Below are 58273 nucleotides of genomic sequence, written 5' to 3'. Positions count from 1 at the left end.
CTGCATCATTCCAATTAAAGCTCCACTTTTGCATTAAATTAAAATCCCCAACAAACAAAAGTGAATTGAGTTTTGTATAAGCTCTGAAATTGAATTCTCTCATAGTGATTTTGTCAGTTGAAGCAATGAAGATGGAAATTTAAAAAAATAAACTTTTCACTGGATGAACGTGCGTCAGTCAGTCAAAGGAATGTTAATTGAAAGGTCTGAGAAGGTGACTGAATGGCAGTGTTCAGCCAATAAGTCACCTATAAGTTAACTGAATGGCACAAGTCACCTTGCAGTTATCTGAATGGCACAAGTCACCTATAAGTTAACTGAATGGCACAAGTCACCTATCAGTTATCTGAATGGCACAAGTCACCTATCAGTTATTTGAATGGCACAAGTCACCTATCAGTTAACTGAATGGCACAAGTTATCTATCAGTTAACTGAAAGGCACAAGTCATCTATCAGTTAACTGAAAGGCACAAGTCGCCTATCGATTAACTGAATGGCATAAGTCACGTATTAGTTAATTGAAGGGCATATGTCACTGTTAACTGAATTGCATACTTTCAAATCACTAATTTTCGTGGGGGTTTAATTTTCGTTTTTTGTGGTTTGAAGAGACCCATGAATTCATGTCCTCCTCGAAAATATAAATCCAAATATATAAAATCTCAACATTTCTTCAACTTCTAAATCAAATCCCTTCGAACTAATATTTTTTCTTCAACCACGAAATTTTGACCCCACGAAAATAAGTGATTTTACAATAAGTCACCAATTATTTAACTGAATGGCATAAGTTACCTATAGGTTAACTGATTTGGCATAAGTCACATATTAGTTAACTGAATGGTAAAATCTGATCCTGTGCTTCTCATATTAAATATCCAAGTTGGGAAAAAGGAACTTGCACCACCACTCCCTTGTGTTTTTTTTTTTTTTTTTTTTGGTTTTTTTTTTGGATGCCGTTTCATTTAAATATTTCCTTCATAGCAACACTACATCCTCCCACAAAAGGTAATTGTTACGGGAAAATTTCACATTCGATTTATTTGAGGCAGTCAAGTACTGTGACATAACTGTGTGACCTATTTGAATATTGTGGGTCATTTAATGTTAACTTTAACCGAAATCTTTTAACGAATCAATATTGGTGAAAAAATTTCAAATATTTTATATGTCAATCAAAAATGACAACACTTTTTATATCAAGCCAAACAAAACGTTGACTTTTAGGAAGATATAGTGTTCTCTATTATGTACTTAATTGAGCATTCAGGTTTATCTCCAATAAATATGTCATCAACATTAATTTGCATTGCTTATGCCACTTTTTAGGGCATTCCGATCTAGATCTTTTGTGGAGGTCAATCTACTGACCAAGCAAAAAGCTAAAAACGTGAATATTAATGAATAATACAATTATATCTTCAGTACCCTATAACCCTTTAAAAGTTTCCCCCTTAAAATGTATGCTTTTCCGTTATTTTCATCAACGTTTGATGTAATTCTTAATATTTAATATCATGGAACATCCAAACTCTTATTAACTATTCCTCTATAATATTATGAAAATGAATCACATAGGAGTATTTTTATTGAAATCTATATTAGTTGAATCTTAAGAAAGAAAAAGAACAAGATTATATTATATCAAACATACAAGTATTTTTATTATCGATAGTAATCTTCAATTTTTCTACGGACAAAATATCTATAGGCAGTAAAACTTTTATCAAATATATTACTTGTTAAAAACAATAAATAGGAAATTAAAAAAAAATATTATTGTGCGCTCTGGATTTGCCTGTGCAGCCAGCAGTCCACATATGCCTGAGATTCTGGATTTTTTTCCCTTTCTGAAGCAGGTCGCTAGCAAACATGGAGGTATCTGTATCATATCACGTCATTAATGGAAAAATAACAGACTTGATACGATATGCTAGTCCTTCACAAAAATGTAATATCCTGAGGTTGCAGTGGGTTTTTTTTTTGAGCATAACATGGAATATTTCCTTCAGTCTTGACCCCATGTCATTTAAGATATATATACACACCGTCACCTAGGATCGTAGCCGTTTTCGTGTTTTGGTTTAATTCATTAACCTGGACCTTTTGATTAATGATAACAATTGTAAACAAAAGAAAACAGTCACATAATTGCACATAACTGTGACTAAAAAGTCACAGCTAGGGATACTATTAAAAGAAGTCAACTTTTCATCATGCCAACATTTTACACATTTTAACTGCTTAGATGAAGCTCATAATAATCCAATCATAAATGACTTAGAATTCCCTGAAGATCTTGATCTGGATTAAACATTACATCAAAAGGATCTTGCACGATCAGTTTTGTTTCCTGAATTAGAAATTTGCATTGTTGCATCCATTTTGTTTTCACCTTGCCTGAACAAATACAGATTCCTGAGGATTAAGACCGGCTTCCTGAATAGTGAGATCAAAGTCCATGTAGGACAACTTCTTCCTGGGAAAGTTTGTGAGCAATTCATAACGTTCATTAGGGTAGCCTTGTTCTGCTACATACTTTACAAGTGCCTGAAACAATGGTAAGACAAAACAACATAACTATTATTCAAGTAGATTGAACATGATAATCAAATTTTCTTTGAATAAATACCTTCTTTCATATTTAAAAGGAAGACTCTAAAACTTTATTACATGTCCACCCCACTCCACCATGATTTTATTTTAAAATAAAAATAAATGAAAATCTCCAAGAAAATATCTGTAACTGTTGTAGAAACTGGAGATTTTTTACCTGTCATTTTAATCACTTCCTCACGACTTACCATAAGTTTTGATTGAGAAGACATTGACAGCTGCTGCCTTTTGCTATCTGGAAATCGAATCATGATGGTAGTTTGAGGATCTGAAATAATATTAAAAAAAACTTGAACATTATTCATTTCAATCATACTATAATTATTTAAATGTAATCTTAAATCACTGGTATGCAAATTAACTACAGAAAGTCATAAGAAGCAATTTCCGATCATTTAATGCTATATGACTATGAATACCTGATTCCTTTCCGAGGTAGTTTTTATAACTATCTTCACTTAAAATTGAACTAGAGTTCGTAACACCATTCTCCATATTGTTTGTTTCACATTTCTTACATTCACTTTCTGATGTGTCCATATCAGACGAACAAACCGCTTCATCATTGTCTGTATACATTTTACTCGGGGCGTCCGTCTTAGAGACAATATTGTTCTTTACAGATGACTGTGAATCGTCTTCTGTATCTGAAAACGTTTCAATTTCGTCATCGTCATCATTGTCGTCATCACTATCAGAAATGTAGGTCACAGTCTTGCATGGTTCCTTAAGCGAGGCTTTAATAGCTGCCTCTATCTGGGCATCCTCACTCAAGTCCACAACATTTGTTTCCTGTAAAAGAAGACAACGAATCGAATTGAAAACATAATATTCATTGTAATGTAAAAGGTGCGGATAACGAACAATGATCAATTTCATAAATCCAGTAAACAAAAGGACACGTGATTAGGGCGAAACACAGACCACTGTTTTGTAAATATTCGTTAAATTTGAGCCTTATAATAAACAAGAGACCCAAGGCCTAGAATCGCTCTTCTGATAAATTGTACAATCTCTTCACTTCTATTCTAAGCCTCCTATTATCCTAAATATTTAGATAAAGCCTTGAAATTCAAAAAGTAGGTCACCATGACATACCTTTTGGTTATCACACTCTGAAAACCCAATATGCATCAATTATTAGACGATTCTATGTTTCTTATTACCGGGTATATGAAATATTGAGGTAAAAGTATGAAATTCCAAAAAAAAACGTCAAACTGATCTACTTTTTTGTCAAAACACCCCAAAGACCCAAAATGCATTAACAGACAAAGTTTGATGATTCTAAGCCTCATGATTTGAAAATATTTGAATACCGCCTTGAAATTCTAAAAATTAGGTCATGGTGATTTACTTTTGGTTGATACATTCCACAGAACCAAAATGCATCATCTGTCAAAGTTTGAGGGTTCTTAGCCTCTTAATATCTTAAATATTTAGCGAAATTTAGGTCCCAATGATCTACTTTTTCAATTTTGGTCAACACACTCCAAAGACCCAAGATGCATAAACTGACAATCAAGATGCAATTCAACTCTGATTCTGAGTCTCTTGTTTTTTGAAATACTTAGATATAGTCTGAATTTTTTTATATTAGGTCTTGAGGACCCGATATGCATCAACTGACTAAATTTGATAATTCTAAGCATCCTAGTAAATAAAATACCTGAAATATTAAAACAAAGTCATGAAATTCCTAAAGTAGATTACTGTGACCCATTTATGATTGATATACTCCGAGACCTCAGGAAGCAGAAACTGATAGGATTCGATCATCCTATGCTTCATAGTGTCCAAAATAGGCATTTTAAACAATTTGAAAAATGACTACCTACAAAATTAAAAAAATTAGTTAACTGTGACCTTCTTTTTCATACATACGTTTCAGGGTCTCAAGATGCATCAACTTACAAAGTTTGATGATTCTAAACCTTTCAGTATCTGAAATAATGGACGACTGATTTTATAATGACTAGCCATAACATTCAGAAATTCAGTCACCATGACCTAAATTTGATAATCCACCCAGTGGTTCTTGAGAAGATTTTTGTTAGCGACCACAACTTTTGTTTTTATTTTCCTTATTATCTTCCTTTGTTTAAGGGTCACATCTCTATTTTTAGTATAAATGAAAGCCCTTGGCCCAAGAATACTCCGTTTAAAATTGGACCTAAAAAAGGCCAAGGTTTTTCTGAGATATGGCCCGTATTCTAACAAAAGGCCCATGGACAAAGCTGACCTGAGTAATTATTGCCACTTTTGTTACTCATCAGCAGATTTTTTTTTCTATTTAGTTCTTTGACCACCAATTAATGCCATATTCTAGCCCTGGGGGTCACGATTTGAAGAAACTTGAATCTGCACTGCCGGAGAATGATTCAATAAAAATAAGACGAATCTTGGTTTTCCTGTTCTTGAAAAGAGTTTTTTAAAGATTCTTTTTCTATGCATTCCTATGTAAAACTATGACCCCTATTGTGATCCCCCCAGGGGTCATAATTTGAACAAACTTGAATATACACTACCTGTATATAAATTCAGATAAATATAAATGAATAAGGCTATTTGAGAAAAAAAAAATTAACATGCTTTTATACGTTTTCCTATGTAAAACTTGATTGCCCATTGTGGCCCCACCATACAACCAAAGTCATGATTTGAACAAACTTGAATACACACTACCTGTGTATGCGTCCATATAAGTATGACTGATCATGGTTGTGCCCTTCTCGAGATTTTTGAAGATTTTTCCTATTTGAATGAACATTAATCTACACTACCAGTGATGCTTCCATATAAATATGAATAATCCTGGCTTTGCTGTTCTTGAGGAGAAGATTTTTCCAATGCACTCCTATGAAAAACTTTGACCATAGTTGCCCTACCCTACCCACTAGGGTCACGGCTGCACTACCTCATGATGCGTCCATATAAACATGACTGATCATGCTTTGCTGTTCTCAACAAGATTTTTTTTAAAGATTGTTCCAATATACACCAATTTAAAACTCTGATTGCCCATATTGGCCCCACACTTACCTGAGGTCATGATTTGACAAACTTTAATCTACACTATGTCAAAAGCTTTCACATAAGTTTCATCTTTTCTGGCCCAGTGGTTCTTGAGAAATTTTTTTTTAAACGGTTCCACTGAATTTTTACTTTTTCCTTATTATCTCCAGTTGGAAGAGGTGTGGCCCATAATTTGAACAAACTTGAGATCCCAAGTAAACTCTGTGCCATATTTGGTTGAAATGGACACAGTGATTCTGGTGAAGAAGATGAAATTGTAAAAAGTAAACGACATCGACAACGACTGACAAAGGAAAATTTTTTATCAGACAAGGCTAAAGTGAGCTAAAAAGTTAAGGCTCATTACACAAATAATCATAGCATTTGCTCTTTGAGCCTTTGGCTCAGAAGAGCTAAAAATTGAATATAATGTATAACTCTCTTTTTAATTATACAGTGAAACCTGTCTAATCCGACATACACTGGGAGACGAATTTTATGTCGAAATAGACAGGGTGTCCGATTGCACAGTGTAAAAAATCATGGAAAATAGTAAAACTGAAGAAAAAAAATTAAAGTTGCAATTCACAGTGTGACGGATTGCACAGGTGTCAGATTAAACAGTTTTCACTGTACTAAATAAAATATATAGAACTCCTACCCGTTTGAATCTCTTCGGAGGCGGTGGAGATGCGCTAAATGAATGATCCGAACATTGATGTGAACTAAATGAATCCTCCAAATATGGATGTTCTGCCAGAAAATGTGTAACTAAAATGATGAAGAATCACATTAATATTTTACAAAAAAAATTTGCAATTCTTACCAGTCTAACAAATTACCATTTAATACTAAAGCATTTTATTTGTACATATACTGATCCCACTTACAATGTACCTAGATCACATATACTGATCCCACTTACCTAGATCACATATACTGATCCCACTTACCTAGATCACACATACTGATCCCACTTACCTAGTTCACAAATACTGATCCCACTTACCTAGTTCACATATACTGATCCCACTTACCAAGATCACAGAATGTTAAAGAATCCAGACCCTTATTCCATGTCACCATATTTTCTCCTGAAATATATAAACCCTTATAAACGACTTAAATACCACTTAACCTAAAATATCTTAAACTATACTGCATGTACTTGAAATGCAATATTCAAGTTTATTATTAGTTCTTAATCCGTACATGTACCTGTTCTGGGGTCAATAATAGCAACATAGGGATAATCCTCAACTTTGTAAAACTGTTTAAATTTCCCACCTTCCTCACTGTCGTGATAAACCTATAAAAGAAAGGAATTGATATGCCTTCTCTATGTAAAATAGACTAGTCCAATTTTATTGAAAATTCACACAATTGTATACGCTAATATTGTATACAAACGTGTTCATTCAAAGGATCAGTGCATTTAAGCTAGGAGAGTTGGGTCCCGGTGCTTTAAGAAAAATAAACTTTCGAAGTTTCTTAACGTTTTGTATCAGAGTTATTAAACAATGTCTTAAAAGCAGTGTTCGATATATTATATCGCATGAAAGTTTTTAAATAATGCCGAGCGATACTGTCTTTTGCGACGGGGGTCTAGCAGTTTTGTCACATTTCTACTGAAAATCATATGCATACAAGTTTTCAACATTTTTCACATCGAGCCGCAACTTCTCCAATCATCTCATTTGCACAGAATGTGTATTTTGACAAACTTACACATATCCAAAGGACAATGTTGGACAATTTGCGGCTCATATCTAATTTTTTGAAAAAATCTTCAAACTACGGTCGAGTTAGCTACTAAATTAACAAGTGTTAATCCATTTTGACCCGATTGATATTATAATCACTTTACCCACGTGACATTCCACTTTTCGATACGCTTTCTATCATTGGAAATTTCTAATGTGTCTATCGACTTCCAACTTCAAAATATTGAAGATTTTTGCGAAAATTTTATTAAGGTTTTAAAAATTATATATTCCTCTTTTAGTCGTTTTTCGTCAGGGGTATTTTGAAAGAAATTCTGGTATTGTTAGTGCAAATTAGGTGCACGATTAGTAGGTATAGCTGTGCTCATGTCGCCTCTGTATCATAGTCTGTAGGCATCTGCAGACACAACCAAGCCCTAAACACTAGAATTTTTTATTATTTGTGCACCATGAAACTACGTACACAATCTCTTCTCCATTTAAATTCGTAGTGTAGAATCTGAATACGAAAAATCATGTGCTTATGTTTACATTCCACTTCCATGCGATTTAAATGTCTCCGCCTACTTGCGAATACCTTAAATTCGAAAGTGGTCCAATTCAAATTTCTGGAATTTAAGACTTATACATGTTCTTTTCAATGACGTTGTCTGTAATTATAGAAATATGTATGACAAAACATTCAAGACATAAATATCAAAAGCATATGCATGCACAATAATCATAGATTACTTCAGCGATATATTGTATTTCAAAGCTTAAAATGGATAGTCGAAAAAGTTCCTAATGACATACTAAAAAGCACTCACTCTTTCAATAAGTCCTTTTTTTAAATACATGTATAAGCTTAGGTAAAAAAAAAACGTCCTAATGTTTAAATCCCATTTCTTTTAACTTTGTGGGTTTTTAAAAAAGCTTATACCAAAAATAACTATGCAAGTATTAAGATCATATGGAATCAATGGGAATTTTGGTCACTATAATCTTAAGTTTGAAATTTTTGTTTTTACACTGTGATTTAACTTGAACAATGATTATTCAATCTTTGCCTTTGTTTAAAACCAGAACGTGTTGAAACAGTGTATTTAGACTATAAATTATAGTATAATCGCGAGGGTTTCTGACGAATTGCCATTTGATATTCACTTCTCCGTTAAACAGTACTCAGAAACATTCATGCTTTCGTGAATTAAAAAAAATAAAGAATTAACCTTTTTTCCCTTTTAACTTCTTATCCCAGAGTTTTATATCGTCGACACGTAAAACAAGAAACTCATTTATGATCTAAGGTTCGATTTATATTTACGGAATATTTTTGATGAATTTACTATCTAGCAAATAACAACGACAATTTTTCACTAAAAGTGTATAACCTCTACAATTTTCTTTGATTATCTGTTGTTATTCTTAATCCATAATGATGTAAAGGGAAAAAAAATTAAAATGGGTTAAGGTGACGTGTTTGATCTTGAAATGTATTGAAATACGCATCACATTCGTATTTGTTTGTTTATTTCAGAAGAATTCTCTAATTGAAATTAATGTCATTTCCTATATTGCGTGTTTGTTATGTAAAATATGTTAAAAAATGTTTAAAATCTGAAAATCTTTTCGTCCGCATGGTGTTCAACGTGCTCTATAAACCTTTTATGACCAATCTCAACAGGGTGATGTTAAAAACTTTGTACACTTCAAAGAGCAAACCTTGAGCATCTCTGCATTTTAATAAGCAAAGTAATAAATTACAATGATGTATCTGGTAATGGTGATCTATTGAGCGCTTATTTAACCCCGTTGTGAGATGTGTGGAAAATCATTTTCGTTCTGACGCTGGTTGGTTGAAATTCAGATTATTTCTAATTGGATTTCAAAATACAACGGTTTTCTGCACCATACAAGGTAATGAAAATATTTTTTAAAATATCATCAGTATAATGAAATATAAAGAATCTTTAAATTATTTTTTAAAAAGTTTAAGTTTATACATTGTATATGAAAATTATTCACTTTTTACTCGTTACAAATTTAAATTAAATGGATTTGATAGGAATAATCTTTTTTTAAATAAATATGAATTACCAAGGCTGTTTTCATCTTTTAAATAACAATGATTAAACTAAATTGTATTAAATGTCAAAATATTTTAAAAACGGCACAATAAACGTACGTTTAAAACAAATAGTAATTATGCATGTATGATTTAACAATTGGATTTTTTCCCTATTCTCAAGTCATTTTCTGAGCTTTGAATCCTACATAACCTTAAAATCATTCAGAGAAATTAACAGAAATCAAATAAATTTATCTTCATAAAGATTTCTCCTTAGTTGTATATGCTCAAGAAATGTCAAGTTAAAAGAAAAAAAAAACTTGTAGAATTTTTGAATGAAATTCACACATCTCTGCAGTTGTACAAAAATATACATGTAACCCTAATGCTAACATTTTTTGAATTTCACCTATAAATTATTAAAAATACTAAATCCTTTAGGAATCGGTCCTACAACCTACCTGCCAGAACACGAAATTTTCTTTCAGGATTTCCTTGACCCTTTCTTGACTCCACACATCACGATTTAAGGCCTGGCAGACAAACTCCTTGACATTTTGTACATTCACCATTATGTATTTGTTTAAAGTTGTTCCCGCTTCCCGAGCCTATATTGAAAAAAAAATTAATCAATGTATTTGTAAACTTATGAAACATAAAAGAAATTAATATATGTGATACAAGTAAAAAAACGAAATAAAAGATATTATTAACATTTATTTAAGAAAAGAAATCAAAAACATGATTTCAGAAAAGTCTTTCACAACAATCAACTTTTTATCAACTTTAAAATATTTTTTGAAACAAATGAATTTATTTTACTCTATAACCAAATGCCACAATTCACTATAAACTAAAAAGAATCGCCAAACATTCTTACGGCAGCTAAAGTCCCTTTGAACGTGATATCAATAGGGGGTCTGAAGAGATCCTCCAAAGTCCTCTTCTTATAAGTAGAACTAGTCCCTGGCCTCATCATTTCCTCCTGTTGTCCTGTAACACATATGAAACAGAGCGTTTTGAAAGGATCCGTTTAGCCTAAATAGTATTATTGAATAATTCCTCCTAGTTTACTTAGTACTGGATTCGTTTTTCTAATTTTATTGCTATGCTTCCGTAATCGCAGAATCGGGAGCAAATAGTTTTTTTCCTTTTATTCCTACGCCATTTTTAAATATCTGGTACAATTTCCCGTATTCGATTTGAGGTGATTAAACAGGAAATTACATGTGGTTAAATTATTTTCCATAATTAATACTAAGTATTTATTTTAACGATTCTGAAACACCTAAACATTAAATCAAATGGTCTAGTCAAGTACTGAGCAATTAATAATAAACATTTTCTGATGTTTAACATATTTCTTCTCCATTTGTAGAACTATCTTCTTGATGGATCTTCACCGGGCAGCTGTTTTACTCTTTCTTTTTGTCATATGTGAGTACTGTGAATGGACCAAATATCTATACTGAGAGAATTATGATAGAAATAAGAGTTTAGACATATATAATTTGGATCAAACACACCTAAGTTCAGTCTGCAAAGACCCTATCACTTCATCGTTTTCCTTAAATATGAATATTCTGGCTTTATGAAATCTATATTACTATCCAAAGAGAGTTGCTTTATCCATCTTAAGTCACAGCTTGAAAAAAAGATTTAATTATTTTCTTTGTAATTCACACAACATTAGACTTAAAACAACTTCTCAGATTTCTTTAAATGAATCTAACTTTACAAATTTTTCTTGCTTTATAGTCGTTGGAGGACAATCAAAAATCCATAACATTCGAAAGCGTGATACTGGGGACGATGGTGCACCCACAGATAGCAACACGGACGATGGCACATCAAACACAGAACCGCCAATTGAAACTGACTTCTTCTCAGGGCCTTTAGGTACAGGTAGCACAGATACCATCCTTGCAGATCCTATAGCAGATGCTGATTTGACAGGAAATGAGGTATCTCGTGATCAATTAACGAATACGGAATCAGACAACAGTGACTCTTTCCTCGATTCAGGTTCTCAAGGTGCCATTCCTCAGCCATCCAATTATGCTGGTGAGCTCATTGAACCTTCAGAAAACATAATGAATACAGAACTAGACAACACCGATGATACTGAAGAAAGGAATTCTCAAGTCTCTGACAACATTGAAAATATGGATGCCGGATTTCAACCTATAGAAGTTGCAGGTGACTCTAATGATGACAGCAAAGAAACTTCCGACAAATCACTGTTATTGGGACCCGCTGGAGATGGTCTTGATGCAGCTATAGGAGCTGGAGATGATGGTAAAAGCGATTCTAAAGAAGGTTTAGAAGGAGATAAAACTGATGACAGAGACAATTTGGAAGATTTAGGAGGTGATTTAGGAGTGGCTGCTGGATTGGATTACAGGGAAAATGCTGCAAGTGATTCAGGAGAAGGTATTACTGATGATTCAAGCGAAGGGAAAAATTGCATAGGGTGTGGAGAAGGCACTGATAGTCAAGAAGGGATGGGAAGCGACTCTGGTGAAAATGGTGCAATAGGGGATGGATTAAGATATGGAGAAGGTGATCTCAACAAAGGTAGTGACTCACAAGAAGCAGGTGGTGACACTAGTGAAGAAAAAGGTTTAAATTTCGACGGAATGACACCTTATACAGATGGGGAGAAAAGTGACTCCAATGAAAACATTGGTGATGACTCGCAGGAGGGAACAGGATCTGTATTAGGGCTTGGAGGGGATGACTCGAGTGAAGAAGACTCAAAAGAGTCATCATCTAGATGGTCAACACTCAAAATCGGAGATATTTTCGTAGACAGTGGTTATGATGCTGAAGGGCGTGATTCCTTCTGGCGGGATCCTACCATGAACCCTGATTACAGAACCAGCGAGGCAAATCTTGACATGCCACCAAATCAAGGACCTACATTCATAAAACCAAATCAGATCCCTGGTATGAACACTATTGAAGTTTCAACAGTGCCTCCCATTGAACCTTCAATCGATAACTTCATACAGCCTTCAGTGCCTGGGGAAAGAATGCGTGAAAGTGGTATTGATCCACGATTGGTTGACAGAACCTCAGAAAATTTAGGACCAGTTGTTGATTCCAATGGAAATTTTGTTGATAGCTCTGTAAATCCTGGTGAATATGTGGATTTATCTATCAGAGGAAGAGGAAATTTAATACAAGGTGGCAGACCAGGAATTGATGGAGTTGGAGTTGGTAATTATATGAAGGGACCATCTGACGCAAAAGCATGGTCCGACTCTACAAATTCAGAAACAACTGGAGTAATCCATCTCGTTCTAAATTCCGGAAAATTGGAAGGGTTAAAGAAAATATGTGTTTATATTCATGATAGCCCTGAAGAAGCTGCTACTTATTCCACAGAGATAGGCCAACCTGCTGAGGGTTTGCAGTTCTTCTTAAAATCAGCTCTTGAAGATGGGATTGTCACTTCAGAGAAGCTTAAAATTGGCCACAACAGTAACCTAAATGTCAATATTCCTGATGGAGCAACGGACATTGGAGGAAGGGTTGAGAGACAATTTGATCCCCGTATGTCAGAGTATACATCAAACATCGATACCGCACCCTTCATGAATGATCCAAGGGAAACTGCATTGGATGGAGGTGCAATGCGAAGAAGACCTTCAAGACTTTTCTTGGCAATTTCAAGTAAAATGAGAGAAGCGGAAAGAGCCAATTATCTCCGAAACAGAGCTGAACAGCTTCAAAGAAGAAATGGTGGTATCATAAGAATATTCACAGACCAACCTGATGGTTCTAAAAAGATGCAGCAGGTATTAGTAAACTTCCGCCAACCATCACTACCTTTCTATAAAAGCACTGAAACCCAAACCGTGAGGATACCTAGTAGAAGAACAACTATCCACTTCAGAGATCAAACTAATGGAGTTGGTGATACTGATGCACATTCCCACCTCAGTGGATCTGTAAATGAAGTCTCACTACCCAATGGAAACTTCCATGTGCACAGTCACGGAGATAGACATGTAGTACATGACCATGATCACGGAAATGTGGATCCTTCTACCCACGAAAGAGTAATGGACATAATCAATCGTAGGGAACCAAGTTTTGGACCCAATTCTTTTGATTCACCCTTTCCCACACTGAGAGAAGAAATTCAAGATGCTGGGGTTGAAGGTATTCCCAGAATCTAAATTCTTGAGAAGGGTTCAAGGCCTGTTCTTAATTTAACCACAACTTTTCAAAAATATTGAGAACATTTAAAAGGGCCTGGTATTAATACTTTTTTCACTGAACTTGAAGTTGATTAAGATATAATTAGTTGATTACTTGATACTAAACAACTGGATTAAATAAATTGTCACATCAACATCTATTTGTAGAAAATAACCTGACTGCTTGTCTTTGCAATTAGAGGAAACTGAGCTTTCCCTTTTGACAAATTGTGGTTCAAGTAGTTTTTATTTACAAGCTCATGGAGTAGTACTTACGTGCCTCTGCTTGAAAATCACGAAAACCATCAAAAACAGATCGTGCTTGTCTTCGTCTCCCACGTAGGACTAAAATGAAAAAGTAGATTATTATTATTATTATTATTAACCATACTATAGATAAACGAATCCTATCGCTCAAAAAAGCAATTATGAATGCATCTTTATTGATTTATGACTTAATACTGTATTTTTAATTGGTTGTGTAAATTTATAGCATGGTACATATGTAAACGTTATGCATAATTTTTTCATTGTTTTTGTTTGTCTAGATTATAAATCGATCAGATGAGTTTTTCATTATCAAGATACATATAGTTCACATTAGCAAAATTACTGAATCATTCAATGGGTATTTGCAAACTACAATATGCTGTCCGGTTCTGCTAAACTACCTCATGGCATAAAATACATTTTCTACAACACTGTGTCTAAAAGCATACAAGATGTCAATTTATGTCTCGATTGTGCCTTTTCTGTTGGCTAAAAGGGGCTTCTCTTGTACGTCATAAGGAAGTATTACTTAAAGACATCTTTTGCAAAAGCTATAAGCATGCAGCTGTATCTTCCATTTTCTTCTTTGTTTACATATCTTTATATATATATATATAAAAAATTTACAAAACACAATGTTTACTTTTATTTGTCAATCATATGGAGGGAAAATGTTAGACTTTAACATATCTTGGCTTTCCTGGGCTTACTGGGCGTTTTCTTACATGACTGACATGCGTTCTGGACAAACTATAAAAGATAACTTCACTATGCATTAATCAGAAAAAATAGCTGCTGAAAGGTTATCATTTTATTTACCCTGGTATTGCGATATCCCCTAAAAAAATGTAAAATACAAAAAGGGAGGGCGACAATCATAGCATGAAAATTTCATCAGAAGATTGTTACTTTTACAGTAGCAAACGACGACACGGACTCTGATTCCTATGAATCATCGGAAAGAGACGACTCGTCTGAAACACCAGATGAGTCCATTATAAAAGCCGAGGTTGGCATAGAAGATAATCTGAAAGACATGGTTTCTGAAATGACAACTGATGATATTGGACTGGTTGCGGTTGAACACCAGGAAAACACAGCCAGCGATAATTCTCAAGAAAGTAGTAAAAATGCCCTTGTTGAAAATTCCTCAGATGATGGAGAAAATCATGCCATCATACATACTACCGGTGATCAATCTAAGGGAAAAGATGCAACCTCAAAAGAAACAAACAGTATCCACACTGAAATAGAGACAGTACAAGTCAACACAATAGGTAACAAAGACGATGCTCCCATTGAGGCTGAATTAGACAAAGGTACAACTTCGGACACAGTACAAAATACAAGAAACAGGGAACCTGAAAGTGAAAGAGTTCCAACTGAAAGAGCCTTCAAACTAGAAGATCGTAATGATGATCAAAAGATTGATATTAACCTTGAAGATAGTAATGATGTCACTGACAGTTCTTTATTAACTTTAGATGAACCAAATCAAGATGATGCGGAATCCACCATGAGACGTTCTGAGATCACTGTAACAGTTCCTGAATCAACTGACACTGGCACATCTCCTACTGTTGTGGGGGCTGTTCTTCCAGATTGAACATTGTGTGTTTTGATTTGATTATTCTAAATTATGGCAATTTATCATTATAACCTCTTTTGAAAATTCACAATGGACTTAATGTCTTGTTCTCAGTATTAAATTAAGTCAAAGCGGACTGTAAATGAAACAGAGAAATGGAACAATTAAAGAGTGCCATCCACTGGTACCAAAAAAGACACCATGAATCGTATCTGTTAAATTCAATACAGGTTTATGTATCACAAAATGATTCAATATAAATGAAGAGTTTAAAACTAGTAAACTAATTGTTCAGAGAACAATTAGAGGTCTTTCCACCTTTTTAAGTGTTTCCGTGTCATTTGGGCTGAAAAAAAATGAAGAAAAATGCAATAAATGCAACAGAAAAAAAAAAAAAAAAAAAAAAACTCCTCCAGCTGGGATCGAACTCAAAACCCTTGGTTTGAAAGGCAGGTGCGATAACCATTAGGCCACGCACTCCAATAACAATAGTGCGTTAAAATGTTTAGGACTATAGAATAATTGCAAGCGTATTTTTAGAATCGGTAGGGGAAGAAAGAAGTTCCGTAAAAGGAAATAGTTCCTGAATTTGCAAGCAGTATATTAAATAATAAGGGACGGGCTGCGTAAGAAAACATTAACACTGTTCCCTAATGAAAATGTATTAATGGACTGTAGCCCGATTCATCGATATTGTGAGCATGCTGAATTTTTTGTAAATAGCTTCGTTGTAAGCTTAAAAGATCGGGTTCGGATTTTAACATTTCTGACTGAATATCCTGAAATAAATATGAAACATTTAAATAAGCATTTCTTTGGGTTAAATTAAATATGTGTAGCCCAAATTAAATTCCCAACATGCATTTTTAGAAGGGAAACACGACATTGAAAGCGAGAATTGTTTTTAATATACCGAAAATCGCTATTTCTGGAAACTGATTAATTCTAAATAAAAATCAAATAAATTCCAAATGTAAAAGAAAGAGAGAATGCTTGGTATTAAAATGTCGTATCATATCAGGAGAATTAAATGCCACTAAAGACATCTGAAGAAATAGCCGATAAAAGGTTTAGATCATTTCTTCGTTCACCTGCACTTAAATTTCAAACACAACAGAACTTGTAGTTTTTGCCGTGAAACTTCATGACTTCTATAAACTTATAAGACTCACCGTAAAACTCTCCAGAAAGTTTCTCTGAGGTCTATACTACATTTGTACCAAATCTGGTGTCGATCCGAGGTCTGGTTTGAATTCTAGAGTAACATTCTACATTGTTGTTGATGTGATTTTTTTTTTTTTTAAGAAGGGGGGGGGTGAATTATTTATTTTATGCCTCTTTTAAACTACGAATTGTAACTACTTCCACATCCTTAAGCCTTATTGTGACCTTTGAGTCAAGGTCAAAGGTCAAGGTCATTAAAAAAAAAAGAGGGAAATCTTTACTTTTCTATGTTTTTACCTGATACTGGAGCTGAATGCATGTCCTTACTTTTCCATTTGACCCAAGGTCAAGGTGAAAGGTCAAGGTCAAAGTTCAAGGTCATTTGGTAAATTGCCATATTTTACACATATATAAGGAATTTCTAATGTTTTTAAATGACCTTGACCTTTGACCTTGACCTATATTTCAAGGTCAAAGGTCGAACATGCCCATGCAGTTGATCCCATGTCTCTAGGATACACCGTTTAAAAAAAAAGTTCATTAAATGTAAGCAGCGTAAACTTTCAGGGGCAGTAACTCATACAAGGGACCAAAGAATGCTTTCGCAATGATAGAATGAAGAGAGTACTAAATGAGTCGAAGACACTGATGAAGGTTTGGAATCTCTACGGTTTACGGTTTCGGAGGAGTAGCGATAACAAGGTTTTGTTGCACAAGGGGTGACAACTTTTGAATGGGTCAAGCTCGGGGGACAAGAATGAAATCTTTGAAATAGTTTTAGAAGGACATATTATAGATGCAAAGATATTCAGTATATGTTGAAAGACAAAAGAGATATTAAAAAAGCTAATTTTCTCATATTTTGAATGACCTTGACCTTTGACCTCTATGTAAATTTCAAGGTCAAAGGTCACACATGCCAATGCTATTGGTCCCATGTCTCTACGATTAATCGTTTAGAAAAAAATTAATTATTCGTAACCATCAAAAACTTTCAGGGGCAATAACTAATTAAAGGGGTTTATGCAACCTTTCGCACTGAATAGATTGAAGAGTCTACTAAATTAGTCAAAGACATTAGTGAAGGTTTCGTATCTCTACGGTTTAGGGTTTCGAAGGAGTAGCGATAACAAGCTTTTATTGCGAAAGGGGTTGTAACTCCTTGAGGGGTCAAAGTTCATATACGCGGGGTCAACTGTAAAAATCTTTTGCGAAGTGCATTCTTATGAACCATAAATCTTTTCGATAACTTTTAAAACAAAAAACCATTCGGCGGAAAAATAATAAAAATAATAATAATAATAATAATAATAAACAGAACAATTTCAATAGGTCTTTCCACAGAAAGGTGGAAAGACCTAATAAGAATGGAAGTTGACCTTAACCATAGACAATAGAACAGAATGCAACATACCATATTTCCTCACAGATTTCAGTTTTGAATTATACTTTAACAGTATATAGGAATAAGTGGCAATGAGGCAAAGTTTGAGTCTTTTTCATATTTTTAAGATACAGTATTCTTCAATAAAGATGAAAAACACTATCAACAGTTAATCAAGACTGTTCATTTTCATGGCTTGAACTAAACAAAGTCTGGAAGACACAACATACTCTGCTGTGTGATTTCATTTTCTTCTGAGTGTTACACTGCCACCTTCAAGTCTGACAGAAATTGTGATAAGTTTTGATAGTTTCCACTATATCATATACTGAGTAACAGCTACAACACCATTAAAAATATCAATTAGTTAAAAGGATTATGTAGTTGCAGAAAGTGTATATTTCAAACTTTGTTTTTCTTGAAATCACATGGTTATCTTTTTTATACTACCTCAGTCTGCCAACATCTAAGTATATTAAGCCTAAGCTGTCAGTTACATTTCAAAAGTTTTTTTGAAAAACAAAAAGTTGATCTTCAAAGAAACCATTTTTGTTATATGTAACAACAGGACTTTTTTTCAAAAAAAAAAAAAAAAATCACTTTCCCATTCAAAAAATTTACATACAACCAAACACACAACTGAAACCAATTCAAATACCTTAGACAAATTAAAATGGTCTTCTTTTTGAGAAAATGTTTATAGTAGCAATCAAGGGAACAATTTTCTATTGATCCTCTTTAAAAAAAACTAAATTAATAATATGTGGAGCATAAGAAAACATATTAATGAAATTAAACAGTCAATCTAAGACAAAGCTTAATTATTTTCTTGGAATTATCAAAGAAAAATTGAGGGTTAGGGTTAGCAAATTGGAATTGAATTGTCTGATAAATTAAGCTATATGGTCAATTAAATACATAAAAGACTTCAGTAGTCCTGTCTTATCAATTATGGGGGGGGGGGGGGGGGAATTCCTTTTCTTGATTAGTTTTTATTTTAAAAAAAAACACCATTTGATATTTGTTTATCAATTTTCCTTTAATAATTCAATAAAAACAAATAAAGTAAGGGGTCCTTTTACTTAACCATTGTACCCGCAAATATTTATTTTAAAAAACAGAACAGTGTATAAAAATGCATTTTAAAGAGAGAGAGCAGTGCAATGAGAATTCCTTGCTCTATATGCTGTTTTCCATGCTAGGAAAGCACCATTATCTGTCTATATTAGCACCAATATCTGATTATATTTATTTTTTAAAGGCCAAATAATGATGGCAGAAACAAAATGCTTTCCAAAATTAAATCTGCCAAATCTGCTTATAAGCAACATTTTACAAACAACATTGAGATAAAATGTAAAAAATAAAATATATCAATACCTTCTTTTTTAAAAGATCATAAATTAATTCAAATAATATAAAGCAAGCCATCTTTAAAAACAAATTGTTTGTTAGCCCACTCCTGTCTGACTGACTAAAAATTGCCCGAGTCAAAACTCTTGTTAATCTCTTGGACATGATTACATTTTTATTCCTTCCAAAATTTACTCATTCTGTCAACATCTTTTTTATTTAATGGAATAAATTCTGAAAATTCAGCATTGATGTTGAAAATTTCTGACAAAATTTCCCACCTACTTAACGACCCATTTTTTTTAATCTTGAGTTGGGAGAGGGCAAACAAACATTATTTCAAAGATGGCCCAAACGTAAGCTAGTAACATTATTTTTTTATTATTATTATTATTATTATTATTAAGGAAATGTTCCACTTCACAAAAAAGCTGTGAAAAATGCAATATGTTCCCCCAATATAGCACTTGTGTCTTAGACTAAATATAATACCAAACATGCAAAATATACACAAGAAGCAGAGAGAGAAAAACAACCACTGTCTTGTGGGTTGATTATTTCCTCCATGTGTGGGGCTGAAACTGAATCAGTTGTAATAAGATTAAGATTTAACAGAAGTAATGAGCACATGGCACGCAACAATTTACCCCAAGACGCATTTCTGGTGCATATTACCTCTAACGGCAAAGTTCTGGGGAAGAAATACCCATACCAGACCCACCCTACAAACTCCTTACCAGAAACCTGGTCATGGCCCTGATTTAATTAACAAACTATGCATTTTTGTCTACATTTTGCTAAACACCTTGGATATTATTCAATGGTCACTAAACTGGGACAGATTTATTGCATCACCATTTAGTACTTGTATTTTAGTATGAATCCCTTCTGAAGATTTCGGAGAAATTCCTTCTCAATTAGACTATTTCTACAACTACATTTAAATGATGATCTAATTATTTTTCAATTTCCTTTTTTTTTTTCTCTTTTCTTTATTTGAATAATGAAACAGAATTTCCACATCATGAATTAGAAAACAATTATACCATAATGAAAATAAAGATGATGGGGGTTATTATTTTTGATTACAGATTTGATATTTCTAAAATTGTAAACAATCTTCTATTAAACCGTCAAAATAATCAATATCTACTGCAGGGATTTTTCACTACATTTTGGGAATGGGGCCTGAGCCCTTAGAATTGGGAATTTAATGACATTTTATCACTAATTGGGAAATTATATTGGATGAAAGTTTTTAAGAAATAAACAAACACTAATGATGAATAAATTTGAGATTTTATTTGATTATCTAAACCTTCAATCAAAGAGTAAATTAATCAATATATCACTAGAACAATGCAATGCTACTTCAAATTTTAGTAATTCTGACTGTAACTGTTTACACAAGGTTAATTTATTGGGAAAAAGGGAGGGTTTTTGCAACTGGGAATGGGGCCTAATTTTGGCCCTACATGGAGCAATGGAAAACCCCTGTTAACTAGTGGTTTTTAAAAACAGATACTGTATGCAGGGAAATTTTCGCCCCCCCTTTTATTTTCGACCCTTTTGCCCTTGTCTCAAGTGGGCGAATTTAAAACGGGGCGAATTCAAAGAACACAGTATAATTCCTTAAACAGAACCATGACTGGGCGAATTTAAATTGAGGCAAAATTGTTTGCAAGTGTAAAAGGGCAAAAATAAGACGGGCAAAAATAACCCTGTATACTATACTTCAACTCCTATTTCTGATTGTGAAGTCATAATGAGCATGATGTTACTATACCTTATATGAAAAACTACTGTACATTAGAAACATGGATTTTAAAGATATTTTTCATTCAGTTCAATTCCTACATATATAGACTTTAGAGAAAAGCATATACACATCTTCATGCTTGGTTGATATGCTTTCTCTAAGCCCTATACAGTAAAACTCAGTTAGAGCAAAGTTCTGGGGACCTGCAAATTTACTTTGCTATATCCGTAATTCGTTAGAGCCGTATTACAAATTTCAGTATACATGGTAAATTCACAATATAGATTTTTTTACTTTAAGTATGACTACCAAATATATTTAGGGAAATTTACCTTGTAGTTCAAATGTTTTCATAGGAATTGAGTTTTAATTATAAATATTTACAAAATTAATATCAGTTCAATATTTTAAAAATTTAGATCTTTGAAAATTGGCTATAAAAGATGTAAATTTTGTTAACTACTAGGGGACACAATATCAGTTCGCTATCAACCATAAAATCGCTATATCCCAGTTTGTTATATCCATAACATTTTACAGTTTTTACAAGGAATTGTTGAGAATTTTGCCAAGGATTTCAAAATCTTCGCTATATCTGTAAATTCAGTATATCAGTGTTTGTATTAAAGGAGTTTCATCTAAGGATTGACCTCTGTTTTTTGTGTAATCATAATTTTGTTTATCTGAATATCACCACACAGATTTTTCTTTAAATGTGCTATTGCAATGTATGCAATTTTGATGAATAAAAACTCAATTGCCAAAAGATAAAATTATACACAAGTTAAAAACTCAGTGTATATTTTTTTGATTTCGATATCATTGCTGTCCATTCCAAATTTATGTACTTAGTACTGACCTTGAAACAAACTTATACATGTATTGAAATTTATACATTTTGATCATATACATGATATACATGTATGTTTCAAAATTTAAAAAACAGTTATGATCAAAATGTATAAATTTTACATGTTTAAAACTTCCATAATTTGTTCTGAATAATACACAAGGAAATGAACCAAAACCATCTCACTTACTTGGAACACTATAAATAATTTATGAAAACTTACCAAAAACTGGCACATCCTCAACTAAAGTCTCATTTCTCTGGGGGATGGGAGCCCTTATGTCATCCCTGAAATGTACAATACAAATAAATGTACCAGTGTCAAATATATTAGATTAATTAATGCTTAATTAATTATAAAACCTTAAGAATTATAAATTGCTTAAGAATTAAATAATCTGATTTTACATACAAGGGGTGATCAAAAAGTTTGTGAACTATCTCTCTATTTACAAAACCACAATTCAGATCAGAATGAAATTTGGAACACAAATAGCTTAACACAAATAGTCATAAACATGTTCTATAAATACCAGATGTTAAGTAATGTTTTGGTCAATGTTCATGACATCACAATTTAAAAATGATGTTAATATGTAGGAGACTTGTGATGAAAAATAATCTGATTTTAGGTAATCTAATAATCTAATTATAGTACATAATTATTAACAAAAAAAAACTCATTAAAAATTATAAAATCATTCCTCAATCTCAAAAAGTATTTACATTCATAACTTTTCTTAAACTTAATGATAATTTTGTAAGAGAGAGAGAAAAAAAGGGATGGGGTAAAAGAGACGTGTACATTTTCATTTTACCAACAATTCACGTCAAAATTTGTCAATCTTTAACACTGTGTTGGCCTGATCAATAAATATATCTCATTTCTTGCTCCACTCTTCATTTACTTACTCTACATCAATTGGAGCAGATGCTGAGGTCCCTCTCGATGACATGTTTGGTTCGGAATGAGGCCCTCCCTGTTCAGCTGGGGGTATGGCAGGAAACCCTCCAGTGTCCATGTGCATATCTATAGCCAGCTCAAGGTTTCCATTACAGGCCTCCAGGAGATTTCTTCCAACTTCTCGATCAGCACCTACAGTATATTTAATTTTTTTTAAACACTACCACTTATACGAGCCTGGTCTCGGATAAGTGAGTTTATTTCAGTAACCCTAGTAATATTTATCTATTCCGGAAAAGTTACGTACATTCAGATAAATATAAATTTTCACCCTTAGTCACAAACTACCATTCCGGATAATTTAGTTCCATTTGTATATAGTCTAATAATAAGTTCTTTTCTACCTCCTTTCTAGAAGAATCCATTAAACGGTAAGGTCATGGAAAATTTTTGGGAGTTAAATTGTGGCAATGTTTTAAATTTTTTAAATCAAATAAGTTTGATTTTTAGTATAACTATTGAGGTTTGTAGTTTCAAAGCAAATTAGACGTATCGATGGCGAAGTTTGACTTTGGATTTGGCCTGATTGGACTTTTTCGTAAATTGAATGATTTTACGCGATATTGTAATTTGTGAGACTTTACAGGTAACAGGAATATATTAAGATCAGTTTGGGGGTCAAATGATTGTTTAACTTGAGTTATTTTTTTTTTAGGAGCGAAATGTTAAACTTCGAGTCCATCATAGCTATAACGGGGGGGGGGGGGGGGGGGGGGGGGGGGGGGGGGGAGGGGTAATTTCATAAAACACGGAATATTCTCAGAAGCCGGGCTTACTAGAAGGATTTTAGTTTGTTTTCTACATAGATTTATCGTGCTCGAAGGAGGTATATTGATTCGCATTTTACAAAATGTAATCGTCGTTAAATCGGAGAAAGCATTCACGAGAATTTGTGCACCTTCACTTTTTGAAGTAATCAAAGTACTGTGTGTACTGAGAGGAGGTTTATTAAATGGTGTAAGTGTTGTGCTCTATTTGCAGACTTGTATCATTTCATTTGTTTGTTGGTCTTTTGAAAAGGTTTGGAACAGTACTGTTTCTTATCCTTTTTTTTTTTTTTTTTTTTTTTTTTTTTTTTTTTTTTTTTTTGTTCATGTTATCCTGGCCATTTACATAGAACATGTTACCAAGAAAACAAAAAGGTGTAAGGTTTTATGGATGATATTGTATGAACTGATTTTCCTATTACATAATGGGATTGGAGTTAACTTGTATATTATGTTACACAACATATGGGAGCTCATTTGGTCCACATGGTCAACTTCTGCATAAAAATCCAACTAATGAAAGCAAAATCACAGTTTATTGAAATAGGATGAAAACATTTCTTATTAATTTTGCAAGCATTTGTCTCACAATGAGCAGTCAAACCGCAGCAAAGCTGTGGAAAAGTATTCTTCATATGCATTAGAATAGGTAGGCAAATTTGCAGGGTTCAGGCACAAGCAAGGAGCAAATTATATTGGTACAAAAGGCAGTAAGTACATAAAAAACCTTAAGTAATTGATAGTGATTACAGATGTATGTTACTATGATCATTTATTTTCAGGTACATTACCAAAAACAGGTCAACATTTTTAATTTTATTTTTTTAAGACAGCTTTATCAATGAGTCAACAGCTGCAATGGGCACAACATTCCTTTCAATCAAAGCATGACCTTATCACTTACCCAGTAATTCATTAGAACAGTAATTAAAGATTTGCAAAAAAGAAACAAGTAGGAAATGTTGCAGTTGTGCTAATACTAGATATAAAAGTGGAATTGGCAAATGATATAGATCCTAATCCAGCTTCAATTAATCGCAGCTATTAGATTACATTCTAGGGAAAAGTATAATTTGGTTAAGCGAGTCTTTGTGTGAAAGGGGGGGAGGGGGGGCATATTTCAAATAAACTGGTAATTTTAAAAAAGATGGTCAAAATCAAATTGGTTCCTCGTCTCCTTCGGATGGACTGTTCTGATATTTAGTTAAGCTATTAGAGCACTGTGATAGGCAGATTAATAAAAGTGATTGGTCAGGAGTCTCACTAGGATAAGCAGCACCCAGTACTTGCTCCGTATGTTGCTTATCAGGCTATCTTTGAATGGATAGTCTGCTAATGTGTTCGACGAGACGGGGAAACAAAGCTTGTCAAATAATCAGTTAAATTATATATGAATCAATTATTATTATTATTTAAAGATTTAATAGGTTGATATGAAATTGCAATATTGAATTTACTAGTATATATAAAAAGTCAAAACCAAGGAGTTAATAATGTGTTGTCAAAACAATATTGATCCATTTATTTAAGGTACACTGACATTCAATTTTAAGCTAATCTGGTAAGGGATATCCAAGATATGTCCAGAAGTATGCTTTATCAAGTATACCAGTTATTTCCACCGCACATTTCCATGGACAAAGAGTTGCAACGTACTCAAGAATTTGTTTTCTCGGATATTTTATTGTGTTTATCTATTTTATTGCGCACCTATGTCAGTGTCTAATGGGGATTTAAGCCTTGAGACTAATTTTATCATTCTGTTTAATTATACCATCGTCTTCAATTATTACCAAATACATGTATAATTGTGTGTAATACACAATGGTCCACTATTATACCTAAATTTCCCAGAGATAAAACTACTCCCTTACAGATATTTTTTTGAATACTCAGAACACTTAGTATCGCAATTACCTCAAATTGTATAACTTACTGCGGCTGTTTTGCAATAAAGTCAAGAAACTTATAAATGTCATAAATCTCCATTCATTTTCGGGGGATAACATATTGTTTACATATATTGTTTACGCTAGTGACAATTGAATGATACGAACAATAAGTATGCCGAAGGTACAAAGTAATGCCGATGGTTGCACTTCAGAAAGCAAGTCAAAGTATTCGGAATATTTAGACTTCCAAAATAACGTTTATCAGAAAGAAAATGATTAAACTTGTTATTAGAATAGTCTACTTAGCAGGAAATATCCACAAAAAATTAACACAAGAGAGCTAGCATTTTAATTTCATAGCGTGGTGCAACGAACATTTAGCTAGGTATTTCACCAGGGCTTCTTTTTTATAAATGTCCCTTAAAAATCTGCAGTGATTGATCTCATAGTGTAGTCAATAGCTATAGCACATTGTCCTCAGCTATTAATCAACGTTTCCTACCTTCAACGCAAAAGAGTTTCATTACGTTAAGTAATAGCGATATAAAGTATTCTTCCTTTTGTTTGCAATAGGTTAATCTACCCTTATGGCATGAGGTTATATAAAACTAAAATTAGTCGTACTTTAAAACACTTAATAGGTGATGATTAAATTAATAAGTCTTGGCAGTTAATTTTAATTAAAACAGTTTAACGATTCGAATGTAGTTGCAAGTACTTCCATGACCAGTCATAAAAGGTGTTTATCCTTTTTTCAGGGAAACTTTGAGCAGGTTTAGTCAGTATTGGATACGGCATATCATGCCCATACGTTTTATTATTTGTAGAATACAAAATTTAAATCTCATTCACTTCAATTAGGGAGCAACCGCTAAAGCACATTTGCCACCAACTTGCAGGGGGGGGGGGGGGGGGGGGTTATTTTAGCTTTGAAACGCTGGCTATAAAATGTACATGTTTAGGCATCCATTAAGTAGTTGTTACAAGGCTCTCATATTTTTACTTTCTTTCATTTCAATGATTTATTTTTTTTTTTAAATTTTACTATGGATTATAGTTGTTTGATAAATTGTGAAGAGGGAATATGATTTATGCAGCTGGGGAAATGAGAGGGGGGGGGTTAAGGACACAAATATTGTTTTAAAAGTATTCTAAGTTGAGAGGTGACGTAAATATCTCGTTTTTGTTCAATTTGGGTCTGATACACTCCACACTTTTTAGTACAACTATAACCAATACTTGCAAAGATAGTTTAAATTTTCATAGAAGCCATAAAAATGCGTAACAGGAGTAACAGCCTAGTAGGTAAGTAATACGATAAAATAAACCAACGGGACAGGGAATAGAGTGCAGGTAAGGATCCACAATTTTAGATTAAACGGGGAGTTGTTTTATTCTCACAAGTCCATAATTGCATTTCAACACATTTCTTAAAACAATTATAACGGAATAGGTGAATGACCGTTGATGATTTAAATTCATATTTTGTTTTAATGCATTGAATAGTAATTGACTAATAAGTCACTTGTTTTATAAGTTGTATTAGTGAATGAGCAGGCCCTGGTCGACGGTGACCATTTGTGTTGAGGTACTGCCGCCGTCACCATGGTTCTTGGCACCCCCATTGGTGGCGGTTGCAGTTCCATGCTTACTCGTGGTAGACACGAGTATTCATGGCCCTTGCAAGTGGCGTATTCCGTCGCACCTCAACGCAACTGGAGGAGTGCAACACATATTCTTACGCTCATTCCATTGTTTATCCTATTGCACATGTTAATTGAAATTCAGGATTTGAATTTGTGCATTGGCTTGTAATTGACAAGCAGTTGACTTGATTGATATTGAATCGATTGATTGAATGATGATTGATTGATTGAACTTGATTGATTATTGATTGAACTTGATTTATAATTGAATTGGTGACGTTCATGCACTTGTGACCTACCCAGTGCATGATCCGCCCGATTTGGGTCGTCACATTTGTTGTATTGATTGTTGATTGTGGGGCAGCCCTGTGGTAGCCCCAGCAAATTGATCACCGCGGCCAGAAGCGCCAAATTAAACAAGCAAAATAATATCTGTTGTTTGTTTGATTAATAGGGAATCTGCAATAATACCACTTATACGAGCCTGGTCTCGGATAAGTGAGTTTATTTCAGTAACCCTAGTAATATTTATCTATTCCGGAAAAGTTACGTACATTCAGATAAATATAAATTTTCACCCTTAGTCACAAACTACCATTCCGGATAATTTAGTTCCATTTGTATATAGTCTAATAATAAGTTCTTTTCTACCTCCTTTCTAGAAGAATCCATTAAACGGTAAGGTCAAGGAAAATTTTTGGGAGTTAAATTGTGGCAATGTTTTAAATTTTACCCACCCACCCTCCTCTTGTTTTTAGAACAAATACTGCTGCTTTTTGTTATGTCATTGTAGCTGAAGACTGCCTGCTTCGCCCAGATTCCACAACAGCCTATGTCGCGGTGGTGGATTATGTGTGTTCGGTTTTTCCTGTACGTAGGGACGGCTTGCTTGGTCCAGCACCTACATCAGCCTATGTGCCGATGGTGAATTTTGTGTGTTTGCTCATTCCGTAAATACAGCCTGATTGGTCCAGCGTCCACATCAGCCTATGTCAAGGTGGTGAATTCTGTGTGTTTACGTATACCGTGATGACTGCCTGCTGGATACAGCGTCCAATTCAACCGATGTCGCGGTGGTAATTCTGTGTGTTTGCGTATTCCGTCGCACCTCAACGCAACTGGAGGAGTGCAACACATATTCTTACGCTCATTCCATTGTTTATCCTATTGCACATGTTAATTGAAATTCAGGATTTGAATTTGTGCATTGGCTTGTAATTGACAAGCAGTTGACTTGATTGATATTGAATCGATTGATTGAATGATGATTGATTGATTGAACTTGATTGATTATTGATTGAACTTGATTTATAATTGAATTGGTGACGTTCATGCACTTGTGACCTACCCAGTGCATGATCCGCCCGATTTGGGTCGTCACATTTGTTGTATTGATTGTTGATTGTGGGGCAGCCCTGTGGTAGCCCCAGCAAATTGATCACCGCGGCCAGAAGCGCCAAATTAAACAAGCAAAATAATATCTGTTGTTTGTTTGATTAATAGGGAATCTGCAATAAATCTAAGTAATACAGGTATAATTCAGTGCTAAAAAAGAAAGAGAGAAAGAAAGAAAGAAAATTGTAAACATATTTGTCATTATGATATTGACATCTTGCAAGCTCAATTATTGGCTGGACATCCAAATATGGTTGGATTTACATTTACAAGTAACTGAATCTAAAAATAAAAGGAGACATCTATTCCTGCATGATTATTGATCATACAGTTTTCTTGTTTCTACACTGTTTATACCCAGTATTTTTCAAGTCCATTTTACTTTTTTTAATTCTCTCAAGCTGGTCAATTATCATTGGTTGACCAATATGCCTTTGTGGTGTGCTACATGTACCCACACGATTGAGAAAATAGCGAAATCACTGGTGAGTGGCTAGTCCAGATTCTAACCTTATATATGAAGTACAGCGTAGGAAAACCAGCAAATCAACACTATAATATCTTGGAATCCTTATAAAATGCAGATTTGTGTTAATAAAGCTATATTATTACATTATAAAACGAAACCTACAGAGAAATGATCCATCATGAACGGTTCACACATTGTTTACAAAGAAGAGTACGTATTTTTTAGTTAAATGCTCTAACAGATTTTACAGTTTCTCTTTTTCCTTGAAGTTGATGAGAAATAAAAGAAATAAATACGCTCTGCATAAAAAATTTACCTGTAATCGAGCAAAATTGTTCTATTTTCTCGCTCGTCGAAGTCATTGTTTTCTTCGCGCTGCTCCGACCGATTAGAATTATGTAACTTCCGATCCCGATTTATTTACATTCTCTTAAAATAGCTAGTAACTTGATCGTCGAATTTTATATTTTACATATAAACAGATGCACACTAAAATAAAAATTTATCCAGAGAACAACACAAATTTATATCTTCCATTTTTCAGCATTGGTAGAAAATATTGATATCTTGCAACAAGCATCACAGTGGCGGATACAGGAATCTTGAAATGGGGGGGGGGGCAGTTTGAGGTCGAGGTAGGGCCCACGGCCACACACAAAAAAATTGATTCATTAAATCTTATGTATATTTTGGACACAAAAGGGGGGTGGGCCTCTGGCCCCCCTCTAAATCCGCCAGTGCATCACATACGTGTAGATAAAGGTAAGATTTTATTTGATTCTCAAGGCTACCATTAACATTAATTTTTCAAACTGCCTAAAACATTTAGACGAAAAAATGAAAGATACAATGTTGAAACTTATTCCTTATAATTTGAAAGAAAATCATATAACCGCATGCACATTCTATATTCAGTAACATCCTAAAAATAAATAGATTTAAATAAATAAATAAATAAATAAACAAACAGACAAACAAATAAATATATATATAAATAAATAAACTAAAAGAAACATAAAAAGAGTGGGGAAAACAACAACAACAACTAGAATAAATAAAAAGATAGATAAAAATAAATTAAATTAAAGAAAAAAACATATAATTCACAGGACGTCATACTTCACCATTGAATCACTTTGTTGTTGTTGTAAGACTCAGACAGACGTGTACAGAAAACTGAATAATTCGCGCTATATATTAAATATATGTGTATGCATACTGCGTGATTGATTTACAGGGCGAAATTGAAAAAAAAAAGACTAAACAGATCAGTAAATTTTAAAAATAAGTTCAATTTTTAAAATAGTTTTCGAATATGACGCCACTTCATAATTATGTGCATTCCATTATTCCTTTTTATACACAAACTCCGTCAATTCAATTTCAATTTATTCACTCAAAACCATGTAAATGGTACATGAGGTGCATAAACATATCAAACATATATACATATAATACAGTGGGTCAAGCAAAAGGTGAGATTAATTCAGCTAGCTAGGGAGAACAGACCATACTATTAATTTTAGTAATAAATGTACATCATTTTTTTCAAAGAATCAACATCATTTTGGCACATGACTTCACAAACCTTCATAGTGTTTAGTGTTTAGAACAAAATTTTTGGTTAAAATTTTTTCCTCGGTTGGTTTAAAGCACTACATTCTAAAATATAATGATATTCATCTCCTATCTGATTACTCAGTCATTCTATGATAAATGGACCAATTCAGGGTATAAAACATGAAAAAAATAATTGTTCAGAATAGCAAAATGAACATCATAATTCTCTAAAGGATATATCGGAGAACTTGAAAAAAAAAAAAAAAGAATTGTCCACAAATCTGGTATCGTTAACTGTTTACAACAATTTCAGTATACCATTGATTTTAAGGTAATGTTACGGAAGTTAATGCTTGATCAAGTCTTATTATTTTTAAATAAAGCTGAATTTGACCAATTTTTCGTTTCTGATGTTCAGTATAGAACGCTAAAGTATGATTCATGAAGTCTCGCATGAATTCGAAATTAAGTAAAAATTTCGGGAGAAATATCGTTACGGAAGTTATTCCCAGTAATAAAAGTTAAAATTCTCGGCAATAGTTAAAATCAAAGTTTCTTTTCGGATATTTAACAAAAGTATGAAGCATTTCGCTCCCAAAATACGCAGTACAGTTAAGGTGCCAAATGGAAATATCAGCGAATTTTTTAGATGGTAAATACATTCTTTACAAGGATGGGCGTTTCTTTTTAGGACTTTACTATTATCAGACAAATGCAATGTGGTTGAAAACTACATGTTGAGGACGATTAGATTTCTTATTTAGACGTGTCACGTGATCTGGCAGTCACGTGATTTTAGCAAGTATACCCGAAGTATTGAGGTCATCTATAAATTCTAATATTGCAAGGGCATAACCAAGTTAAAATTCTAAGTTTAACATTATAATTATTTTCAACAATCTTTGTAGTTTGTGAAAAGTGCTGCGAACCTATACAGATTCTACTATATAATTGCTAAAATTACATTTGTTAGACTGTACGTTGAATATTTTGCCGGTCAAGTACATTATATAGAGATATAAATTCATTTGCAAGATTTCAACAGGTTCGCAGCACTTTTCAAATATCTTCAGACTTCTTGAGTTTATGTGTAAAAGCTTGTCATAATTCATTAAGGGTATGCCCTTGCAATATATCGATTTATTACGACTCTTCTATTACCCTTCAATGAATCTGCATACAAATATACGACAGTATCGCTTGTCTAGGGAATGTACGGGAAGTATATTAATAAAATCATAAAATAGACATCGCATCCAAGTTAATGACCCCTTATGTATGTACAGTTTGTATTTTATTCAATTACAAAATACATTTTTCATTGTGTAAATATAACTTGATCCGCCTCTCACTGCATACAAACTGCGTCAAATTTTACGATATGACGTCACATTGACAAGTGCATTGCGATCAGTGAATTGTTTATATATTGCTGTGTGGGATTTAACCAACGACAATAATGCATGCACTAGTTAGTATTGATGTAGTTTAAAGCTATTCAACAGTTTAAAATAGCAAATCATTTCATTTTGTGGTAATTTGAAGAACTTATATTTTTGTGTGATGTCATAGTAAGCATTTCCTGAATTACCGTTACGGAAGTTATTTTTTTTTTAATTTTTAAAAGAGACAACTGTTTTTGTCTATTTCATTTTGTTATGTCGAAAATGTAATCGTCTAAAATGGCTGATTCGCAACTAGAATCGATGATATTAGGTTCCGTAGTCACTTTCAGATAAGTTTCAGTTCTTTGCGTGAAATTTAAAACAAAATCGTTACGGAAGTTAATCAGTTTTTAGCGACATGCTTATGATTTCGCATGAAAGAAGATCCATGTATTTCTTTGCGAGAAGTGGTTTGATTTCTTTTTATATAGGATAAAAAACTTTTTTAAACATTCATTGCAATCTTTTCGGAACGCTTTTACGGCTGAAAATTCCTTCTGGAAATTTGTAAATAAATGAAGCGACATTAAGATTTGCAGTGGAATACTTTTTTCAACATTACATTATGTTCATATCAAAACTTTAACTGCATATATATCGGTAAATAATTACAAAACCATTGGTGTATATGTTAAGTCTTAGAGTTGAAATCGATCTTTAAATTTATAGTTAAGATATTACAACGGTAAATTTGTAATCGACATAAAAAATTCTTAATTGGTCATGTGTTTGTAGAATGACTGTACTATCCCATAAGCTACAAAATTTTTCATTTCTTTGAGTACCATTCCATCTACCTGATTCAATTGGAAGGTGGTGGTTTGTGGTTCTTAATTTAACTAAAGTTTTTCTAAATTTACATGATAACAGTGTTAAATATTTTTCGCACTCAAAATTGGTTTTAAAAATTCTATAATTTAAACTTTTTGAAGATTCTTGAACTTCACTATTCCACTTTTGAATATACTGATCTTTTAATTTTTGTTTGACTGTAGCAGTTATCCGCGTCCATTCTACATTATAGAAATATTGCTCATACCATATATTTGATAAACCACATCTGTCAAAAATATTTTGTACAAATGAAATCCAGGAGTTTGTCATTTCTCCTTAATCATATTATTTACGTAAATACATATATACATAAAAATTGATGGTCATCCGGCGCCTTTGTTTTCATTCTGGTTGATTAAATTGTAAGCAAAAAAAAAAAAAAAAATACCAATTAAAAAAAAAAACAAAACTCGAAATGTTTTGTCGAATTGTCGAATTTATATATACATATATACAATTCTACACAATTTGTTTTCTTTTCCATACACAAATTTTGCCCAATATTTTTCCATTCTTGAGTAAATATTTATGTATAATGGAAACCGTCCAGTTTCTCCATAAATCATAACTTACAGGTTCGGTAATTTTTTCTTCCGAATGATGTCTCAGCAGCATTGAAAAATGTATTGATATATCACACATTCTTGAAATAACATTATTGATACTTTCTTTATTAACGTTATTTGAAGTTCTTAAATTTAACAGTTCTTGTTCAATACTTTTTAAAGAAAACTGGTCACCATAAGCGGAAAACACGCCAGGTTACTCTCTGTATTTTCTTTTATTTGTTTCTTGTTTGCTACACTGTTTTCAGAACTATTTAAGAAAATTCAGTGATTGGGCTCATACATATTAGAACTATACTATTAATGGAAAGCGTATCACATCCGTGTAAATTACGGCCTATGAACCCTAACTCCGTCACCAGGGTCCTCTACAATATGTCAACGTATTAATTAGAATTTTTTTCCAGTTTAGTTTTTCTCTCCCTGCATCTTTAACACGTAAACATAGAAAATTAGTTTTGAAGAATTAAACAAGTGTTTTAAAACTATCATAATGTATTTATGGAAAATAAAAAGTATATAATTTTTTATTTCATCAAAGCCCCCAACATGGGGCATGTTAGTACAATGAAATTTTAACAATGGGACAAATCAATATGTGAACAATTACATGTAAAATAATGAGCAACAAAAAGATCTGTGATACACAGTTCGACAGTTGTTTGAAAACTGAATGTTATATATTATAGGAAGTTCAGGTATGAAATGTTTTTTTAAAAAAGCTTTACAAAACATTGCTAAACCATATCAGAAGTATTGATCAAATCATAAAAGATAATGTTTGGATTGATATAAATATTGATACATTTCTGTCCTTCATTCTTAAAAATCGTGAAACAGTTTCCATACGTACATAATTGAATATGTATGGAATCCGTATGGGGTTACGTAGTTTACTATCGCATAATCAATCATCGATTACTGGGTCGCTGGCGCGATAGTGCAGTAACGATGACGCGATGCAGTGATGACGATGATGCAATGATCGATTATGCGATGACATGGTGCGATAGCGCTAGCACGATGGAGCGATAACGAGAATCGCTTCATCTTAATTGTTCCATGCGCCATCCTCATGACATCGTCGCATTATTGCTATCATATCATCGCGTTGTCGCACTGTCGCTCCAGGGTATCATCGCCATTGCCATCGACCTGAACCTCGATGATGCAATAGTTCGATAGTGAAGTCTGGGCCCTATCTAGATTCCATAAATAAATTCTCTTTGTTTATTTTCACGTACACAACTGTAATATTAATTATCACTTTTTGAAAACAAGCGGGACTTCTTAGCTAAAAGGGTCAGAAGGAAAACCAAAGAAAAGCTCATAAACAGAAAACAGGGGCGGATCTTGAGCTAAATGGGGTGGGGTTGGGGTCTGGGCCCCCTGAAATTTTCAGAGTTATTGTATTTCTATGTGAAAGTAAAAAAAAAAAAGACCTCCCCCTTTTAAGAAACACGGACCCCTCTTAAAACATTAAAAAAGAGATTCATGTATTTGAAGAAAATTGTTTTAGAAGAGTGTTTTCTAACCCCCCTTTTTTTACTTTTCTAAAATTTTATAAGTCTGACATGTGGACCCCATTGAAAAAAAATCCTGGATCCGTCCCTAGAAAATTTGATAGTTAGATATGGAATTAATTCCACTCGTGCAACAGGATTTTTTTTTAAATTTTCAGTCGTGTACTTAACTCACAAAAATGCATTGATAAGAAATCCCGTACACTTGTGAAATAAATTCCATATCCTATTACAAAACAGTGAATCCCCTCCTTCCGCTATACATAGAAAGATATTAACTTTCCAAATACTATTTCTGCTGCATAGGATTTAATCAACTCCACAAAATACCTCCCGAAATAAATTTCAAATAAATTAAAGGATAATAGATCCAAGGGTAGATTCACGCATGCATGTACATATTATCAAAACAATATAAGAAGTATCAAATATCAAATGCTTAAGTTTACTTTCAAATTATTTAGCTAAAAAAAATTTAAAATAAGTCTAATCAAAATTCAAAGTATGTATATGCATGTATTTGAATATGTATTTATATCGTACGTTGTAGATTTTTAATATAATTACGTAAATTAAATTTCCAAGAAACGATTAAAAAAATTAATTTTGAATATAAATTTATATACATTGATACAGTTATACAGTTGACAACACATTTTTTCTATTTAAAGCCTGTCAGCTTTCCATAAACAAATTTCTAAATGTTAGGGGGAAACAGTTACTATGGGGGAAATGCAGCAAAAATAAATAAATAAATAAATAGATAAATTTACCCCAAAATGTGCTCATATATGGGTTTTCAGAATATTGATGTATTTCATTTACAGTTTATTCAGGGAAAAAGCCCCAATTCATTTGAAGCTTCAAGTATTTTATTCTTTATGTCTATAATAAAGAATAAGTATGATTTATATAAAAGAAAATTTCGTGATTAGACCATTCCAAGTTTTTTCTCTGTTTAGCGTCCACCCATCTTTCTAAAAACCTACCTACCTATTCGCCAAAAAAAAAAAACAAACAAGCCAACAAATAAAACAAACTTCATAGTCTTTAAAATGACGACATATAAAGCATTTCATTTCATTAACCTATTTTTCTCTCACAAAAATCTATTCTTTAGCAAAATCAAGGTAATAAATGCTTAAAATATACCTAATATGACATCTTGTAAACAAATACTTAGAGATATTGACAGAATTGAAAGATTTTGACCAGAATAATCAATTTCAGGACTCCTGATTTTGTTTGTTTTTTCTCATATTGGGTGTCAAAAACCAATGCGCACGCGGACGCTAAACATAGAAACTACTTGGAATGGCCTTAACGTGTGTTTTAGCAATAATAAATCCTTTACAAACTGTTTTATTAATTTCTATGATAATTTTTGTATCCAATGTCCTTAACGTATGGACAATACCATATAAATGTCATTCTAACCAATGGTTCCAACTGAATGCTTTGGCCAGAAACGATGTCAATATGTAATTATTCAGAGTAACCTTGACTATCCAGAAATGCCTGGAACTCAAGGCAATGGCATAATTTTTTTGACACGAAACACAAATTCCAAAATTTGAGTCCAATTCCACCAAGGCCTCCAGAGTAACGATCTAAGCACAATCGTGCCCAGATAATCATTTAAAAAATAAAACAGTTCCTTTCGGTTAGTGAAGATGACACTACTGAAGAATCAATATACATGTGCTAATAAATAAAACGTCTTGTAAACATATAAATCATTTCCTACTTTTGGTCGATATACATGTAATCCAGTACTATTATGGTATAAATGCAGTTGCCTTTTAGTGGTGAAGAAAGCATATCAAATAAAGAGCTAGGGTCTTTCTTCTAAAGATAAAATTGTTGAAAGACAGCATTGATTTAGAACAATGTTATAAGAAACGTCTAATAGTCCCACAGCATGGCTTACATCAATGTTGTTTTCCTTATATTTTTTTTTAATTCAATACCTCAGATATATCCCAGGTGTTGCAAATTTTCAATATTGCTAATAAGAGAGAATCTCACATATAAAAATAGTTGATGTGGATAATAACTTAGTATAACGTGTAGATATTAAACGGAAATTGGTTTTTGACGATTCAATGTGATAATGATTTAGCTCATTTTATAGTTTTATTAAGAAAGCTCACAGAGAGAGTGTAATTATAAGTTGCAGCTGCTATAGGAATTTTCACCCAAAATAATTTCAAAAGCAACGAAAGTCAAGGAAATCATTCATATTTCTTTCCAAGAAGTTTAATAATACACCTCTATATAGTATTGCAGAGATTATAACACATAGCATTTAACTAACAGTGTTAATATTTTTGTATCTCATATTTTGTTTAAAGATAAATATACATGTTTGTATACTTTATAATTAAAGAAATAAAAACGAACATCCATTAATCCACGAATAAGCCTTAGTATGCCTTCAATAACGTAATATTGAGCTGATTTTTTTTTTTTTTTTTTTTTTTTTTTTTTTTTTTTTTTTTGTAACAGAATTACAAGCGTTCACATGTGTTAATGTTATTTGCACCCATTATTCACCGTTAAAATATTTCATAATTGAACGAATGTGTAAACAAACCTCGCCACCTGTGTGGTCAAAATGTGTGTATTTTGACGTTTGTTAATTAAGAAATAAACAACAATGTTAAAAAGTTCTCTGGGAAATGAACTTGGTTGGTCACGTGATCAAATCCTGTGAAGCCCGAAGGGCTTCTCAGAAGATTTGATCACGTACCAACCAAGTTCATTTCCCAGTGAACTTTTTAACATTGTTGTTTATTACTTTTATTTACATTTGAGACGAATATTCTGAATAGGACTGCATTTATTACACGAACGGCCCGCCGTATTGCTATGTTGTGACGCGCAATGACCTAGAAGTTGTTTGGTCTTGAGAGTTCGCCTCGCTCCAACATTTGAATACTTACATTGATGTTTAGCAGTCCAGTTCAGGAAATATCTGTTCATAATGAAAAAACAATGATCGCTACTGGGAATTATCTTACTATTATTGTACGAGTTCTTTATATATAAAGTCAAAAGCGGTGCTATCGTCTTCAGTTTACATACCTTCAAAGGAATTTCGGGTTAAAGAGGTAAGCGTGATTTTAGGCTAATTAGAAACATTCTTCACACCGAAGAAAGATCTAACGATCATTTGTTGAACGAAAAAAAAAAATATATGTGTCAATAATTTTATCTTTTTCATCGCTTTGACGGTTCAGAAGTTCCGAAACCAGTGTCACTGTGACAGAAATATGTAGACAAGATATCGTCTCGCTGTGTGATTCGGTCACGCCATGACCTCTGACCCCCTAATAAGTTCATACAGAATTGAACATATTTTCTCTTCTATAGGTTCATCTAAGAAAAATATTTGCAAATGTAAATAATGGTAAATGAACACCCAGCTGTTGTTTACTTCATTGTGAATTTAATTGATCACGTGAATAATCTCTGGGATTTCCAAAAAAAAAGTCCATTTTTCTGCCCTGGACAATAATGATGAAATCTCTGTCAGATGTCACAAGTAGCAACTCTATGATCAGATTATTTAATATGTGATCCGCTAGCATTTCAAATTGTCATCGGTAAACACATTCAAGCACCTCTAACGTTAACATATCTCCTCATTTATAAAATTTATGTTCAAATGTTATTGTTTCTAAATTAAGTCTTTGTTCGATTGTTCTTCGATTACTTTTGAAAAAATCTAACGAATTTAAATCATATTGAAGAGCGGCCAGTTACTCTGTTTCAACGTTTCTAAAATGGTTGTATCATAAACAAAATGTATTTGTTTCTTATTATTAAAAACCAAAATTTCTGGTGGCTGCTTTTTGATATGGTGTAGTTCCATTTATACGGTATATGGTAAGCCCATATTACATGAAATTGTATGACTTTTGATACTGAATTTGGCACATGCCATCTAGTTTATTGCATTTGATGTAATTTAAGTGCATGTGTTGTTTGTTGTATTTCCTATATGGTAGTTTGTATTACAATTACAGACTATTTGGAAGAGTCCTTGAAATGCTTCAAAGCTTGGCGAAAGAAACCGTGATAAACAGAGCAAACATTATGCGAACATGACCTGTGCGCAGAGGAGTGGAGAGCGAAAGGAAGGTGTATGCAAACGTACAGTCAGCGAGGTATCCATGTAATCATTGTAATTTTTTTCCTATAGGTATTAACAATTATTTCAAATATTTTGAAATGTAGAAATTAATAATAATGATATTGAAAAATAAATTTCCATTGAAATGTGTTTGCTTACTTGGAATATTTTAATATTTATTTGCCTAATTATTTGTGTCGTTGTGTCCTAAACAAGAAAGATTGATTGTTTGTTGTTTTACGTCCCATTCGAGAATTTTTTACTCATATGAAACGTCACCATATACCGATGAAGGGCTTCAAATTTAGACATTGAGTTGGCACTCAGGGCAATGGAGCAGTTAGGGATCTTTATCATCCCAACGCCTACCGTGACACGGAACCTCGTTTTCTAAGATCTCATCCGAAAGATTCGTGACTTTCACTTCTAATGCCGGGCGCTTGGCGAACGAAGTCATTACGTACGTTAGGTTTGACGCAGCGCCGGGAACGAGAATTGAATCGGGTACCTCCCGATTACGAAGCGAGCGCCCTGCCACTAGGCTACCCCCACCTGTTAAAGAACCGAGGATCAACATTCATTTCCTTTTATATGTATTAGTTCATCTAATAATCAATGTGTGCGTAAATGGAATTCAGAAAAATGCTTCATTTCCTTCATTTGGATCTTATAAAATACAACAATTATCAAGAACAAAATTAAGATGCATTTTAACCCCACATTAAAGATTGAAAGATGATTAGACGATGATAGAAGGATATATATAAAAATGGTACTTTAACACATCATACACATTAATTGATGAAAAATGTACCGGTTAAGTTCCTTCATTTTCCTTATGAATACCTGTGCATAAACTCTAAACAGATTATGTATATATACTTAAAAATTTAAATAAAATACATGTATATAATACGTTAAATGATATGCCCATCACTTCAGAATTATAGAACTGCTATGTTGCTTTGGATTAACAGTGTGATTTGAATATAAAAATTATCTAAGCTTCATTGTATGATTTCTCTTACATGAAAGCAAGAAAAACGCACGATTGCTACTTTTACCATTACATAAGACCATAAATCACATTGATATTATGAAATTGTATAGAACCATTTTATATATTTGATAAGTTTGTCACAAACTGCAGGATTGGCCAGTAAAGTGAATACAGGCCCGCACAAAAATGTCATAATCAAGTCACACTGAAGGTCGTCATCAACAACCCACATATCAGCAGCATTTAGCAACTGGAAATAGTGTCAGATGCATGTTTTTACAGCGACTCTGCAAAATCGTAAGTTAAACACTTTAAGTATCTTAAGTATTGAAAGACAAGAACTTTTTTGTGTGTATACAAAAGTCATATTGGTAGAACAAAAAACAAAAAAAAAATTATCCTTTATACTCAGAAAAAATTATTTATGAAGTATTCATTATCTTTATAACTAAATATGTCCTTCTACATCTACGATTTTTTTGAAATATGTTTTACAATTCTATATTTTCAATTCTGTGTCTCTCCTAATTAAGAACGTACAAACAACAATAACTGTGCTTGTTCATTTATTTTTCTATTTATATTCAGCTTCAAAATCTTCAAGATCATTTTGTTAAAAGAAAACAGTGAAAGCAAAGATCAAAGTTTTTAAAAATACATTTTGTTTTAAGAAATCAAATGCAACAAAAGAACATTTAAAGTGATTCTGTATTCCTATGAACAACATTCAAAATTGCTACATGTAACTCACCGGGTCAGAAGACTATAAACTGAGAACAGACTTAAGTCAAAATTTCAAATAAATATAACTTTTGAAATTTGAAAAGAAAACAAAATATTCAGTTTATGTTTGCAACTAAATATTATACAAACTTGCAACATTTAAAGCATGTATGTGAAATAAATATCAAGATATTCAAAGTCTAGAGTTTGACTCAAGTTTGTTCTCAGTTTACTGTCTTGGAACGTGGTTATAAATATCTGAAAAATTAATGACAAATAACTCACACTCAAAAGCATTACATTTAATAAAAAAATTAATTGTGATGGAAAAAAGTACAGTCAGTTACTTGATTTGGATAGATGAAAATTACTATCTTTTGAAGTTTTGCCTAAAAACTTAACTCAGGATTTGAAATGACATTGGAGGCCCTATCCATGAAATCAATAAGATTGAGGAGGGTATCATTTACATGTTAGGGCACAAAAGATTTTTATACACACCCATACAATAAACAATTAAATAAAAATAAAATCACCTCGAAAGACGAGCATGATTTGAAAAAAAAAATTCACACGTATTAACGATAAAAACCTATCTGCATAATAGAAATGAACGTTCTTTGCATCAGTGCTTTCATGTTTCCTAATTTTCAGTTTCTTCGACTGATTTAGAATTTATCAATTCATATTTTATTTTCTCTTGGTTTTCAAATGTAGATATGTATATATATAAAAAAAAACCTATCAAAATCAAATGACAGGTAGAATAACTACTAGGTGAGTGTAATAGTTGATAACAGCTATAAACTAGTGTAAAATTTTAATTTAGATACCACTGAAATTAGTATTTTTTGCAATATTTATTAAACTGTCAGCACGGAGAATACTTTACGTATTAAAAACAATTTTTTTCTTCGAACTAACCGATAAACACAAGCAATATGTTCATCTTTCTTTTAAAACATTTTGTTGTGCGAAATTTTCCTGATATTTAGTATAAAAATATTTGCATTTTATTTCTGTGTATTCCCTCTGTGGTGTGTTTATTATTTATGATATCCCATGGAGAAAAACATTATTTCTAAATCAGAAAACCTTCCTTTCATTTTCGTCAGTGAACGATTTGCAAAGTATAAAATTCTAATTTCATTTTCCTAAAAATAAAACTTCAACAAAACGTTTAACATTTCTACGTTGTTTTCTCTCCGTTGTTTGATTGCCCAACTTTAACATAAAACTCAAGTTGACTGATAACCCCCACAAGGGCAGAGTCAATGCATGTTTATCATTTAGTATCCAAAGCGGAACATATCTACAATTTTGGCTTGGATATCCCTTGCAACAAGCCAAAAGCCGGAAAGTAATCTACATACTGAGCTAAAACCTCTACAGACATTAAAACGGACAGATAGACAGACAGCTTGACATGCAGAAGATTTGGCACGGAAATATTACAAGCATACTCACCTTACAATTTCGTTGCGGAGGTGTAACTAATTCAGATTGTAATATAAGCCGTGAATGCTTTGGCAAAAACTATTTTAAAGCCCCCATAACTTAATATAACCAAGTCAAAAAGACTGCATTAGATGTTCCACATCTACAAGTGTCGAAGACATTAGAATAACGAAACAACAATGCATACCTTAAAAATTAATTATTTTACTATTTATTTCGAACAAAACACAGGTATGTCTCATAAACTCGTTAAAATACTGAATGGGAAGTAGGGGACATAACTTGCACCGCCTGACACCAACATCTATGTGAACACAGAGGTTGAAGTTTGTGCAGTTTAATAGTCGCCCCCTTGTGACAACTGCTGCTTTGTCACCAGGCCAAGGTCTGCGAGTACACGGCAGTTTTGACAGAATATGTCATCATGTTATAGAATCATTAAAAGCAAATGGCAGATGACCTACTAGTATCTCCACAGTGTACTGGGGGAAATCAGCATCAGTGTAAAATCATTGTAGTAGAGTTAAAAATAAGAAGAAAGCAGTAAGATAGATTTAAAATGAAAAAAAATATGTATAAAGGGGCAAATGTACAATTTACAAATTTTCACGTGACAAAAACTTCAAATCAAAAGATCATTGACTGATAATAGCAATATCGAACACAGAGGTGAAATTTACGCATGATGGACATTTGGCTATGTTTGGTATCTTCATTTTCTGTTTCAAAAACGTTGCAAACACATTTATTAAAGATTTCGAGCAGTCTTTAAATAAAAATCCAAGCATTTACTGATGTAAGAATTTTGTTTTATTTTAACAAAAATTGCGTGATGCAACGATTTCCTGCTTTAAGCTTCTCGAAATTATTTTCAGAATTCGAAACGCTGCATGGAAGAATAAAAAGGAGAACGGAACGGTTGGGAGGCTACCTCTGCCTTAATTTGAAGAGTGGTTAGTCCGAGAAATTATCTACTTTTTTATCCCGAACGAATTGTCTTCAAAACCACTCCTACTATTTCAGTTTTTTCAGCCACATAAAGATACAACTATTGGGAAGTCCCCCCTCCCCAAATTCCTTAAAATGTCAAGTGAAATTTCATTAAACATCCTTAGTGAGAGTTCAATCGATCCTCCTGTTTATGAAAATGTCGATTCCACTGAATCAGCTCCTTCCTCCGAATCAACACATGCATCAGAATCGAATCACGTATCGGAATCAGGCTATGGAACCGACAAGGGCATCGCTAAGAGGGAACTTTCTACTAGTCAGATAATGCTCTCGGATGCTACCTTTCAGATATTTTTGTCAAACTTTATAAAGTATCACAACCCTAGCAGCCTTCAAAGGTAGGTTTTTAAAATCCTCATCTGAGCCTTTCCTAACAAACAATATTATAGTTAACTATAGATAACTAAAGTAAACTTTACTTAACTATAGTGATGATTCTGACACTATGGAGACTCTTGTTAACTATAATGATAACTTTAACACTTTGATTTAAGTAGAGTACTATAGTGATAACTTTGAAACTGATTTACTACAGTGATGAATCTTGATCACTAAGAAACAATAGTGATAACTTTGACACTTTGATTTACTGCAGGTATCATTCAGATGTATTTTATATCGCCGTGTACAACCCTACACATTTGTATACTAATAATTTGCCATACTGATATATCTGTGGGTCTTCCATTTAATATCAAAATTGTTAATAAAACAAAAAAAAAAAAATGCAAAAAACAAACAAACAAAACAAAAACAAACAATAAAAAAGATACACTGTATTTGTTTAAGACAAACCTTTACTCTTTTAAGAAGTATCTTGCCATTACCATTCATTTAAAAAATATTAGGTTTCAAAATAAAACAGTAAAACTTAAAACAAAAAAAGTATTGCATACAAAGTGTATGGAATTTTCATATTGTTAATACAAGACGCCAAAAGATATATTTGTGGCAAAATAAGAGTTCTTTTACAGAAAATTGATTTACTATAGTGATAACTTTGGCACTTTTTACCATAGTTATCACTTTGACATCTTTGATTTACTATTGTGATCACTATGACACTATAGTGATAACTTTCAAAACTGTTATTTACTATAGTGATAACATTATACTTTGATTTACTTTAGTTAACTATAGTAAACTTAACGAGGTTCGCTCCTGAGCTTTTGAGCAGATTTTTTATCTTTACCTATATTTCAAAAATTCTGCATAATGTTTTAACTCTTACAATAAATTTGGATTCTACAATGCCAGTTTAACTATATTCAGTTAAAACTCCATGATTAAATTCCATACCTAAAGCATTGAATGAGGAACTATATTTTGTGGCGGAAGGTTTTTTAAGAAGAAAATGATCATTTTTTCTCTTTCGAAGTATTTAAAGTATGTTAAGTTTGGATTCCTATTTTTACATGCAGTCTGCACTTATAGTTATTTTCTGCAGTGGGCTGTTTTATACTGGTCCTAAATTATCTATTAAATAAACTGTCATGAATTCTATCATCATATTTGATAAATATAGCAAATATATTGTGAAAATGAAGAAAAAAATAGCCCTAATTTAAGCTTAAAATTAGCACTATTTTGGTGATATCTAAAAATTAACATCACAGATCCCAACTTTTAATTTTCTTTCCTGAATATATATGATACTTTTAACCATTCTTTTTAAATTCAGTAAAATGTCATTACTTTTAAATGATTTTTTTTGCTTGTTAAATTTTTAATGCCAGAAAAATGAAAATGTTTGAGTGCATAAAGGTCAAATAATTGAACATGAGGAGTAATTTGAAAATTTCTTCGTTGTCACAAATTTTTATGTGTCTATTTAAGATGAAAGAAGACTTTTTTTGTGCCCATAATTTACTTGAACAAAAAATATTGGAGGAAAAACTTTAAAAATTGATTTATGTGTAAGACGTATTTACAGTGCAAAAAGGTCAAACTAAATGCTCTGTAGCGCCAAAAGAAGCGCATTGACCCCCATTTTTTGTTATGATTTTTAATAAAGCTATGTGTATAAATTCTAAAAATATACTTGATAAAAAATGCTCATTACTTCTGATGGCAGGATCCAACCTCCTTAAGTGTACTATAGTTAAACATAATATTTTTGTTACTGGTAAAGATACTAGGCAAGAACGTTTTTTTGAAAGTAATTAAATGTCTCAAGATATGACGTTTGGCAACATACACGGCAAAAAGAATAAGTTTCTTTCTTCTAGAAATTAAGCCTTGTCTATTTACATATTTAATTCTTGAAAAGTAGAAAAATTCTACATAGATTTTCATTGAACAAACTGCAGCTTTGTGGTGATTGCAGATGCTATCTTCCCTATATTGTCAGACATTTGATGACAAATATATGCACTTTACGTTAATGGCAATTAGAAATAATAAGTTTTTAAACTTATATAAGATTACATAATAATTGTACAATATTTCTTTTTCAGCAACAACAACGGCAGATTCCTGATAAGAAGGATCATGAGGAGGAAAATAGCGATTATCGTTCTTGTTTGCCTCGTTCTGGCTTTTATCATTTCTTGTGTTCTTATTCTGGCACTCACACGGACAAAAATACGTCATGTTGGGAATTTGCCCAAGAACAAGAACACATCTATATGGAGTGACATAGATCCAAGGGATTTATTTCTTAATGATAATGATTCAATTAAGAAACCAGAAGCAGATATGACGCTGGGGCAATTTATAAAGATGGCTACTGAATTCAACAATACATTACAGAAGAATGCTTTAAGCTGAACTTATTTCCATTTTTGTATTTCATTCAAATGGTAATTCGAATTCAATTGATTCTTACTGAAATTAAATGTTGAAATTATAATTTTCTTTGTAACCATACGATCATGACGTCACAGATTGTATTATATGAAGTGGACTTTATGTATCAATTCTATTTAATTTTTAAAACAATGATCAATCCAAATTCATTAAGGTAATTTAGAAGCAACTATATTTATGTGTCTCCTCAGCACTCCCCCCACACCCGCAGTACACAATCATCTCATAATGAAGTCATACGAAAAATGACCATCAGCAAGAATTAACTCAATTGTGGAAAATTTTAGTAATAAGGAAGATTTTTGGCGTAATTAAAGTAATACGATGAGAACAGTTACTTCATAAATCCATGTGACATAGATCTGTCCCCCCCCCCCCCCCCCCCAAGGATAATTCTTGTGATAATGCTAAGAATCTTACCTGTGGAGCCCTGAATTTAGTTCCTTGGTCAATATGAAGATATAGCAAATTTTTAATCTTTCTTTGTAATTTAGATTTGTAATGAATAATACATACACCATATTAAATATTAAAAAAAATTTGTCAATTATTTCAGTCATATATGATTTATTTCGTTACAATAAATCAGTTTTTATGTAATTTTGAATTTCTTTTGAGTTTCTGGAGTTTCCTATTACGTAGATTGTGTCGTTGTTGTGTTTGAATGCTGTCAATATGAGACATCTTCAAAGAAATTTTATGAAGAAGGAATACTTCAAACATCTTTATTTATATATCTTTTATTTTCATTTGAGTCAAATTTCTGTGATTTGAGGGAAAAAAATGGTTTTGGGGATTTGATTTCGTGGGTGGTTGACGTCATGATGGTCAACAATTTTTACATTTTTTGAAGGACATGACTTCATGGGTCTCTTTGTGCCATGAAAATAACTGAAAATAAACCCCACGCAATTAGTGATTTCACAGAATGTATTGGAAAGAGTCACGGTAGATTATTATGTAGTATGGTGTAAACAACATGAGCCTACCTTTGAATGAATTATTTGGAAAAAAACTCTGATTTACTCTGTTCCATTTATCGACAAAATAAAAACATTATGTCTCCCAGTTGACGCAAGAACATGCTCTAAGTACGAAAATCTCATAAACGAGGCAAGCTATTGACAAACAAGTATATTGACAAACAAGTTGATGAAACAAAGATATCAACAGTCTCGTTCGAAGTCAACATTTCGTAAGTTCTATGGTCGATACAATGTCAGCAAATACAATCTATCATTAAATCAAATGCTGACTGACTTTCTTCATACTAATTGTTAGGCTAATATTTACACTCGGATTTGTTTTCAGATTTTTCCTATTTGCCCGATCATGACAAGGAGCTTACGGCTGGTGTGACCGGTCGACAGAGATGCTTAGTCCTTCATGGCACCTGGTCCCACCTCTGATGCTTTCAGAGGTCCGTATTTGCTCTGCTTCCGATTTGTATTTCTTTCTATAGACGTTTGAGCATGATTGCTATTTGTTATCTCCTTATTTCATTTTACATAAAATCTATCAATAATCATTGTTTTACTGTATTTTACTACGGATATCTAAGCATAATTTATGTTAATCATTAAATAATTATCCAAAGTAACATTTTTGTTCCAAGCAACTTTTATTATGTGTAGTGTCAGAAAAAATAACTACAGTTTACAAAGACCAACTGAAGACTTATCTTAATAGGTGTAATATTTCTTCTTTTGAAAGTGTTTTTCTGAAAGTAAGGTTGAAAAGTCTTATCCAATGAAAATATCAAGAAGACTAGTACTGTCAACATAATGATTGTCAACAATCATTTTGGTGATCAGTTATTAACTTTTATCCTTCATTGTGATACAGTCAATCGGAATGGTTTGGAGCATGTCACGTGCTTGGAGAAATTTCGAGATGTATCCCTCAAGCTCAGGGTGACAACTAGGTTGTCTCCCTTCAGATGTATAATGAAATAGCGCAAGCGAGCGCACAGGATGACAACTGCGTTGTTTCCTATTAAATGGAAATGGAATTCAGTATAAGCGAGATTACTCATATATGTACATGTAACTGATATATATTTGCGGGATTGATAGCAATAATTGTAAAGGTGACGGCAAAGATGACCGTTGACATATTTTGAAGGCAGTTGGTAGGATAACACAAGAGGTTTGACTGATATTTTCTTCTCTGTTTATCAAATTTAGATTCTTCAAGATAATAAAACTATTATGGCTGCTGAGAAGGGAGACAAAACAAATTATCAGGTCTGAGTAGGGTTGTCAACCCTAATCACATTTAATATTTTGTGATATTTTCCATCTCAAAAGCCCATAATTGTAGGTTAAACTAGCCAAATACTCCAAAATATGATCTTCTTTGAAGTTAAGAAAGGTAACTACTTTTTGATCATATGTATACCACTTAAACAGGCGTCAGACTTTAGTGTCAATCTAGTATATCCTAAATGAGCTATAGCTTGTTGCAATTTCTAGAAGATGAAAAACACTTGAAGGACAACCTTGGCCTAATACACACTATGTTGACAGTGATTTTACAGAATCTGTTGGTCTTGAGGACTAGACGCTGAGGTCAGCGATGTCTTGATATGAGTGAACTGGGTGTGAATCTTCTTGAGGACTAGACGATGAGGTCAGCGATGTCCTTGATATGACTGCACTAGTTGTGAAACTTCTTCGTCATTGTGATTTAATTAAAAATGTCTAAAACACGTCTTCTTCAATACACCTGCGACCAGTTAAAAAATGCGATTATTTGAATTTCTCAATAAAAACATATTGATTTTAAACTAACAACTGTGGATCAAAGTATAAGCACAATTGCGTCGCCATTTTGTTTTCGAAAAGACATATCAGTCAAGAATAAAGAGAATTCATAATGCAGAACCATGCAATAATTAATATTTTGTTTTATATATGAATATAAGAACAGGGGAAAATAACGTCTTACCAAATATACCCTGGGGCCCTTTGAACTGATATACATTAGTGGCATTGATGTGCACGTGTACATGGATTTAAAATAATGTCCACTAGAAGATGTTCAAATTTTCAAACTGTATAAGTTAAAGTGCGGTTTATATTATCAAGTATTACTTTGAAGTTCTCTTTCAATTACCAGCCAAATTTTTCAGATCGGGGATCGTGCGGGCCTCACTAGTGATGGTATGTTCTTATTTTTAGAAAGCACAGATCTGTGAACAAAGCTGTTTTCATCCATAAAATGATAAAACGCTGTACCACCATAAACCACAGGTTGTTTTAAATAATAATAATACAATGTATTTTTCTGTGAGTTTATATCATTATCCACTTAGAAAAATGTATCGACGCCATGCCGCAGTACGTCATAGTACGTTAAACCCCTCCCTCCCCCCCCCCCTATTTTCCGATTAACTCAACCGTTCATGATCAAAAATTAGTCTTCCTTACCATATAAAGGAAGATTTACATTTTCTTGGGAGATGGTTTTCTATTGAGGAAGGTTTACTTTATGGCACAGGGTAAAATGCAGCCAGGAAGTCAACTTGAGTATTTTTTCCTAGAGACATACATGTACACCCTTGATTGATATCTAAAAACAAAAATTGTATATTTATTTGTTTTGCTTTTAATTTTTTGAAGAATGGTTATTGTTATTTTCATTATACTTGCTAGTGACCTGCTTGAGGGTTTATTTTGTTTACTAATACTAGTCTAACAAGCCCCCTCGAAGCTATTTATGTTGCCTTCCTTGAAGTTGTTTTTTCAACTGTGCCCTGCCTTGCAACTATTTTTCACACTAAATACCGCGGATTTGGATATTATCCAAAGTTTTCCCTAACTTTGCAATCATTGCTGTGTTCCATTATGCCTAAAAATACAACAACTACACACTGACAAGTTTAGTTTTTTAATAGAACCTCTGCTGAATGAAGGTGGACGGATATATATGTCATATATAAAATGTATTTCTGTTATGTTTTATTGACGCAAGTAAAGATACAACTCGTCTTTATTTGTGAGACTCATTATTGTATTTGTATTTTAGAAGAACTTGGTTTCAATTCTTAGTAGCAATTGCGCCCCGTTATTTGCAGACCTATTTTTGTATTTATATGAAGCAGAATCTATTAAAAAATTATACATGAGAATAAGAAGTAACTTGCTGTGGCCTTCAACTCGACATTTGGATATATCAACGACGTATTACAATTAGCACTAGTTACTTCCATTCATATGTCGACACGATGTATCCCAGAGAACTTGAGATAAAATATACCAACAAGTCTGACACATCTGTTTCATATTTGGATATTTTTCTAGAAAAAGAAGTTAATGATAACCTAACAACAAAACTTTGTGATAAATGTGATGACTTCAACTTTTTTATCGTCAAACTCCCCTTACTTATGTAGCAGTATACCCTTATCACCTTCATATGGGGTTTATATCTCCCAGTTGATTCGATACGCAAGAGCGTGCTCCACATACGAACATTTTCTAAAACGAGGCAAGCTATTTTCAAGCAAGTTGATGAAACAAGGATATCAACAGTTTCGTTTAAAGTCATCATTTCGCAAGTTTTATGGTCGATACAAGGAACTTGGCAGCAAATTCAATCTATCATAGAGTTAAATGCAGACTGACGTTTTTTATACTAATTGGTAGGTCATTATTTAAACACTGTATTGTCTAAACTTATTTTGTCCTTTGCCCGATCATGAGAAGGAGCACACGGAGGGTGTGACCGGTCGACAGGGGATGCTAACTCCTCCATGGCACCTGATCCCATCTCTGATGTTTTTAGAGGTCCGTGTTTTGCTCTGCTTCCGATCTGTGTTGTCTCAGTGGACTTTTGAGCTTAATTACTGTTCGTTATCTTAATACTTCATTCTACTGGAAATCCTACTTATACCACAGATCAATTTCAATTCTAAGGATGAAATTCTTCAAAATCACATTTCAGTCTTTAATACTTTTAACTCCTACCCTGTGTTCTTTAAGCTATATACATAGAGGTCTTCCTCTTTTTTGTGGCAGTTATATGGCTTGAATCAATCTTTTAACGTACTGGCACGACAAACTTGATATTGACATGATTTGAATTAAATATTTATGATTAAAAAAAAAAACCCACCATAAATATAAAGTTGATGCTGTTTCTAGCTGGGTATAATACGTGTTCATATAAGTATAATGAAAATCGAAATTGTATTTTAATAACTTCAATTAAAGCAACAAAAGTAGATACAGTTTTAACTCGAAGAAATTTCAAAAGGAGACTATAGCAACCAGGAAATAACTTAAAGCTTAACAAGACTAGATAGGCATACGCCATATTTGTTTCCCTATCTCCGATATCAGCACTGGGATATACCCTTCGCATTCGTTACAGCTGACTGCTTTCTTGTTAAGGGTACCTGCGTGGAATGGACGACACGTGTAAGTGTTGGTTATTAAACATTACCTTTGTTATTTTTACATCAGTACTGTGCAACTGATGTAAGTTTCTTTGGTAAATTTCTCTTCTTCTTTTTTACAATAGCTATGTAGAATGCCTCTGTCCACACCGGTGGAAACTGATTGCACTGAACTGTGACCAAGTGAACGGCTTACTGTATATAGGGGTCGTACAGGCAACGAAAAATGCAGGGTAATATGGTGATCAAAAATATATCTCTGTCTTTTACAAATACTGTTCAGATCTAAATATAATGTGTTTATTATTATTAATAAGATACCAAAGGTTTTTTTTCTCTCACTTGAATATACATTATCATATGATGTGTCACTTGAATATATTTATAAAATCTATTTATTCTTAAACCAGATTCTGTGTATTGCGATATGTGTTTGTTTTATAATTTAAAAAATGTCTCCAAACAATTCAACATCCAGTTTTGGAGTAACGGAAAAACATTGTAACCTTTTTAGAATTCACAGTGGAGATTTGTCTCTGACAATCTTTTACAGAAATCTATAATTTTTCTCTCTATATCATATTATTTAAAGTGTAAATTGATTTAGAGAAAAATACGAAAAAAATTAACCCTTCTAAAATTAGTTTGACATAAAATTTGTCAATAGCGGCCGTGGTGAATTTGAGAAATAATGGTATGTTGGCTGTCATATAAATATGTAAGGTATTAGAATACAGAACTAAAAAAAAGATAAACCTTTATCGTAATTGAGAAATTGTATTAATTTTCAGATTTATACTTCATGCACATTTATTGTACAGCGTTATTTTGTTTTACATTGGAATTAATTACAAGCGGTATAAATTAACCAAAAAAAAAAAATAAATAAATAAATAAATAAAAACCAACCAAACAAACAAACAAAACAAACAAAAATAAAAAAAAAACAACAACAAAAAACAAGGAAACAACAACAACAACAACAACAAATCCTTCTTGGTGAAGTTTAATATAAACATGAAAGGTTCTTGAGTATACATTAATTTCATTTACATCAGACCCTTGACGTATCACGTGTGTGACTTCCGAACTCATTATCCGCCGTATTGGGCCCTGACCTGTCATGTTTCACTATTAACTACTATCCTGAAATCAGCACACATCTTAGAAGCTTCAGATTTTGAGTACAGTGATTGTCTAGACAGAGATGTTATTTAAAGGAATATGAACTTCACAAAGTACAAAGACGTCACAAGCTTAGTGAATAATTACCAATGTTTTGCAATATGCAATTAATAAGTGTCACTTTTTTCATCTTTTATTGCATAGTAATCAAATACTGAAGAGTTCATCAGCATTCTATAGACATTTTCACATTTAGATTGAAACCTTTCATATGTGAAAACCCATATACATGTGGATGAGTAGCCGAACTTTTATAAACGAATCATATCTTGACGCAGAAATATTCCAGATAATAAATCTATCAGTTATAAATAACGGCAATACGAGGGGTGATCAAAAAGTTCGCGAAGTAATTGAATTTATTCCCTAAAAGAAATAAAATTAGGTTTCAGTGTTCATTATTTTTTAAAGTAGTCCTCTCCGATTTTGATGCAAGTCTGCCACCGTTCTACCCATACGCGAATCACGTGATCGAGAAGGTCACGTGTCATGCTCCGTAGCGTTCTGTTCACAGAAGCTAAAAGATTTTTCCGAGTCTTATATTTCTTACCATGCAAGTTATTTTTTATAACAAGAACATTACTTTTGTCAGAAATGGCCAAATCACGGCAATGGGATGGGTGGGAAAAGATATCGTTTCCCAGAATGAGTATGATGGCCATCACAACCCGAGTCCTCTGTCTTGGGGGCGTCGTTTATCCAATGTGGATAAAGTGTGGGCGCCTTAAGGACGTTCGATCCTGAGCTTTTGAGCAGATTTTGGTCTTGAGCTTTATTTCTAAAATTCTGCATCATTTTTAAGTTCTAACATTAAATCTGGATTCTACAATGCAAATTATACTATATCCAATGAAAAAAACGCAATTCCATTCAAATAGGATTAAGCCAGGAACTATATTTTGTGGCGGAAGGTTTTTTAGAAGAAAATGATCATTTTTTCCCTTTGAAATATATACAGTACTGTTAAATTTAGATTCATATTTTTCCATGCTGGTTGCACACAGAGCTATTTTGTGCATTGAAATGTTTAATGCTGGTTCTAAAATATTAATTAAATCAGTTTTTTGTGAATTCTATCATCATATTGTGACAAATATAGAAAATATATTCTGAAACTCCAGGAAAAAATTGAGCCAATTTTATCATAAAATTCACAGTTTTTTAGTAATATCTAAAAAATAACATCATAGACCTCCACTTTTGATTTTCTTTTCTGAATATATAAGATAACTCTGATCAATCTACTTAAATTCAGCAAAAGTTTAAGACTTTAAAATATTTTTCTTGCTTGTTAAATTTTTAATGCCCGAAAAATGACATTTTGTGAGTGCAGAAAGGTCAAATAATTGATTATGCGAAGCAATTTGAAATTTTTTTTGGGTCACAATTTTAATGTGTCTTTTTTAAGAGAGAATAATAGCATACTTTGTCCCATGATTTATTTGGATAAAAAATATTGGAGGGAAAACGTCGAAGATGTTATTTTTGATTAAGACACAAATTCAGTGCAAAGAGGTCATTTTAAATGTACTGTAGCGCCAAAAGAAGCATATTGACCCCCATTTTTTGTTTTGATTTTTAATTAAGCTATGTGTGTAGAAGCTAAAAATATACTTGACAAAAAAAGTTTAAGACTTTAAATATCAGGATCCAACGTCGTTAAGCTTCTTTTTATCATATCTGATATGTTTAAAGTCTAGAGTAAACGATATTTTAGGGATTTCATGATTATATTATTGTTAAGATACCGGTGTTCAACTATTTTTCTAATTGTAACTAGGCGAACTTTCATAACATATTACTCAACTAAGACACGTCTCTTCCCCAGCTTGCTTTCACTGGGCAACAGAACAAACATCATTTTTAACCATCTCCATTCCTTCACTAAAATAATCAATTCAATTTATGATTGAACTTCTGTCAAGTAGTAGTTTTTCTTCATAAACCTTGTGCAAATTATTATATGCTACTGCAGAGGAATTTCCAAGATATAGATCTACGTTAAATTTTACAGCCGTTCGTTGCTCGAGTACGACAGAGTCAACCATGCATTTTTTTGTCACAAGTCTTGTACATATTGATGTCATTTTCGCATTGTGACGTCACAAACATGGAGCAAAACATTAGATAACATCTGCTATTTCAATCTCCTATGCAGAGTTGTCGTTCGTTCCTCTCTCAGACACGATGTATGAGCCGATGGTAGAGATAGCTGCTATTTATGGAACAAGTGTATACATTATGTGTGCCAAAGAACTGCGAACGATAGTATTGTTCCCCGGCCTATACCTCCAAGTCAAATTTCAAAAGTTAACATATTTGAATGATTTTTCATATTTGTATAGATATTTATATGAATTTTCATAAAACATTACTTCTTTGGGAAAACAAAGAGAGATAACTCTATAATTTTGGTAAAACTTGTGTTTTTCACTATAGAGATCAACGGAAAACGGAAAATATTTCTAAAACATCTCCCTCCCCCCCCCCCCCCCCCCCGGTGAAACAAAAATTCCTTTTTACAGGTAATATGGACTGTCATTTTACAAATTCATACTTATGCTTTGTGTTTTTTGGAGGGGGGGGGGGAGCGCATATGTTTACATACAAAAAAACTACAAAAATGCTTATTTTTTCACCAATTTCAAAGGGGTTTACAACTAAAACGTTGTATTTTATGAATAATATATGTTTGATTTTTAATGCGTTAAACATAAGAAAAGATTTTTGGAACATTTATTCACATATAGTATGTTTACATACAAAAAACTACAAAAATGCTTATTTTTCACCAATTTCAAAGGGGTTTACAACTAAAACGTTGTATTTTATTAATATTAATTACAGTGTAATGATCAGAATTGAGCAGGTTGCAGGATAAAGGGGTCTTTAAGAAATGAAAAATTCCTTGTTTGAAAATGTCCCTTTGGTCCAATAGTGAATGTTTTGTATCTATCAAAATTTTCTAAGGTAAGTGTCTTTCAGCCATAATTTCTATTTATCAATAAAATTATGCATTATGACTACTTAAAGAAGTCATAATCATAACTTTATTGATAAATAGAAATTATGTCAGAAAGACATATTAAGTTTGATCTTCAAAGGGAAAAATCATTCAAGGAAATAAAAGGTCAGAAATCTTTTACATTTATCTCCATCTAGAAAATTCAAAACATTTTGTGTACAGACGTTTGTATAATAAAGATTAATTATAAAAATCTAAAATAAAATATATTTTCCCCATTTCTTATAATACGAACTTCTGTTCTAAAAATTAAAGTGAATTTACTAGATGAAGGTAAATGCAAAATTTACATGATACTCTCTCGGTTTGCCCCTTCGTCAGTTTCCACCACATACAGATGGAACATGTTAAAAATTACATAATGCACCTCTGGAAGGTTTGCACTTCTAAAATATCGGAAATTAGTCATTATTGTGGACAAGCAGGCACGGTAAAAAACATAATCTTGTCTAAATATGGCAATAAGGTGTAATGAAATGATTTGGTTCATTTGTCATTTTTTTGAAATAAATACATGGACTTCATTATACATTAGATAAAGTGTTGGCAAGATAAGTGCTAAAAGTTGAAATTTATTAGAAATATTTTAATAATTTTCTAAAAATTTGCCAATACAGTATGAAAGAATATTGTAGATTTTTATTGTGGCCCCCAGTGACAGAAAACTATGGAATACGTGACCCTATCCGGATTCCATATAAGACAGATATTAAAGCCATTATGAGAATATTTACTAAGGTACAGGTGATGTACCTATGTATCTTTTTCCGTTTTTATTTTCGAAACAAGTATACTTTTTGGTGAATTGCTGTTAAATATTATATATTTGCAGTATGATAGATGAGAAAATTGTCAAAATCGATTTCACATGCCTAGGTTCAATACCGAAAAAGCAACAGTTGTAACTAAAAGTATAATTCATTTCAATTTTAATACTATGATGAATGATGTAAATTTCAATAAGAGAATTGTTTTGAACGGTATTAATATTTAATACAGTTTTATATAACGAATTTGGTGTACCACTGATTATCTAAATACACAAAAAAAACATTTTGAACTTTCTTTTATACAATTGTGCACATGTTGAAACATACTTACCAATGTTCTAAAATAAAGATAACCATATTACATCAGGGCAACCGCGATTGTAACTCTTCTTTCAGACTTCAGCTCGTAAGACATTTGTATATAATGAATAAGCTGATTCCTCTCAATACGATTATTCGGTCCTTAACGTTCTTTAGTATCTTCATCAAAGAAAAAACAAGAAAACATTGATGTAACCATCAATTGTCGCCCGGGAAATAAATAAACTAAACAATGGAAATGAGTTTTGATCATCAAACCGCTTCGATATGTGTAAAAAAGGCATGCGTCTAAATGATGGAGACGATAGTAGAGACTATTTTGAAAACTTATAGTCGGATGAAAATCGGACAAAAACGATACCCTTTTAAACTTTATCAATTCCTCAAGTAAATGTTGGCTGCATAAAATATAATTTGAAACCAGACACATGCATCACCTATTTTCAAAAATGCCTTTCACTTTAAGATTATAAAACTCGATCTGTGTGAAGTACGTTTTTACGTTTTTATGCGATAAGTAAAATTCGATGTTCTAAAAAAAGGGACCTGTCGTTTTTTCGATAGTAAATGATAAGCAACTTTATATATTAAATATGAAAAACATATATATTTTTACAGATTCACTTTATGGAAGTAAGATTATTGTGTATCTCGTAATTTATAAAGGGAAAGAACATTCTGATTAACAATCTTTTTAATGTTTAGAAAACCTTTAATTCTGAATAACTTCTCCCACCTCAATCCCCATATACCAACACTTAAACTTATATGTATAGAGCAGCCCGGTCCTCCGGGCTGCAATAATCTAGACATGATAATTTAAAACATTGTTTCTTGTAATAACATTTTCAACAAAAAGCATGCACGAATAATGAACTTAATATTCCTGCATGTCATATGGTACGTTTAGGCTTATACAAACACTTTCCGATGTTGTTTTATCAAGTGTTAAGTAAATTCCTTTTTTTTTGTTTAGAAGGATGACTTCCGTATGCTTTGCATTTTTCTACATTTATTGTACCTTTCGCTGTCGCCGAGGATAGAATTGATACAAACAACATCATTTATTATAAAAAAAATCTTTAAGGTTTCAAGCTTACAGTAACGCATAAGATAAATCAAGTTAGGATGAAATATTATAATGATTTCCCTTTGAGGCGAATTATAAAATAAGAAACATTTTAAAACTAATTTGCAGTGTTACAATTAACAGAATATGCTTGCAATAGAACCCACTATTTCAAATCAGTAAAACTTTAAAGAATCATACCATTTGTAATATATAATATAAAATTGTAAAGCATAAATAAAACCATTCATTATTTGAAACATATACGACAAAAAATTATGTAAATGATCCTATATTTTTTTCATTTGCTCTAATAGTTT

The 58273-nt window shown here is 32.5% G+C and overlaps 3 protein-coding genes across 3 annotated transcripts in view; 1 reads left to right on the top strand and 2 right to left on the bottom strand.

Annotated features, from left to right (window-relative positions):
* Nucleotides 1–1636: 1636 nt before the first annotated feature.
* Nucleotides 1637–29490, bottom strand: LOC133195663 (UBX domain-containing protein 7-like). Its single transcript, XM_061331557.1, has 12 exons — nucleotides 29433–29490; nucleotides 22896–23079; nucleotides 22207–22271; nucleotides 13892–13960; nucleotides 10288–10400; nucleotides 9869–10015; nucleotides 6852–6942; nucleotides 6671–6727; nucleotides 6295–6404; nucleotides 3038–3410; nucleotides 2807–2886; nucleotides 1637–2552 (listed from the first exon to the last, which is right to left on the bottom strand). The coding sequence occupies exons 1-12, from the start codon at nucleotides 29476–29478 to the stop codon at nucleotides 2394–2396; spliced, it is 1494 nt and encodes a 497-aa protein (XP_061187541.1). The 5' UTR covers nucleotides 29479–29490; the 3' UTR covers nucleotides 1637–2393.
* Nucleotides 29491–40423: 10933 nt separating this feature from the next.
* LOC133194581 (uncharacterized) lies at nucleotides 40424–46731 on the top strand. Its single transcript, XM_061330515.1, has 3 exons — nucleotides 40424–40479; nucleotides 43239–43712; nucleotides 45831–46731. Exons 2-3 carry the CDS (start codon nucleotides 43447–43449, stop codon nucleotides 46141–46143), a joined length of 579 nt encoding a protein of 192 aa, XP_061186499.1. The 5' UTR covers nucleotides 40424–40479; nucleotides 43239–43446; the 3' UTR covers nucleotides 46144–46731.
* Nucleotides 46732–58270: 11539 nt separating this feature from the next.
* The window catches only part of LOC133195665 (sterile alpha motif domain-containing protein 9-like), a 7605-nt gene continuing 7602 nt past the window's right edge, over nucleotides 58271–58273 (bottom strand). Inside the window, exon 5 of the mRNA XM_061331559.1 lies at nucleotides 58271–58273. This exon is cut by the window's right edge and continues 396 nt beyond it. The gene's annotated coding sequence lies outside the window, so the exon portion shown is untranslated.

The sequence above is a fragment of the Saccostrea echinata genome, unplaced genomic scaffold (assembly GCF_033153115.1).
Source record: "Saccostrea echinata isolate AGI-Se365-2 ecotype Australia unplaced genomic scaffold, CSIRO_AGI_Sech_v1 ptg000029l, whole genome shotgun sequence".
NCBI classification, from domain to species: domain Eukaryota; kingdom Metazoa; phylum Mollusca; class Bivalvia; order Ostreida; family Ostreidae; genus Saccostrea; species Saccostrea echinata.
Note: the sequence above shows the minus strand (reverse complement) of the source record. Positions and strands in the feature narration are given on the sequence as shown.

Excerpts from the sequence above, each read along its gene's own strand:
- LOC133195663 (XM_061331557.1), bottom strand. The coding sequence starts at position 29,478 with ATGACTTCGACGAGCGAGAAAATAGAACAATTTTGCTCGATTACAG. Across the intron at positions 10,016-10,287 it reads TCAAAGGGACTTTAGCTGCC|GCTCGGGAAGCGGGAACAAC; the intron begins GTAAGAATGTTT and ends TTTTCAATATAG. Across the intron at positions 3,411-6,294 it reads CTCCGAAGAGATTCAAACGG|GAAACAAATGTTGTGGACTT; the intron begins GTAGGAGTTCTA and ends CTTCTTTTACAG.
- LOC133194581 (XM_061330515.1), top strand. The coding sequence starts at position 43,447 with ATGTCAAGTGAAATTTCATTAAACATCCTTAGTGAGAGTTCAATCGAT. Across the intron at positions 43,713-45,830 it reads AACCCTAGCAGCCTTCAAAG|CAACAACAACGGCAGATTCC; the intron begins GTAGGTTTTTAA and ends TTTCTTTTTCAG.